At 39.9% G+C, this 64,412-nt stretch overlaps 3 protein-coding genes, 2 long non-coding RNA genes and 2 pseudogenes across 5 annotated transcripts; 5 read left to right on the plus strand and 2 right to left on the minus strand.

Moving 5' to 3' along the window:
* The first annotated feature begins 1,978 nt into the window (after positions 1-1,978).
* Positions 1,979-2,420, plus strand: LOC146657987 (uncharacterized). The gene is made up of 2 exons (XR_014914135.1): positions 1,979-2,170; positions 2,364-2,420. It is a non-coding gene; the product is annotated as an uncharacterized LOC146657987 (long non-coding RNA).
* A 19,841-nt stretch (positions 2,421-22,261) lies between these two features.
* LOC146657988 (natterin-3 pseudogene) lies at positions 22,262-24,561 on the plus strand (annotated as a pseudogene).
* A 3,211-nt stretch (positions 24,562-27,772) lies between these two features.
* Positions 27,773-29,594, minus strand: LOC146657989 (uncharacterized). The gene is made up of 3 exons (XR_014914219.1): positions 29,431-29,594; positions 28,164-28,258; positions 27,773-28,027 (listed from the first exon to the last, which is right to left on the minus strand). It is a non-coding gene; the product is annotated as an uncharacterized LOC146657989 (long non-coding RNA).
* Positions 29,595-35,670: 6,076 nt separating this feature from the next.
* LOC146657990 (natterin-3 pseudogene) lies at positions 35,671-39,683 on the minus strand (annotated as a pseudogene).
* Positions 39,684-43,986: 4,303 nt separating this feature from the next.
* Positions 43,987-45,616, plus strand: LOC146657991 (natterin-3-like). The gene is made up of 2 exons (XM_085427090.1): positions 43,987-44,080; positions 44,398-45,616. The coding sequence occupies exons 1-2, from the start codon at positions 43,987-43,989 to the stop codon at positions 45,483-45,485; spliced, it is 1,182 nt and encodes a 393-aa protein (XP_085283216.1). The 3' UTR covers positions 45,486-45,616.
* Positions 45,617-49,561: 3,945 nt separating this feature from the next.
* Positions 49,562-51,787, plus strand: LOC146657992 (natterin-3-like). Its single transcript, XM_085427114.1, has 2 exons — positions 49,562-49,676; positions 50,697-51,787. Exons 1-2 carry the CDS (start codon positions 49,562-49,564, stop codon positions 51,785-51,787), a joined length of 1,206 nt encoding a protein of 401 aa, XP_085283240.1.
* A 550-nt stretch (positions 51,788-52,337) lies between these two features.
* On the plus strand, positions 52,338-58,922 carry ptrh1 (peptidyl-tRNA hydrolase 1 homolog). The gene is made up of 5 exons (XM_085426385.1): positions 52,338-52,818; positions 53,778-53,997; positions 55,140-55,239; positions 56,760-56,805; positions 58,312-58,922. The coding sequence occupies exons 1-5, from the start codon at positions 52,624-52,626 to the stop codon at positions 58,588-58,590; spliced, it is 840 nt and encodes a 279-aa protein (XP_085282511.1). The 5' UTR covers positions 52,338-52,623; the 3' UTR covers positions 58,591-58,922.
* The last annotated feature ends 5,490 nt before the right edge of the window (positions 58,923-64,412 follow it).

A 64,412-nucleotide genomic window follows, 5' to 3' on the forward strand; every position in this document is an offset into this window, starting at 1 on the left:
GTCCCTGAGACGGTTTCTGACAGTTTGTGCAGAAATTGTTTGGTTGTGCAAACCAATTGTTCCAGCAGCTGTCTGGGTGGCTGGTCTCAGACGATCTTGGAGGTGAACCTGCTGGATGTGGAGGTCCTGGGCTGGTGTGGTTACACGAGGTCTGCGGTTGTGAGGCCGGTTGGATGTGCTGCCATATTCTCTGAAACGCCTGTGGAGACAGCTTATGGTTGAGAAATGAACATTCAATGCACGGGCGACAGATCTGGTTGACATTCCTGCTGTCAGCATGCCAATTGCACGCTCCCTCATTGCTTGTTGCATCTGTGGCATTTTGCTGTGAGACAAAACTGCACATTCCAGGGTGGCCTTTTGTTGTGGGCAGTCTGAGGTACACCTGTGCACTACTCATGATGTCAGATCAGCATCCTGATGTGGCACACCTGTGAGGTGGGATGGATTATCTCAATATAGCAGATGTGCCCACTACCACACATTTGGACTGATTTGTGACCACTGTTTGGGAGGGATGGTTATATTGTGTATCTGGAATGAATTTTAGGTCTCTACGTCCATCCCATGGGGAATGGGAGCAGTAACAAAGGTGTTGCGTTTATATTTTTGTTGAGTGTGTGTATATATATGTATGTATATATATATATATGTATATATGTATATATGTATATATATGTATATATGTATATATGTATATATATATATATATATATATATGTATATATGTATATATATATATATATATATGTATATATGTATATATATATATATATATATATGTATATATATATATATATATATATATATGGATATATATATGGATAATGGATAATCCGTATCCGCAACAAATTTTTGCTTTTCTCCTCAACAGAGAGCGTTCCCCGATTGAACAACAGCGCCATAAAATAAGAAGAATGGTGCCTAATACAGAGTTAATAATACAGACTTTATAATATGTCACGTGAAGATTCAGCAGCCAGATGAAGTGTTTACTGGCAATTGACAGTGATAGCGGACATTATCATCACTTTTCCAACAATCCTCTCCACACAGACAAGCATAAACACACTCGATTATCACTAAATCAAATTTAACACATGTTTGTAATGACGCTAATTCAGTTTACAATAGAGTTCATTCTCTAAGTCAGCAAGTGGCGGTATCCTCGTACACTGGGGAGTACACTGCCATTAAACGAACAGAAGAAGAAAACCCTTGCACATGTCCCTCCAAGAGCACTTTTTTTTTTTTTTAACTTTATTTAACAAACAATGAGTATACAACATACGAACAGATGAAGTATACAAAACAACAGAACATTAACACAAAAAGCCAAGGGTAAAAGAAAAAGGTAACAATTATAAGAATACACGCAAAAATTCACATACATATATTGTTTTGAGAGCCTTTGTGTTGGTGAAGTCTGATATTGATTGTATGTACATTTCCACATCCTTAAAATAATGACAGAAATATGGTGTTTTGTTAGTAAACTTACATTTATGGATAAAAAATTTAGCTAAAAGTATTAACAAATTTATCATAAAAAAACATTTCTCATACTTCTTGGGGAACTTAAAGAAACAGAATAAAACATTTTCCCATCGTAAAGAAAACTCCCTTAAAATATGGACAATAACAAACCTGCTAAATTCCTTCCAGAATCTCTGTGTAAAAGAACAGTACCAAAAAAGATGTGTCACAGTTTCTGGATGATCCCCACAGAAAGTACAATTAGTATTAATGTCCCTTTTAAATTTTACCATGTAGTGACTGGCTGGATAACATTTATGTAGAATTTTAAATGAGACTTCTTTCACCTTATTTACAATCAAATATTTATGGGGGACCATCCAGACTGTCTTCCACTTGATATCTGGAACATATCGGTTCCAATAAGATATTACATATGGGAGAGAGACTATATCTTCTTGGAATAAACTACGTATTCTCTTAGATTATTTGTTTATTTGATATTTTTCAAACAGTTAAATCCCTGAACGAATTATACCTTATAATATAGATTAGACTCTTATTTTGAAATTCGTAACGGGCAACTTCCGGGAAGGAAGATCGTACCGCAACTGCTTGCCGCAGAAAGGATTAAATGAGAAGGTTATCGTTTTCCATCCATCTTAAAATTAGCATCTAGCTGGAAGGCGAACAGGTATGTTTGTGTGTTGTACTTGTTGTTTACATTTCGGACAATTTGTAAATGTATTACTTGATTGTTAATAAGTTTATGAGCGATCTAGCAGGCTGATGCTAGCACCTCCTGTGCCTTTTCTGTGAATTGATTAGCATAACAGAAACGTGGTTATATCAAGTGAATGTTTATTTGTTTTATGTTATGATTACAGCTCTTACGATGTGTCTATGGCAATTTGTGAATAAATGGGTTGGAATACCCCACCATGGTCCATCCGTAATGATCATTGAGTGCATCGTCTGAATAAAGTCCGGCTGGAATGCTACAGTAAGAGCTGATCCCCCGCATCATCCTGCTGCCATCCTGCACCACGGAACCACGAGGACGAGTCACGGAGCTGTGTTGCTATTCGTCTGGGATTGACAAGACATTTCACGGAGCAACTCAGTGCCATTCTATGGGTCTTCTAGACAGAGACTTTATAATCATCATGCAGCTGGCTTAATGGTTTGATGTGACGGTCAGAAAAGGTATGGAACATTTCATTCTAATCGACAAGGAAAGGACATTCATTCTCATCAGTGGTGGTTAAAGGGAGAGAGAAGGTCGTCAACTACTGTGGACATCTGCTGCATTAAGACACGACGGACATGAAGTAATAACAAGTGAAGTAATTTTGTTTATTGGTATTTACCACCACTACTGTATATTTATCATTCTTTCTACTGACTCAAAAGGGGGTGAAAGAGGGGCATTTAGTTCAATTTGTAACTGTACAATAGTAATGGTGTATTGATCTGTGTTTAGCATAAGAGGTTTACTTTACCACATCAGTTTGCAACAGCTAGCAGGTTGCATTCATTATTTTATACATTTCTTCTCAATGTTGTGTTGGTTATCCGCTTCTATTTCAACTTGGTTTAAAGTGCAAAGATTCTCCTCCCTTCTGTTAATGCAGCCTGTAAGTTATAGTAACCACAAGCAGCTCATTAACTAAAGCCTGCAAATTAGATAAGTAAATAACATAAACACGAAGGAAATGGAGACTCCCTCCTCACAAACAGAACTAGAGCATCAGATAGTCGACCTGCAGAATAAAATCAAAGGGCTTAAAGCGTCTCTTGAAGACACATCAGAAACTACGGAAATAGAACTTTTGGAGAAGGAAATTCAACGCAGAGAAGAAACGTTGAACAACTTACAAGGTGAGCTTAAGGAAGGCCTCCGACGTTCCACTCGAACAAAATTCCCAACTCCAAAGGCGCTCGAAATGCAACAGGAGGAAGCAAGAAAAAGGGAAAGAAAGTTCATCTCAACGTACGAAAGATGGAAGATTCGAGCCCGAGAGTCAAGAGAGCAGCTCAAGTCAGACATTAGTAAAGGCGAGCTGGCATCTTTGATGGATTCTTTGGAGAAAGAGAAAGAAACTGTGTTAAACACTTACCTTGAAATACGAAGTCACATTACACCTTCTCCAGAATTAAGACGTCACGTTGACAGTTGTGAGGCAGTTACAGCCGAAATTATGAAAGTTACCTACGAGAGAATGTCAGATCTCGATGGTGATTATGATGCAGAACAAGTACATTGCCGTCTCAGGGAGCTGCTTAAGAACAGCTACGCACGCTCCATCTATGGATCCACTGCATCTAGAGTGACAAAGTCAATCCGTAGTCACAAAGGCACTACTCTAACACTCAAACAGGCGGATGCAGCAGCAGAGCTAGCTGCTAAGGAAGTCGAATTTGAAGGGTTGCTGGAAGAAGAGAGACAAATGGAGAAGATAGAGGAACAGCACAGAAAAATGGAAGTAGAAAAGCGCAGACTTGAACGCCTCCAAGCAGAAAAGAATTTGAGGGCCGCTCGGGCCAAACTGCAAGTCTACAGCCAGGTAGCCTCGCAGGAAGGCAGTCTCCATTCCTCTAATAGTTCAGTGGGAAACCATCATGTTCCCCCTGCTATCAACCCTCCAACTCCCACCGTCACAGCATCGCCACCCGACCTAAACGTGTCATCCCTTGCCCAAGCCCTACAAGACAGTATGGCTCTAAATAGACTTCCAGTTCCAGAGCCGTCTGTATTTAGTGGGGACCCCATTCAGTTCATCGAGTGGAAAACTTCATTCATGTCACTTATTGACAAAAAGGCCATCTCCCCAGCAGACAAACTTTATTACTTGAGGAAGTATGTAGGCGGCCCAGCTCGTAAAACATTAGAAGGAACTTTCTATAGGAATGACAGCGACGCTTATAAGGATGCGTGGAACAAACTGGATAACAGATATGGCCAAACCTTTATTATACAGAAAGCCTTCAGAGATAAGCTCACAGATTGGCCAAAGATCTAACCAAGAGATGCAGAAGGATTAAGAGACTTCTCAGATTTCTTAAACGCTTGCCAAGATGCAATGACACATGTGAAGAGCCTCGAAATACTGAACGACTGTGAAGAGAATAAGAAGCTAATCCTTAAACTACCAGAGTGGATAGCATCTCACTGGAACAGGAAGGTTACTGAAGCCTTAAAGGGCAATAAGGAATTCCCCAGTTTTAAGGACTTCGCCGCATTTATGGCGACAGAGGCAGAGATTGCTTGTAATCCAATCACCTCAGCTTATGCCCTCCGCAGCTCTGAGTCGAGCACTGCAAAACAAGGCAGCAGAGACCCTAAGAGGAACAAGGCAAGCGTTCTAAACACACAGACTGAGGCTGACACCGAGAGGCTCAAGCCAGTTAAAGGAAAGGAAAGGTCTCCTTGTGCCTTCTGTCAAAATAATCAACACAGACTACATGGATGTCCCAAGTTTATTGCTAAAACTCTGGAGGAGCGTCGAGATTTTGTCAGAGAACATAAGCTCTGCTATGGCTGCACCAAACCTGGACATAGTGCAAAAGACTGTCGACATCGACACTCATGCAACACGTGCAAGGGTAAACATCCCACTTGTTTACACGATGACAACTATTTAAAGAAGGAAAGAGTTCTGCCACAGGAAACCACTATCCTGAGCAATGCCGGCCAAACGGAGGCTGCTGCAACTTCAATGTCAGTGATTACCGGACAGCCAACTAACACATCAATGATTGTGCCTGTGTGGGTGTCAAAAAAGGATACAGGAACTGAGAAACTGGTTTACGCCTTGCTGGACACGCAAAGCGACACGACGTTTGTTGACCAGGAACTGAGTGATGTATTAAAGGCAGATTCCTGTCCAGTTAAGCTGAAGTTAACTACGATGATTGGACGCGACGTGATCGTAAAGAGCCAAAGAGTCTCAGGGCTTTGTGTTCGGGGTTATCGCTCTTCCCTCCTCATCGACCTTCCTCCTGCTTATACCAAGGATTGCATACCAGTAAACAGAGCCCATATCCCAACATGCGAGACAGCTAAAAGGTGGAATCATCTCTCCAAGGTCATAGAAGAGATTCCACCTCTACAGGACTGTGAGGTTGGTTTATTGATAGGCTATAACTGCGCACGAGCAATGGCACCAAGAGACGTCATAACGGGAGGAGACGATGAGCCTTATGCAATTCGTACCGACTTAGGATGGAGCATAGTTGGTGGTACGTTGACATGCCCCGACACCTCAAGTACGGCGGGACAGTGCTTCCGAGTTGCAGTCAGGGAGCTCCCACCAGTCACTCCGGCAGATGCCATTCGCATTCTAGAGTCTGACTTTAAGGATGCTAAGGAAGACGGCAAACCAGTGTCTCAGGAGGACATCCTGTTCCTGGACAAACTCAAGAACCACATCGAAAAGAACAGTCTAGGTCACTACGAGATGCCGTTGCCCTTTAAGGAGAGACCTACCTTACCTGACAACAAACAGCTTGCAGTCATACGTCTGAGCCATCTAAAGAGGAAGCTGTTAAAGGATGAAGGGTACAAAGAACAGTATATCAAGTTCATGGAGGAGGTCATAGAAAGGGGTGATGCAGAGGAAGTCCACGATGATGGGAAAGAGGGCGAAAAATGGTACATACCTCATCACGGTGTATTCCACGACAAGAAGCCAGGCAAACTGCGCGTGGTGTTCGACTGCTCTGCCAAGTACAAGGGAACCAGTTTGAATGATCATCTGCTCACTGGTCCTGACCTGATGAACAATCTCAACGGTGTACTTCTTCGCTTCCGGTTGCACTCCACTGCATTGATGTGCGACATAGAGAAAATGTTTCACCAATTTCATGTGAAGAAGTCAGACCAGGATTACCTGCGCTTCCTTTGGTGGAAGAAAGGAGATCTCGGTGCACAGCCCCAAGAATACCGTATGAGGGTGCATATCTTTGGCGCAGCCTCATCGCCTGGCTGTGCAAACTACGGATTGAAGCATTTGGCTACAGAAAATAAAGACCGGTACCCATTAGGCTCTCAGTTCATTCTGAGAAATTTCTATGTCGACGATGGAGTCACAAGTACAGACAGCTCAGAGAAGGCTATCAAGTTAGCAGAAGAAGCCAGAAAACTTTGTGCCCTGGGTGGTCTTAGGCTCCACAAGTTTGTGTCCAATGACAAAGCTGTCCTGGTAAGCATACCAGCAACTGAACGTGCATCAGACATTAAAGACCTCAACCTTGCCTTTGATAACTTACCTTCAGAGAGAGCGTTGGGTATCCAATGGCACGTCGAATCAGACTGCCTGAAGATCATCACCAACCTTAAGGAACAGCCTGCAACACGTCGAGGCATATTGTCCATTGTTGCATCCCTGTACGATCCCTTGGGTCTCATAGCCCCCTTTTTGCTCATTGGAAAGGAAGTGCTGCAGCAGATGTGCTGCCATGGAACAGGTTGGGACGACCCTCTAACCAACGAACTTCGTCCACGGTGGGAGAAATGGAAAAACGACCTCAACAACTTGGAGAGGATAAATATACCCCGAAGTTATGCCCCGGCAGATTTCGGAAGGGTTATTAAACGTGAGTTACATCACTTCTCCGACGCAAGCACTACTGGCTATGGACAGTGTTCATATCTGAGGCTTAGCAATGAAGAAGGAGACATCCACTGTGCTTTAGTCATGGCCAAATCTCGTGTCGCCCCAACAAAGGTCACCACGATCCCAAGATTAGAGTTGACGGCTGCAGTCATCTCTGTGAAAACCAGCAATGTTTTGAAGGAAGAACTTGGATATGCGGACATTGAAGAGCATTTTTGGACCGATTCCAAGGTTGTACTAGGGTACATCAATAATGAGGCTCGACGTTTTCATACATTCGTAGCCAACCGTATCCAGAAGATACATCTCTACACGAATCAAAGGCAATGGAGATACGTCCCTACTGACCAGAATCCTGCGGATCGTGCTTCTAGAGGTTGTTTTGTCCATGAGCTAATATCATCGGACTGGTTTACCGGCCCTGCATTTCTATGGGAAAAGGGAGTTGACCTCTCAGAAGAGGTGGCTCCGGAACTGTCAGTCGGAGATCCAGAAGTTAAGGAAACACGGACTCTAAACACGGAAACTGTAGAACAAGATTCTCTTACTTATCGGCTGGCAAAGTTCTCATCCTGGACTCGCGCCATCTGTGCAGTGGCTCGCATTCTTCGAAGGATCAACAAGGATAAGTCAATCGGCCTCTCTACAGTGCAGGAAAGAGAAGAAGCCGAGCGCCTCATCATCAAAGATCTGCAGAGACAAACATATTCGGAGGAAGTGCGGCTACTGAAGAAAGGTTGTCAGCTGCCACCTCATAACAAGCTACATCACCTCAACCCCTTCTTGGACAACAATGGTGTGATTAAGGTGGGAGGTCGACTCCGTGATTCAAACCTTCCTCTCTCAGTTAAACACCCTACCATCATTCCAAAGGAACATCATGTTACAAGGATGATCATAGCATACTGTCATGAAGAAGTCAAACATCAAGGCAAGGGAATGACTCTCAGTGCAATTAGGACAAGAGGTTACTGGATACCAGGAATTGGCAGGACGGTTGCATCCTATCTTCGCCGATGTGTAGTTTGTCGGAAGCTTCGGAGACGGACAGAAGAACAGAAAATGGCCGATCTCCCTCCAGAGCGAGTAAATCCATCTCCACCCTTTACCTACTGTGGAATGGATTGCTTTGGACCCTTCTATAGCAAGCAAGGACGTAGTGTGCGAAAACGATATGGTCTCCTTTTCACCTGCTTCTCCTCCAGAGCCATCCATATTGAAATGCTGGAGGATCTATCTACAGACTCATTCATAATTGGACTGCGCTGCTTCATTGCTATACGTGGAGCCGTACGCCAGATCAAATCTGACCAAGGCAGTAACTTCCTAGGAGCCAAGAATGAACTGCAGGAAGCCCTCACGGAATTAAATGGTGATAAACTGACGAACTTCCTTTCTAAGAAGCAGTGTGACTTCATCCTAAATGCTCCTGGATCAAGTCATGTTGGTGGAGTGTGGGAGCGTCAAATTAGAACAGTCAGGAGTGTTCTCAACGCGACCCTTGGACTCTCACCTGGAAACCTACCTGATGCTTCCCTCCGAGCATTCTTCTATGAAGCAATGACGATAGTTAATAGTCGTCCTCTCACTATTGAAAACCTACATGATCCCAACAGTCTTGAGCCACTGACACCAAACCACTTACTTACCCTGAAGTCTACCATGGCCCTTCCTCCCCCCGGCAAGTTCATAAGGGAAGATATGTATGCGAGAAAGAGATGGCGCCACGTACAATATTTGGCCGAGCAGTTCTGGAGCCGTTGGCAGAAAGAGTACTTAGCCAACATTGCCTTTAGACAACGCTGGCACACCCCAAAGAGAAACCTGCAGATCGGGGATATAGTCATAATGAAGGATGAAGACTTGCCCAGAAATGAATGGAGGTTGGGAAGAGTCGTAGAGACTACAATGGACAGAGATGGACTGGTTAGGAGAGTGAAGCTCTGTCTAGGTGACAGGAAACTTGGCAAAAATGGTGAACGTCTTACTAAGCGGTCAGTGCTCGAACGGCCAGTTCAAAAACTAGTCTTATTGTTGGAAGGTGACTAGTCCATTCCTTGCATACTATGCTTCTGTTGTTTGGTCATTATTTGTATTATGAAATCATTGTGTTCTTTCTTCCTATGTTTATGGAGTTATGTTTTTGAACACTAATGATTTGGTGGGAGTGTAAATGACCCAGATTATTTGTTTATTTGATATTTTTCAAACAGTTAAATCCCTGAACGAATTATACCTTATAATATAGATTAGACTCTTATTTTGAAATTCGTAACGGGCAACTTCCGGGAAGGAAGATCGTACCGCAACTGCTTGCCGCAGAAAGGATTAAATGAGAAGGTTATCGTTTTCCATCCATCTTAAAATTAGCATCTAGCTGGAAGGCGAACAGGTATGTTTGTGTGTTGTACTTGTTGTTTACATTTCGGACAATTTGTAAATGTATTACTTGATTGTTAATAAGTTTATGAGCGATCTAGCAGGCTGATGCTAGCACCTCCTGTGCCTTTTCTGTGAATTGATTAGCATAACAGAAACGTGGTTATATCAAGTGAATGTTTATTTGTTTTATGTTATGATTACAGCTCTTACGATGTGTCTATGGCAATTTGTGAATAAATGGGTTGGAATACCCCACCATGGTCCATCCGTAATGATCATTGAGTGCATCGTCTGAATAAAGTCCGGCTGGAATGCTACAGTTACCAAGTTCCTGTGAAAAGCAGATTTTTCCTATTGGTGACTCAGCTGGATCAGGGAGAGTGACTGAGGTAGATATTGAGCTGTCAGTGTTTTTATATAATATTAAAGTCCCTGAGGGTATGGCACCAAGCACCATTGAGAATTCCTGAACACTGATTGGAAAATTATATAGTGCAAAAAAGTCGTTGTAAGTAAGTAGTTGTCCCTCTTTATTAACCAGCTAAGCCACCAATAGGATCCCATTTTGGACCCAAGTTTCCAGGAAAAGTGATTTATTTTTATATAAAATATCTCTGTTGTTCCAGATAAGGTATTTGTGAGGTGAGAAGTTGTGTTTATAAATGAGGGTCCACGCTAAGAGGACCTGCTTATGGAAGGATGAAAGCTTTACAGGGAGTTTCTCAACATTGTAATTACAATTTAAAACAAAATTAAAGCCACCAAAACGAGAGAAAATATAATGTGGTATAAAGTTCCAGATAGAGGTAGGGTTTTTAAGAAAATGTTTGGCCCAATTAATTTTGAAAGTGTTATTTAAAGTAGAAAAGTCTAAAACGTTAAGCCCACCTGATTCGTACTTATTCATCACAACAGTTTTTCTGATATAATGCGTACGGTCTTTCCATATAAAATTAAAGAGCATACGGTCAATATCTTTACTAATTTTCTTATCCAGATGTAAGGAGAGAGCAGCATATGTTAATCGGGATATCCCTTCAGCTTTAGTAAGTAACACTCTACCTTTCAAAGACAAGTCCCTTTGCAGCCACTGGTTGAACCTTTTTAGGGTTTTCTGTATAATTGGAGTGAAGTTTGAAGAGCATCTTGATTTTTGGTCTTTGGATATTAACAGTCCCAAGTATGTGACTTCTTGTTTAACAGAGATATTACAGATAGTATTTGCAGGGCAGTCTTTAATTGCTAGTAACTCACACTTTTTTAGATTTAGGCATAAACCAGAGGCCTCAGAGAAATCACTAATCACAGTAAGAGCTGGAGGGATTTGGTTTGCATTCTTCAAGAAGAGTGTGGTGTCATCGGCTAACTGGCTGATGACGAGCTCCTTATCAGCTATGGTGATTCCTTGTACAACACTGTTTGAAATATTAGTTGCAAGAATTTGTGTACAAAGTAAAAATAAATATGGTGAAATAGGACATCCTTGGCGAATACCACGTTTCAGGTCAAATCTCGGGGTGGAGCCGTTAATCATTTTAATAGAACTATTGCCATTTGTGTATAAGGTTTTGACAGCTTTACAGAAAAACTTGCCAAAGCCAAATTTTTCCAAACAGTGGAAAATAAATTGATGTTCAATTGTATCAAAAGCCTTATAAAAATCCAGGAAGAGAATGAAGCTATTGTCAGATACCAAATCAGAGTAATCAAGTAAATCCAAAACCAGTCTAATGTTATTAGAAATGTGTCTGTTTCTCATAAAGCCTGATTGTGTCTCATCAATAATTGTTTCCAAGACCTCTTTAATTCTGTTAGCAAGTATTAAAGCCATAACCTTATAGTCATTATTGAGCAGGGAGATGGGTCTCCAATTATCAATAAAGAGTAAGTCTTTGTTTGGTTTTGGAATAAGTGTTATGAGACCTTGAGTAAGAGAAGGAGGGAGGATGTTATTCTCTATACTTTCTGTAAAAACCTGCAGTAAAAATGGAGCCAGGAGATTAGAAAATGATTTATAAAACTCTGCAGTCAAACCATCTGTGCCGGGAGATTTATTGGCCTTAAGTGCAGAAATGGAATTACAAACTTCCTCCACAGTCAGAGGGCTGTCACAATAACTTCTATCTTCCACAACAATAGATTTTAGGTTTTTAATATTATTGAAAAATCCTGTTGAGACAGCCTCATTATATTTTGAGTTGTATAGTTTAGTATAGAATTCGGCACAGAAATGTGAAATTTCTCTAGGATTGTCAGAGACAATGCCATTAATATTTAGTTGATGAATAGAGTTTGTTTTTGATCTGTATTTTTCAAGTCTGAAAAAGTAAGCAGAATTTTGTTCGCCCTCCTCCAGCCACCTCTTCCTGGATCTTATGAAAGCACCCTCAGCCTTGCGTCGATATAAACCGTCCAGTTTATTTTGAAGTTCTAGTAAAGTTAATTTATCTTCCTCTGAGATTTCTTCTGGGGACTTCTGGTAATAAGAGGCAATTCTGCTTATTACTTCTTGTTCTTCAGCTTTCCTTAATTTAGCAATTTGACTCCCATATCTTCTCAAGAATTTGCATGCTTCAAATTTAAAAAGTTCCCAATTGGTACAAAAGGACTTCTCTCTGTTAGCTTTGTTCCAATAATAAACAATTAATTTATTAATCTGCATGTTAACTATTTTATCTTTTAGTAAAGAATTATTTAACTTCCAATAAGAGAATTTATGAGGTATATTATCCAGTGTAAACATTCGGACGTTAATGTAAATTGCTCTATGATCAGTGAGGGGGGTGGCAAGTATATTAACGGTAATATTATCTTTATCAATACAGTCAGAAACAAGCCAAAAGTCAATACGTGATTGCCTGGATCCTGTCTTATTGCTCCAAGTAAAGAGTCTATCATCTGGAAATTTTTCTCTCCAAATATCCACAAGATTAAATTTTCCCATGAAATTTTTTAAGTTTGCACTGTATGAAGACTGCTGCCCTGGAGGCCACCTATCAACCGTATTGTCTAAAGCAATGTTAAAGTCTCCACCAATTAAGAGGACTGAATTTGGGTATTTGGAGAGCCAGAAATTAATTCTTTCTTCTAAGGAGTCAAGTAATTTATCATTTTCAGTTTTATTATTGTAACCATATATATTTACTGTAATGAAAGTACTGTTATTGTGTCTGATTAGTGAGCAGAGGTAGTGTCCTAAGGTGTCACAGTCAGAGTGTAACACATCTCCAGAAAAATAATTTTTAAGCGTGGCAACTCCAGCAGAACGCTCAGAGCCATGGGACAACCAGACTTCATTACCCCATTGTGATTTCCAAAAATTTGTATCAGCAGGTGTGGAATGACTCTCTTGGAAAAAGCAAAAATCTGTTTTAAATTGTTTGGCAAATAAAAACAAAGCTTTGCGTTTACATGTTTGTCTTAAACCCCTGGTATTAAGAGAAACAAATGAAAAAGACAAAGTTATTAGAAAAAAGAAAGAGAAAAAGTAAGTTCTAAACTTCTACAGCTAAGAATAGATCTATAGGATAAGGGGACCGGGTGCTGCACAATTTAGGTAGTAGAACAGTAAAAACCCTGAGTGACTAAGCTTATAAAAATACAGTATTTAACTATCTGCTATGGTTTAAATATAGCTTTTTATAGATAAACACACTCTTCAACACAAAATAAAACTTTAACCTGAGGGTGAAAATATCAAGTTCACCATGTAAACAAGCTTACAGAAATGTCATTTCGGAGACTGAATAAGCGTCTCTATGAAGGAGGGAAAACTTCTGATCCACTGATGAATCCTCGGCCTCCCACGAAATAAGCCGGCTTACCCTCCTTACGGGCTTTGTCTATCATCGGCCACAGTTTGTCACGACGTTCTCTGTCCTCCCTGGACAGATCTTCAGCGAACCTCAAATGATTGTCCTGAAGGTAGGAGGATGTTTTGGCTGCTTTCCATACAGCATCTCTGTAGATTCGGGAGGTGAACTGCACGATGATGCCTCTAGGTCTGGTGTTACCTTGTCGCTTGGCTCCGAGTCGGTGTACAGTGTCGATGACGTCAGGCAGCCTATGATTTTGTTCTGGCAGAACAGACTGGCATATCACAGTCACCTTTCCCCTTACGTCTTCTTTCTCAGCCTCCCTGACTCCATGTAGTCTGAGATTCCACCTCCTGGAATATCTTTCCAACTCAGAGATTCTCTGTTGGCAGTTGTCCACTCGACCTTCCTCTTTAGTTACTTTTTTTTCCAAGTCGCAAACTTTCCCCTTCATATCTTTCATTTCCGCGCACACAAAATCAATCGTCTTTTTGAGACCCTCAATCTGGAGCGTATTCTCTTTCACCATGTTCGAGTTCTCTCTCACCATGCTCTCAATGTTATCAGACCTGGTGTTTATTAGTGCCGACAGACGAGAAATTATCTCATTTACATCAACTGGGTCAGAGTTGCTGCGTTCGTACATCACCTTCTTCGGAGCTGGCGATTTGAGAGGTGTAACAGGGAGAGGTGGGAACTCATCCATTTCTTCTTCGGCTAACGTGAGTGCCACCGTAGTAGCTGCGTAGTTATGGAAGCTATCCATTAGCACGTTGCTGGGCGTAGCACTCTCCTCGTTAGCATTCTCAGGCGCTATCTTAGACTTGGAACTTTCCAGTCCCCTTTTCGCTCCTTTCTGATTCGGCATTCTGCTGCTTCTTGCCCTATGATTGCTGTATCTTCTCTTATTTAGTGAATTGTTAGTGTTAGCAGCATAAAGTTGAGGTTTTACCGTTGTTCACGAACTTTCTGTGCAGAACTCGGTAGAGAGCGTCTACTCACTCCGCCATCTTGGCACCCCCCCCTCGGCTGTCCCAATTCGAAGTGTACTTCAAATGCATACTCCAAATGCGCCGTCGATTTCCCCAAATATCAAGCGTGGTCCGGTGCACGCTTCGTGGTCCCATATATCCCACAATTCATAGCGCGGCGGTGGGTGTGGATAATTTTGCCGCAAAATACGGCAGAAGGGAGCGGCCGAAGAGGTTTTTTTTTTTTTCCAAACTTTATTGAACTTATAAAGCGAACAGTCAGTCATTCCAGTTCAGTTTGTACAGTAGACATACAAGGCAAATAACAGTAACAATATACAGTACAATGAAATAAGAAGGATAAATAAATAAAGGAGAAAAAAAGAAAAAAAGGGGGGGGATGTGACAGATGTTAGGTTTTGTATTGTTGATTGTCATTTATGCTTAGAAATATTTAACCATATATGCTTAGAGGTGTATAATCAATTGTGTAGTGATAGGATGTGTGATCTTTAGCAGGCTGCAAAGGCTTGGTGTGTATTCCACACTGGAATGCACACTTACATCCTGGGAGCATGGGAAGAGGTCGTACCTTGTTTTATTGTTTTATGGTAGGATAAACGTGGCTATATCTGTTTTAGGCTAAGTGCCTTTTGTTTAGATGAACTGCTAGACTTCCAGACCAGCAGGTTTAGGGAAGTCATTTATGGGGTCACACTCTGACCACACACACACACGGTACTCTTTGTTTGTATGTAGACGTCATATGTTAATGAGTCTATGCATATTCATGTAACCACAATAAAAAGAGTGCTATGGGGAACCTGGCTGAGAGTCTGACGGAGGTCAAGTGGTGGAACGACACTTGGCTCCAGGCAGGTCTCCCTCATGCATGAGTAACATGAAGAACTTTACCTACTTGGTGTTCAATGCTTTTGCTGTGTAGCAAGTTGTCCTTAACGTTCCAGCGAATAGGTTTATGCTACAAACCTATCAACAGACTTCATAACAACTTTGTACTTGAAAGTTGTGACAGCTCATTCCTTAAAAATTTCTGAATGAATTTCAATCAATGATAAACCTTTTTTATTGGAAGTTAATTTAAGAGAGTTTAAGTAATATTCAATTTTAATCAAAAACTAATTAAATGATGGGGTTGAGTTTTGACATTTACATTTATGTATATGGAATTTCCCTAATAAGATGGAGCGGCCGAAGAGTGAACTGTCAAAAGTACTGAATATGACGTCACTTATTTATGTGCGAATGTTTAATAATTAAAGTCAGTCATATATCCACAAACACAACAAGCTGAATGTCAGTGATATATGTATATGGGTGTATACATATATGTGTGTATATGTGTGTATTAGACTTGTAGTCAAGACCGCCTAATCCGAGACCAAGACAAGACCAAGACCAGAGGGTATCGAGACCAAGACAAGACCAAGACCAGAGGGTATCGAGACCAAGACAAGACCAAGACCAAGTTGAGACGAGACCGAGTCGAGACGAGACCAAGACCAAGACAAAAAAAGTCTTTAAACTGCAGCCAGATGCTATTCTATATACATATGCAGGACACCTTAAACTAGTTTTTTAATTAAGCAGCAAGGCAGAACAAAGTCGGGCCTGTATCAAGACACAGGGACTAAACCCCAATTCAACCAGACCCAGAACTGATCCGGAATTAAAACAGGACTACAACAGTAACCAAGACAGAACCAGAATCAGAACTAGATGATAGTAGCACTAAAAAAAATCATCATAGACCTGCACTACACTTATTTTTTAATTCTACCAAAGTACAATATTTAGATTGAGAAAAGTTTATATAATTATTTAGCCTTGTTGTGCAAACAAGCCTGCATAACTTAATAAATATAGAATTTGAAAAGTAACAAATGGTATCTAAAAAGAAACACTAGGTACTAGATACATGTTCTGATGAGTTTTGGTAAACAACCATTTGACTAACATGTGTGTCTCACCTGCTCTTGTTCCATCTCTGTTCTGTCGTCATCCTCTCTCTCCCTCTCTGTTCCTCTCTCTCCCTCTTTGTGCTGACAATCAAGCCAAACACCAACATCATCAAATATACAGTTGAAACCAGATATTTACAAACTCTTCAGATAAAAACACAAACACTTTTTAATTGTAACATCAAATCAGACTAAATGTTTATTTTTTTAGATTGATAAATATAAAAAACATATTTGTTAACTTTGAGAGTAAAGAGAGAAACTATCTGTATTTCTTAATTGCAAATGGCACCAAATTGTATTCAAAATTGAGCCACACTTATGGAGCTCCACAGTTCTTTTCCTGGTGTTTTGGTTGACATCTCTTGATTTTCCCATGTCAAAGAAACAGGCTCTGTGTTTTGCCTTATATGCATCCACAGCTGTGCCACCAATTTACTCACATGGACTCTACTAACCTATCAGAAGCTTCTTCAGCTCAGAATGGAATCGTCTGGAGTTTTCTTATTAATTAACAATAAACTTAGTGTATATGTACTCCTAAATTTGATGAAAGTGATTAAAATAGACAGCTCCCTCTTTTTATTCTGACATTTAACTAATTCAAAAGATATTTCAACATTTATCTAAAACAAAAGTTTACTCTAAATTGATGTTTAACAGTAAAAAAAAGTTTTTATGTTTTCTCCATAAAGTGTATGTAAATATCTGGTTTCAGCTGTGAATATACTGCTGTGTATTGAAATTCCTCTTGTTTTGCATAGATATACTAAACAACATCCAAAGCATAATATATAAAATAACATCTACCTGAGTTTTTTCTTTGAAAGAAGCTCCTTGTGTCCATTGTTGTGTACATCAGTACACAATTGAAACCGATTTAGAGAGTTTGTTTAGCCGTGGAGGGTAACAACTGAAAATATGAAATGTAAGCTAAGACTCTAAAAAAAATCAGCATTGCTGTTCGGCTTTTTATTTATCCATTTGTTGATTCACTCGAAGAGCAAGTAACGCAACCAAGTGATCAGTTTGATATCAATCTTTTGTGATACACCGTCATATTTACATTATTAGTTCAGTACGAATGATTTGCTTTAGTACCTGGTCAAACTTAAGCTCTCCTCTGTCTGCAGCAAACTCGCAGGCAGCAGCTTCTCCCCCCTCGCTCACATGGGTGCTGTGCTCAGTTGCCTAGTGCCTGAGCTCGGATCATACCAAAATTAGGGGGAATTTACGACGGTGCGCTCTGTGCTTCGTGTGTTGTTTTTGTTTTATACAGTTGTCAGTCAGGCATCTAACTAAAAAATTACACTCCAAAAGACCCCATGCTTCTGAAAAAATGACCCGGGCTTAAGCCCAGTAAGCCACCCCCCCGCTCCGCTGATGGTTGACTCCAAATCTCCCGAACACTATGTCGATTTGAGAACGCAAGACAGAAACAGCAAGACCAAGACGAGACCAAGACAAAAGTCCGTCGAGACCAAGACAAGACCAAGACAAATGTCCGTCGAGACCAAGACCGAGACCAAGACAAAAGTCCGTCGAGACCAAGACGAGACCAAGACCACGTAAAAGACCAAGACCGGTCTCGAGACATCCAACTCTAGTGTGTATACATATATGTGTGTATATATATATGTGTGTGTGTGTGTGTGTGTGTGTGTGTGTGTGTGTGTGTGTGTGTGTGTGTGTGTGTGTGTGTGAAATGAAGCCCAACAATCATGTTTTACAGTCCCGTGGTCTCAGCCTCAGATACTCAACTAATCAAAGTGATGTCATGACAAAAAAATGACCAACAAAACATTTTTCTCCTTCATTTCTGTCAAACAAAGCTGTATGTAACGTGTCTCGCGGTTAGTATCATGTTGCTAGGCAACCTGAACAGCGCGACGAAGCGTATACTGTCCCATTTCACAAGCCTCTTCCGTACTCTTCCGTACTTCTCGTACTTATAGTACGCACCGTACGTAGTACGCGTAGTGCGCGTATTTCAAGCGTGCAGACCCTGAATTGGGACTAAGCCCTTGTGACGTAGGTAGGTAGTGTCCTTATGAGCATCCTTCCCCTGAATTCGGACACAGCCACTCACTCACTCACCCCCTCCCTCCTGGCTCACAGCTTCTTCTTCTTCTTGGTTGGCAACCAATGTTAAGGCGCTTTACCGCCCCCTGCCTCACAGCTCAATGGACATTTAGATGAGAAAATATATATGTTTGACACATTTAAGGAAAATACCAATAAAATAAAATAAAAATAAATAAATGTTCCCTTTAGAATTTGTTTTGCTCTTTTTTGCTCTAAGAAAATATAGTTGTTTTCTTTTACAATAATTCATCTTAGCAGTAGGATTATATTAAAAGAGAAACAAGTTAAGTTTGAGTGAAAATATACATTTTTGCACTCTCTGGTCAACTGACTCAGTGACTCAAATGACTCAAGAAACCCGATTCACTTTGGTGAGTGACTCATTAAAACTCAATTCAGTAAAAAGAATCGAATTTACCATCACTACTGCACTGTTAGCGTTAGCTATGTTATATTTCTGCCTCTGTTCGGTGGTGTCGAGCAAAACGGACTTTAACGTTTGTTTGAACGAGTTGACGGTTCACTCGTTAAGCTGAAAGAAAGATGCTTTAATCACAGTAGTCACACATGTGTCCACTGTACTATCTGGGAACTCTTCTTGTTTAGCGCTCGTAATAACACAAACACTAAATCCTCCTTCTCTTGTGGTGTTTTGTAGCAGTGTATACACCTGAGACTGTCACCTGTCTGTCTGTCCTGCACTCTCTCTCCTTTTCTTTCTCTCTGATTGTGGAATAAAAGTATGAACATGTATTTATAAGTTACACTTGTGTTTGAATCCTGCAGCTCATCACACATTTAATTTCCATGTGTGACAACTGCAAGTGTCCAGAGTGAGGACAGACTGAGGGACCCACTGCTGCACATCATCTGTGAGGCTTTGCACCCCTGATGATCCACCAGGACAAACTCAGCTGTGTGTGAGGAAGAGGAGGAGGAAGAGCCAGCAGCAGCTGACAGATGGAGAGAATAGACAGACTGTTCCCTGTTTGTGAAGGACTGCTAGAAAAGTTTAAAATAAATGGTAAATGGCCTGCATTTGTATAGCGCTTTGGGGCGATCGTGGCTCAAGAGTTGGGAGTTCGCCTTGTAATCGGAAGGTTGCCGGTTCGAGCCCCGGCTCGGACAGTCTCGGTCGTTGTGTCCTTGGGCAAGACACTTCACCCGTTGCCTACTGGTGGTGGTCAGAGGGCCCGGTGGCGCCAGTGTCCGGCAGCCTCGCCTCTGTCAGTGTGCCCCAGGGTGGCTGTGGCTACAATGTAGCTTGCCATCTAGAGCAGGGCGATATGGCCAAAAATATTTATCACGATATATATTTGAAAATTTGCGATAACGATATAACTGACGATATAATTGATGCGAGACAAAATACAACTCCACAACATTACTAGCGCAAAAAGACAACCTTCCATTTATTTTCACTTAAACAAGAAGCTGGTTTTTATGTACATTAAAGCTTTATAAAAATGTAACAGTGCAAATGCAAATTCCTTGCTGAAAGTTTAACCAAAAGGCATTTCCAGTAGAAATGGGCTGACATATCCTGAGCATAACCATGTATAATATCTACTGAAGTTAAAAAGAGATGCTTTGCAACATTAAACTGCAGTGTGCAGTACGCATTTTTTGGACCATAAGGTGCACGGGATTATAAGGCACATTAAGCGAAACAAAGCAGTCAGATAAATCAAACTTTATTAAACTCATTCTTCTTGCTTCCTCCACTTCTGTACCATTGATTCATTAATGTTGAATTCTCTGGCAGCTGCTCTATTCCCGTGTTGTTGCAGTATATTAATGACTAACCTCGTATTGTGGATAGATTATCTCAGTTGTTCTCCTGACTGAAGTTTGGTCCGTTTACAGCATCCTGCCATGTGATTGCATTTGTCTCTAACCATGAGGAACCTTCACGTTAACTTTTATAAGTGGAAAAGTGTTAGTGTTCGTCCTCCAGCTTCACTGTTTATGTTATGCTAACATAGCTGTGTCGCTAGCGATCACGTAGCACATCATTATATACCAGCTAGCCCAACTTCAGTAACCCTACAAACGTCACTGCTGTTTAGTTTTCTGTCTTCATTTATGTTGGAAGTGATAGCAGAGCTGTACGTTTGAATTTTTCAGAAATCTCTCAGTCAGAACATGCTATATCATGCTTAGGTAACTAGCGAAACTAGCGAGCTAACTTCCGCTAGCTTCCTGCTAACTTCTAACTCCGTTAAATGTAATAACTTTTGTTTTCATGGATGCCTGGAAGTTAAACTTTATAGTTACACCTGGTAAAGCAGCAATGCTGATCGTTTTATTAAAGATGAAAGAATTTAGACAGTTTTTAACTCTCAGTGATGCTGCAGTGTTGTTTGACCTGAAGTATATGGAGTTTAGGACCCAGATTACTCCCAGATTTAAGAGCATCTTAGTCCAACAAATACGACAATAACGACGGCCGCTTTCATGTTCTGCAAAAAAATGTGCTTTGTTGTGTATCTGACGGACAAACACCAAACCAGTTCCACATCACGGAAGTTGCACCATTTTTACAAACCAATTCTGGTTCATCTGTTTCACTCAACAATCGGCCATGTGCATATGAAAACAAAGGCACTGCGCATGCGCGTTTTACTCACATTCTATCGCGATATTTCATTTTCCTATCGTTGCCTAACATTATACCGGTATAACCGTGAACAGTATAATATGGCCCAGCCCTATTGCCATCACCAGTGTGTGAATGTGTGTGTGAATGGGTGGATGACTGGATATGTAAAGCGCTTTGGGGTCCTTAGGGACTAGTAAAGCGCTATATAAATACAGGCCATACTCAGCCCCTAAGGACCCCAAAGCGCTTCACACTTCATTCACCCATTCACACACACACTGGCAATGGCAAGCTACATTATAGATATACATTATACATTACTTGGTCCTAAGTACGCCAAAGCGCTTTACACTATACACAATCATCCACCCATTCACACACTGGTGATAGCAAACTACATTGTAGCCACAGCCACCCTAGGGCGCACTGACAGAGGCGAGGCTGCCAGACACTGGCGCCACCGGGCCCTCTGACCACCACCAGTAGGCAAACATGGGGTTAGTATCTTGCCCAAGGATATTTGGCATGCAGCCAAGAGGCAGCCTGGGATCAAACCACCGACCTTCTGATTAGTGGCTGACCTGCTCTGCCACCTGAGCTACAGCCACCCCAAATAACTAATTGTCTGTTATTTGGGGTATTGTTAATGTTTTTTCACTACATCCACATTGTGACTGATGGTGATGTGATTGATGAAAGATGAGGACCCAAGTTAGTAAATGAAAGTCTGAAACTCATATCTTTGCTGCTTGGCAAATAGTCAACAAAAAGAGATCAAATGATGAAATCAAAGCAAACAAACAAAATAGCAAATGCCGGGAACAGAAGAGAGAGCGGGAAAAGGCTTACGCAATAGGTCAAGGATCAGGCACACACGCACACACACATTTAAATAAGCACGTGCAATGCAGTTTAAAAAATGTTATTAATGCCAACAAGCGGAAGTGAGGAGTGAAAGGTTTAATGTAAATCAGAAAAAATCAATAAAAGACAAAAGCTCAGTTAAATATTAAATTCAATTTTTATATTATTTAAAAATGTTATATTATACAAATGGCGTTAATGAGGAAGGATAGAAACAGTGTTGCACTGTCCTCCACTTTAAAAATGGAAATAGTTGGCATGTATGTCTAAAATGTGAACACTCATTGGGAAAGGTAATAAATGCAATGTGACGCAACCAGAAACAAATCAACTGTAACATGTGATTGATCTCTGCTTTCACCCACCTGTTTATTGGTCGGGGTACAAAATAAACATATTGGTCTGCAGTTTCAGATATATAAACCAGCCACACGTCAGACCTAGACAGACTTAGCAACTTAAACCTATGATGGTGAGTAACTTTTTACTTTACTCTAAATGTTGAAAAAGGTTTTGAAAATGTCATTAATCTAAATATAAAACTGCAAAACAAAGCAGACTGTTCACTTATTGCTGCAGATAATTTAATATTTGATTTCTAAGGAATTTTAGTTTTCAGATTTTACCATAAGTTTGAGTTTCATGTTTCTTGTGCAGCCTTTGTGTTTAATATGTAAACAGTGGTGGTCAGCTAGTTAATGACTGCAATATAAACTGGTTGTAATAAAACAGCATTTCTTTTTTATTAAAGCTGTCATTGCTGTTGTTGCTGGCTCTATCCTCAGCCAGCCCTCAGGACATCGTGAAGAAGCCCTCAGAGGACAGAAATGGTAAAATGTAACTGGCATTATGAATTTGCAAAAGTGTCCTCATGAGTCCTTTTGTGAAACAAACAAGAAAGTGAGATTTTGTGATACTAGCTCTAAAACTACTTGGAGATGAAATGCTCAGATAAACCCACTGTACACCATGTGCTCAGTAGCAATAAGCACTAATCAAACAGCTAAAGACCAGGAAATGTCAGTCTAAAGGCTGCAACACACCGAACACTACAAATTCATCCTTGGATCATCAGTTTACCTTGAGGCACTGGAATTGTTGATCTCCTGCTTAAATGGGAGTTAACTTATTTAAAAATTTCACCGAATAACCAGGAGTGAAATAATTCTTTAAATCTGTGGTCCAATTCATATTTAAAATTTTTCGGACCAAGATTTGGTTTAAACCTGCTTTTAAAAGGGTTTTAAAAAAAGGAAAAAATGGTTTTCAGGTTTTGGAAACAGGATTGGAAATATTATGTCAGGTAATGTCTGGCAGTCATGAGAAATTCGAGGACAAAATATCATAGTCAATTTAAAATTGTGTCGACTTTGTGAACATAAAAAAAGAGCAAAATCTGAAGTTTCATGTTTTCACACTTGCATTTGATGATTTTTTTGCAAAAGGTTTTTGTTTTCTTTCATACAGTGACCTCTCTGAACCCAGATCTGGAGGACAGAGCTCCTGAAATGACGGACATCTCAGTTAACACATCAGTATATCAACATCTTCTGTTTCCTGCCAAGATGAAAAAGAAAAGGCAGACGTATGATAATAAGGGCAACGTGAAATGGCAGACCTGGAATGGTACCGTCCCTGATGAAGCAGTGTCAATTTGGAACTCATATGACACACGTATGGACTATGTCTGCAAATATGGATGCCATGCTGGCGTCTACAACTGGCGTTTTGGAAATTTCTGCCACTATTCGTTAGACAAAAAAGAGTATCGTACAAACTCATTTGATATCCTTGTGAATGACAAATACTTTGAGATTCTGGAGTGGAAGGAAGGTTCCTATGGTTCAGTGCCCGCAAATGCAGTTAGAACATGTTCTAGTGATGAGGTTTATGTTGGAAAAAACAAGTATGGTCTAGGTAAAGTGCGTCCCAGTGACTGGGCATTTTATCTTCCTTGGGGAGGTGAAGAATATTGGTATTGGTACTATGAGGTGCTGACCATCAAAAGGGACATTAACCATGAATTAATCCATTTTGTCGAGTATAAAATTAATGATGCTAAAATGATCCGGAATCCTCCATCGACCTTGGCCGTCTATCCCATTTCTAACAATGGATGCAATCCAGTGACAAAGACAGTTACTCTTTCAAAGAGAGTTGTAGATGATAAATGGTGGGATCTTGGCTTTCTTCCCTTTTCTGATGCCCCTAAGACCTTACAGACAAAAATCCCTAACATGGTATCTGGAACAATTGTGCTTAGCAATATTACCACAATATTGAGCTTTTCAGAAGTGCCGACTGATACAAGAGAGTTCAGTCACTCTGCTAAAGTAAAAGTCTCCATCCCACCAAACAGCTACTGCACAGTCAAAATGCTGGCTTACAAGTACAATGTAAACATCCATTTTATTGGTTATGTTACACGATTCTACGAAAAGGGGTTTAAAAGTATGCCTAGCTCAGGGGCATTTAAGGGCATCCTGGTTGGAGAGGTCAGTGCTGTGGTAGAAAGCTGTGCTCACCTGAGTTCTGCACAGCCTTGCCCATAATAGACATAATAACACAGTTGTAACCAATTGTAAACAATTTTGTTGCTTAAATGTGCTATAGATAGAAAATCTATAGCACATGGTTTGTTACACGCGGGTGTGAAGGGCAAGCTTTACTTACACAGCCTCACACACACTAGATTTTTAAAGTTTTTGGGTACAGGGGTTTAGCCACAGATGCAACATCCACTTTTGATAAAGATCACTCCACCTGTTTATTTCTTAAGAAATTAAGCATCTTCATTAAGCTCTTATTTATAAATGTCTACACAATAATAGACACCGTGTGCTCTGTGACATTATAGTCTTCTACTTCTGCTTCCATCGGTTTGCATTTTAAACTCCCAGCCTTTCAGTTTGTTATGAACGACTTATATTTCTAACATTTTGTGATATAAAAGTGAACCATGTGACTTTTTTTATTTTCTGTTTGATGGAAGGACTTAAGACACGAGTTATTTAAACAATTATAAATGACAGTGTGATGGCCATAGTACTTTTTATGTGGGCCAAATGTGTTAAGGATAATGTTTATCAATGTAAAATTGCAAAGAATTTGTGGATAGAATATAACATTTTGTAAACAGTTACCTCAGAAGCTGTACTGGCAGTTCTATGTATGTAAGGTAAAACTATCCACAGTACTTCCACTCAAGTAACTAAACACATAAAGTCACCCTTACCAGTAATCCGCTGCTCCTTGAAAAAGTAGCACAAACAGACAACTGATTGAGCAATGATAAGTAGAGCTACCCGAGGCCGATACTCAAGCAGAAGAAAATTAAAAGTTGTTGTTTTTGTGGCTCGAAAAATTAAAGAAAGTATGTTTAATAATTCAACAAGACCCGCACCTTCAACACATGTACATTCAAATTCTGGAACAGGCTCAACATTGCTGCTGTTCAATAGTTTTTATCCGTTCGAAAAAGTCATTTTACGGCTTTAATGTTTCCAGCTGATAAGGAGAATGAGTGCATTTCAAATGAGCGTCCAAAGGCTTTAAACATCTGCTTTGTCTGTAACGACAGTATCAAACTACAGAGTATTGTTATTACTAAAATTCAACATTTTCAGATGAAAATTTGGCTGCTTTTTGTTTTTTTCACTGTAACACCCACCTCAACGCCGTTTTTAGGATATTCTTGGTGATCCCACCTTTTTCATATTTATGCTTTTGGCACTGAGGGTATCTAATACGCATGTTGTCACTGTGTTTTTGTACTACCAGCTGTGAGGGCTCTGCTTTTGCTTTGAGCAGTTTGTTTTTATTTTGTCTCGTGACTGTGTGTTTTTATTTCAAACGAGATCCTCCTCAGTTTGATTTTGTTACCACAAACTTTGTGTGAAGTTCACAACAGAGGTAAAGAGATTTAAACATCCCAGTTTAAGGAGGCAGGCAGGGGTTTAATGCAGGGGGGGGCAAAAAAAGTACAGGTATATTACTACTTTTAAGTACTGTATTAGTCATCATCCACAGCCCCGCCCCCAGCGTTTTGCCTGGACTTGTTGGCCATGAGACACAAGTCTCGTCAAGAGAAATTTAGCAAGAGTGGAAAGTTAAACGACAAGACAGATACAAACTTTATAAGATTTATTTATATATATATATATATCTTTTCCATATGGGCACTGTCTTATTGGTATATGTATGATTTCTATACATTTTACGTCAGATAAAAACTTTGGTTGTAAGATTTAGATAATTATTTAATAAAAGCTAGATATTTTAAATGAGAATAAGAAAGAAAAGTATTTCTTTGTGCCCCACCTTTCCTGTTAATGCCCTACCTGCCCCCCTGGCAAAACTTTCCTAGAGCCGCCCCTGCACAGTTACCAGCTGTCAGCTACGTAAAAAAAGGATCCTGGTGTTATTTGTCTCTCAGAAACAGTTCATAACTTCCCTTCAACTCATTCATGTCACCTAAAAGGTAAACCTGTTTCTCCATCACTGTTCAGCTCTGATGATTCAGTAAGGACATCTCCTGGTTTCATCTTCATGTTTCCCTCTCACCACATATCCAAACCGACATCATGACCAGCAGCTTTACAGCTGTGGCTCCAGCAAACATCAGCTGATACTAGAAATTAATATTAAATACATTCTAACAACAGCTGATCAAGCTTAAACGTGCTGCTGTTGTTTAGCGCGACATCCGCTGGTTTCCTCTTTCTAGCGCAAAGTGGGCGATAAACAAGAGAGAAAAGCCGATCAGCTGATCATTGATCAGTTTCATGATTGAAGTAGCAACAGGAGAGGCAGGGGGAGAGAATGAGAGAAGAGGCAGCTGTGCAGTGTAAAGACAGAATAAATCCAGCTTTGTGTCTTTTTCCATTCTAGCTAAAGTTCGGGACAAACTGTGTTCCTTCTCAGCTCAATGCGAAACGTGTAATATTTTCTCTGAATGAGGGACCATTCCATTTTTTTAAGGCGCCGTTGGCAACTCTACTGACTAAACGTATGAATAAAATAAAGTTCACTATCAGTAACATCATAGCACCACCCAGCTGTATAAAAACTCCGTCAAGCTGGCTAGAACGCAGTATGAGTTATTGCAACCGACAGTAAAAAGTCAGCACAGCGAAAATAAACTCCACCTAAACTTGGTTTATACCTGACCCAGATAGACTGCAGGTCATAACTTCTTACCTGAAGTTCAGTTCACCTGACACTCGGACTGGTGGCTGCCTCGGGGCTCTCCTCCTGCCTCCCCTTCCCTCAATAGTGTGTTATTTATCATAAAGTAATTCAGAGTCATTCATACCAGAGTAACCAGTGAGCACAACATATATTTAACTTTCTACAGGACTTAAAGCTATTACTATAGCTTATAGCTATTACTTAACTGCACTACTGTATAGTTCTGTGTAAATAATCAGAATCAGAATACTTTATTGATCCCTGGGGGAAATTATTTTTTGTTACAGTGCTCCATTTTAAACCAACATTAAGACAAGACAGACAATACGCTAACTAAGAATAGTACAATATATACATATATATACATACATACATAAGTCACTTATAAATAAATATTTGGAAAAGAAACATGTGTAGTTGTAGCAGCAAACAGTGTGTAATCATTCTGTACATATGATTTTTAATCCTACAACTGTTTATAATTTGCATAGTTCACATTTCTGTATAACTGTATATCTCAGATTTCTGTAGTTTTTCATATTTATATCCTGTACATAGTTTGTACTCACTACAGCCTGTACATACTTATAGTTATAGAATATTCACAACATACTTCATACCGTGTACATTGTAACATACCATAATAGACCCATTTCTGTAATATACTTACATATCTATACTATTGCTAATATATATTGTAATATATCTATATCATGGCTAAAGCACTTCTGGATGGATGCAAACTGCATTTCGTTGCCCTGTACCTGTGCATGTGCATGTGCAATGACAACAAAGTTGAATTCTATTCTATTATATTATGTAAAAGTCCAGACCCTCTGAGGATTATCTGAGTACTTCTAACATTACACAAAGCAAAGGTCTCCATCAGTGTTCATGAAATGCTGGGTTTATCCTTCTTGTGAGGGAGCTGCTGGTGAAGATCACGAGCCCTGCTTGATCCTGGCGACGAGTTTCAATCTTCCTGGTGTTTCTGAAATGATGCCTCTCACTGTGGGTCAACAGAACTTCTGGCACAGGACAGCTGTAATGAAAGAAATTGAAGTTTTGGAAAAAAAAAAATCTTGGAAATGCCCTAAATGTGAGAAGCAGATTTTGTATTTACTTTTCTTTTGCCAATCAAGATAACAAAGTATAATTTTCACCATACAATTACTAACCTTGTCATCTCCTGCACTGTCTGTTTTGGGCTCTGGGCTTGTCCTTCCCAGCGCTCATGAGACTGCTTTGCTGCACTGTGGTATGAGGTGCTAACCTGTTGACAGTGTTGGGAAGGTTAATTTTGAAATGTATTTCACCAAAGATTATAGAAGTAATGTATTCTGAATACTTTACAACTACATGAATGTGCTATTGCTGTGTGATTTATTACTATTACTGAAGGCTACTCGCCATACCAATACCAACTAGATGTTAAAATCTTAATATAAATGAGTAACAGTAGGTGGACATTAGGTAAGGCTGCAGCGATCTCGTGTAGAAAACTATTCAGCGCGTATATAAAACAGGTCAGCGGCTCCGAACCGTAGTAAAGGGACCTCTGGCTAATACGTCCGGTTCGTGTCAGGCTCGTAGCTGAAAACTAGCTTTACTTTGTTGTCTGGGTCAAGTTTGCTAGCGAGAGACAGAGAGAGGCGTTGAAAGGCTGCTTATTGTTTCGGAGGAAAACATGAACACGGTGTACAGTCGAGTCTTAACAGCTTACTTACAGCTGGGCTCGTCAGGCACTCTTTTTGGCTTTAGTGGTTATTATTATATTTACATGCTTCCAGCTCCCGTTTCTGCTCCGTGACAGCTGTACTTTTCCTTTCTCTCCCTCCCTCGCTCACAGACACATAACGGGTATGGCAGTCCATTCTCCCTGCAGCACGAACTACACTGCCCATGAGGCTACATTGTTTAGGGCGATGCCTGTAACACTCTGCTATTGCCTTCATATTAAATCATTTTTGTATAATAATTTTTAGAGGCTCTTATTGCGTGTTTTGTTTGGGTTTCCACCGGCGTGGAATTACCAAAAATAGAGAGACCATAGCCTAACATATGAAACAGGTAAATACCGCCATGTAATCCATTTATTTCAACAAACTAACTGTATTCTCAATATCACCTATTGAACAGTAATTGTAACGGATACATTTACTCATATTTTGTATTTTAAATACGTAACGCCGGTGCATGTATTATGTTACTGCCCAACACTGCCTGTTGAGATCCTGAGATCCGCTCCTAGAACACCGGCCTCCAACTCCTGAAGAGACACGGGTGTCCCTAAATTTAGCAAATATTAGCTTCAGGCTAGCTTGCTACGACGAATAGGCTAATACCAGCATTTTACCACAACTTCACCAGATGTAGCTAAAAAAACTAAACTAATGTCCAGCCCAGTGGGACAGCAAGAAAAGATGACAAAAAATGATTACTTACTTGCGGTTTGGAGGTTCAAGCTGAAATTGAAGCAGCCATTGAAAGACGGGAAGAGAGAAAGATGGCAGCTTGGTCAGCACTAGTGGCCTCTATAATGTATGCAAATACATGCGGGCCGGAAACCCCCCCGCGCGCCCCCGGACGCCAAAACAGTGCCAGCAGATTGAAACTGAAAAATGGATTGAAACCGAAAAAAAATGGATTGAAACCGAAAAATAGATTGAAACCGAAAAAAAAAAAAATTGTAAGCGAAAACAAAAAAATTACAGTTTCAATTAATTGTTTTTCACTATCAATTTTTTTTTCGGTTTCAATACAAGATTTTTCAGTACATTTATTTCAGTTACAATATTTTTTTTCGGTTTCAATCCATTTTTCGGTTTCGTTTCAAGGTGGCATCGTTCTGATTCCATAGGTTGGCATGTAAAAGGGCATTTATTCCCTTCAAAGACCTGCAGTTCAAAAAAAGCGCCCCTCGACAGCCAAACCCATCTGTTCTCTGATTGGATTGTTACATTTGTGATTGACATGACATTGACCAATCAGATGAAAGGAAGAAAACTAGGGTCAAAATTCGTACTTGTAACTTGCAGGGGTTTTTTTTCTAAGTCCACACACAAATCTTTTTTACGCACACAAAAATCTTTTTTACACATATAAATCTTTTTTACGCACAAACAAATCTTTTTTACACATACAAATCTTTTTTACGCACACACAAATCTTTTTTACACATACAAATCTTTTTTACGCACACACAAATTCTTTTTACACATACAAATCTTTTTTACACATACAAATCTTTTTTACAAGTACAAAATATTTATGACCACATTTTGAGCCCATACTCCTACCTTTGCTAACGTGATGCGCATAGCGCAGAAGCCGATGCTGCATTCACTTACACTCGGATATCTGAGCTTCACCGTGAAAACATAATCGGACATTTGATATTTGATTGAATTTTATTGTTTTGCCTTTGGGGTGGCACCTGGGGTGGCCAGTCTGGTTGGGGGGGGTGGCCTGTGCCCCCCCAGGCCACCCCGCTGGACACGCCACTGCTAAAGCTGGCATCATGGATGTTGCTGTGAATGCTGGAAAGCGCAGCAGAACAAACCCAGATGGAGCTTCACCAAGGGCCAATATTAAAAGACCTAGGAGAGGTGAGGTCAACTTCCTTCCTTCTTATCCTTCTGGAGAAACAAGGGAGTCTCTGGAAACCAGAAGACTTGAGATGGTAGAGGAGTTCAAGAAGACCTCAGCAGAAAGAGACATCCCTCTCATTCATCAGCATATGATGCGCACTTTTGCCCTCCGGCGTGAAGAGATTGTCACAACTTCTCCTCCTGTATCAGAGCTCAAGGACAGATGGCCAGCACTCTTTCATGAGACACAGGTAAGTACAACTACGTATATAACATTTACTGCTCATATAGTACAGGGAGTGCAGAATTATTAGGCAAATGAGTATTTTGTCCACATCATCCTCTTCATGCATGTTGTCTTACTCCAAGCTGTATAGGCTCGAAAGCCTACTACCAATTAAGCATATTAGGTGATGTGCATCTCTGTAATCAGAAGGGGTGTGGTCTAATGACATCAACACCCTATATCAGGTGTGCATAATTATTAGGCAACTTCCTTTCCTTTGGCAAAATGGGTCAAAAGAAGGACTTGACAGGCTCAGAAAAGTCAAAAATAGTGAGATATCTTGCAGAGGGATGCAGCAGTCTCAAAATTGCAAAGCTTCTGAAGCGTGATCATCGAACAATCAAGCGTTTCATTCAAAATAGTCAACAGGGTCACAAGAAGCGTGTGGAAAAACCAAGGTGCAAAATAACTGCCCATGAACTGAGAAAAGTCAAGCGTGCAGCTGCCAAGATGCCACTTGCCACCAGTTTGGCCATATTTCAGAGCTGCAACATCACTGGAGTGCCCAAAAGCACAAGGTGTGCAATACTCAGAGACAGGGCCAAGGTAAGAAAGGCTGAAAGACGACCACCACTGAACAAGACACACAAGCTGAAACGTCAAGACTGGGCCAAGAAATATCTCAAGACTGGTTTTTCTAAGGTTTTATGGACTGATGAAATGAGAGTGAGTCTTGATGGGCCAGATGGATGGGCCCATGGCTGGATTGGTAAAGGGCAGAGAGCTCCAGTCCGACTCAGACGCCAGCAAGGTGGAGGTGGAGTACTGGTTTGGGCTGGTATCATCAAAGATGAGCTTGTGGGGCCTTTTCGGGTTGAGGATGGAGTCAAGCTCAACTCCCAGTCCTACTGCCAGTTTCTGGAAGACACCTTCTTCAAGCAGTGGTACAGGAAGAAGTCTGCATCCTTCAAGAAAACATGATTTTAATGCAGGACAATGCTCCATCACACGCGTCCAAGTACTCCACAGCGTGGCTGGCAAGAAAGGGTATAAAAGAAGAAAAACTAATGACATGGCCACCTTGTTCACCTGATCTGAACCCCATTGAGAACCTGTGGTCCATCATCAAATGTGAGATTTACAAGGAGGGAAAACAGTACACCTCTCTGAACAGTGTCTGGGAGGCTGTGGTTGCTGCTGCACGCAATGTTGATGGTGAACAGATCAAAACACTGACAGAATCCATGGATGGCAGGCTTTTGAGTGTCCTTGCAAAGAAAGGTGGCTATATTGGTCGCTGATTTGTTTTTGTTTTGTTTTTGAATGTCAGAAATGTATATTTGTGAATGTGGAGATGTTATATTGGTGTCACTGGTAAAAATAAATAATTGAAATGGGTATATATTTGTTTTTTGTTAAGTTGCCTAATAATTATGCACAGTAATAGTCACCTGCACACACAGATAACCCCCTAAAATAGCTAAAACTAAAAACTACTTCCAAAAACATTCAGCTTTGATATTAATGAGTTTTTTGGGTTCATTGAGAACATGGTTGTTGTTCAATAATAAAATTATTCCTCAGAAATACAACTTGCCTAATAATTCTGCACTCTCTGTATTGTCCTCACCACAAGTGGCAAATAGAAAAATGCAGACATGTCCTGTACCCATTAAAGGATCTCAGCTTTCTGAGGTAGAGGAAGAGAATAAGTATTTCTAAATCACCACAAAACCCAAACGTAATTTAAAACAGTGATCAAATATTAAAATTAAAGGGCAGATTACTGTCTATCAGGTAGATATATTGTATTATGGAGGGTTTGTCACGGCGGGGAACGCCAGCGTTTTATGAAACGGACCCTAAACGCAGACACGGGAGAAATGAACAGGTGTTTAAACAAAAAGCGAGCCTTTATGCGGCTGATACAAAACAAAAACAGAAAAACAAGGCGAGGTGAAACTAAACTGAAAACCTGAACTGGGGAAAATTCTGACTAACCATGAAAACAATGACTATGGACAAGAAAATGAAACTGAACCAGAACATGCGACAACATAACTATGAAATAAACCAAACACGTGAACACACACAGACAACCCTACAAAGAACACAAGGAGACAGATGACTTAAATACGCAAGAGGTTAATAAAGGAAGTGGAAACACCTGGGGAGACACAGCTGACACAAATGAACATGACGCCACAGGGGGAAGTAAAACAAAACACAAAGAACATGGAAATATGAGACTCTAAAATAAAACCGGAAATATGGAGAGACATAGACATGACACACAAGCTTGACAACATGGACACAACACAGACATGAAACATGATAGATAACTAAGGAGACCTAGATGTCACGGACCGGCTCTGGGGACTCGGGGTCCGTGGGCAATGGGGACTATGACTGTTGTTATTATTATTATTATTATTATTATTATTATTATCATTTGGTGTGTCGTCCGCACTGCCTCTTATCTCTGTCCGCATCCGTATGTAGGCAGGTATGTGTGTGTGTGTTGCTGTTTTCTGTGGCCAAGTTACAGGCATCTTCAGGCCTGAGGGGCGTGGCCTGGCTTGAGGACTGGCCACACCTGAAGTCCTTGCCACACACCTGCTCCTCATCTGGGCTCATCGGGGGAGCTATTTAGAAGAGCGATGGAGCTTCCACCGACGCTGGATTATTGCGTTTGACTTTACGAGGAATGTGGAACGAGAGAGAGCATTGAGCACGGGGAGTGCAGAGACACTGGAGCAGAGAGCACTACACTGGGACTTTTTGGGAAGAAGACACGACACGGGAGTCTGGGATACTAGGGGATTTATTGTTGCTTACTTCACCACCTTGTAAATAAACACTGTTTGCACTGAAGAGTCCGGCGTTTGGGTCCTGTTTCCCCACCTCCCCATGGTCTGCCGACACAGACCGTGACACTAGATGAAACAAAAACTAGAATAAAACTCAACACAAAATACAGCTTTTCTGATTAGTTTATCCAGTCAGTTAATATCAGCAGCTCTGATGATGCTCTCCCAACAGATCACAGCAAATTGACCTGCACAAAAAAATTCAAGGAACACTTTTTAAACAGAGTACATCATCAAGTCTGATCTAGTCAGTGAAGTAGCAGAGGGGGTTGTTAATCAGTTTCAGTCGCTTTGATGTTAATGAAATCAACAGCAGGTGCACTCGAGTAGCAACAGCGAGAAGACCCGCAAAACAGGAATGGTTTTAGTGGTGGAGATTTCTGACATTTTCACTCTTCATCTTTTCTTACTTACAGTGTTACTGCTGTTAGCATGAGGTAATACTTGGACCCTACAGATCTTGTACAGATAATCCATCTCTTCCAGGATTGCAAATGTATATGTATCATCGCCAGAATCTGTCTCCCAGGGCAAGAAGATGAAAGAGATTCCAGGAGACAGAAAGCTACTCTAAGAGAGCTGGACAGGGATGTAGAAGGCCCTCAACCCATCGCAGGACTGGTATCTGCTCCATTGTGCAGGGACAGGATGAGCACTGTCAGAGTCCTGTTTCTAGGAGGTTACTGATGTGAATGTCTCTGACCAAACAATCAGAAACAGACTTCATGATGGTGGCTTGAGGTCCTGATGTCCTCCTGTGGGCCCAATACTCTCTGATTGGCACTGTGGACCCTGATTTGCATTTAATTAAGCTATCTGGCAATTAGACACTAATGATAGCACAACATAATCCCAGTGGTAATAGAAGTTAGGACATGACAGCCCTGGAGTTTAGACACTGATGCTGGTGAAGATGATGATGGAAGCTTGAATGTAGCTTCTAGCGTCATGTAGACCAGAGTGAGACAGATCTGGACCCATCTGGACACTTCACAATATTAAAAACTATATCTCCTCATCTGCAGGGTTCCTTGGGGTTTCACATACCAGAGCTTTATTGTGCATTTCACTGGAGAGACTGCCTGGCATAAGATTAGTGGTGGGTTTTACAAATACTAGATATGAAAAAATAAAGCTGCGTGGGGAGCTTTATACAGTTGGTCACATCATAAATAATAATATAGCCGGGATTAAGCACTAAAAATATAGAAACAAATTAAATAAAGCAGCAGATATGATCACCTTCATTTAAAAATCCAGTGTAAGTATGTACAGTAGAAACCCCTGAAAGGCCTAAACTTGAATATTTGATAAATCCAGCAGATGGCGCTAAAAGACCACTTTGCTTATCACACACTGTGGCCCAGTAATCCCCAGCTAATGATAGAGAGTCACAATATACAACCCGTATTACTTTGGCTGTTCTTCATGGACAAGAAAGCTGCAGCATTCTCATACATTCCTTTCAGGACCTCCAGAGCTGTGGGTTTGAAACTAAAACATTTGTGGTTGAGTGACCCATTCAGTTTGGATCAATAAGTGTATGTGTGATAAAAATTGACTTGCATGCTCCTATTTAACATATACTTTATTTATCCCCGTAGGGATTTCCTCTCTGCATTTAACCCATTCACTCAGAAAAGCAGTGAATGGGTTTGTTTTTACTATGTCTGTTTCTCATTGCTTGCAAGCATGTGATACACTGAAAGTTACTGATCAACAGTAAAAGTTTCTTTTCTTTTTTTTAACCAATATTGCATTTCACTCGTTGTATTATTATTACTCTTTTTGGATTTTAGTGGCAGTAAAATATTTTTCTATAAATCTTAGGTACACAGCACCATGATCCACCTTATGGTTTCTGTCATTTTGATTTCAGGCTTCAAGTCAGCAGCACCAGAGAATTTCTAGTAGCAGCTTCTATACTAACCTTTAACCACAATCAGCTACTTCTTGTACACACTCGTATGTCAACTACATTGCTAGCATCTGCTATGGTTTGTAAAACAGGTAATATCAAGAGTGTGTTTCCTGTCATAAACATACAATAAATGGTAAAACAATATCGTCATTTCCAGGTCTAAAAAGTGAAGCTAACATGAAGGAATGATATAGCTCATAGGTGTTTACAGTCATTAGAAAGGTTTGCATAAAAGTTGGTAAACAAAAACTAATCTAATAATTTGCTGTTTCAGTCTAATTCAATGCCAATGGACAACAGCAAAGGTCACCGCATACTGATTCAAATCCTGTATGAACAGGAAAATGATGTAAAGAGAAGAAAAACAAGGTGTACATTATCAGACATCACACTGGATTTGCATTGGACTGGACAAGGCTTGAATTTTACTAGAAGTTCACATCGATCGACCACAGCCTGGATTTTTCCAACCTGAATGCTGTCATATGTCCCAATGATTGAAGTTGTGTGGATCTTTCCATCACCATAAGTACGCCTGAGGAGTGCTGTGAATGACATCTCAACTTTTTCTTTGTGCCGAACAGTGGAAAATTTACAGGAGTGGTTTGGTGGCACGGTAAGCACCACAGAGGCAGTGTCAGTCATACTCTCTGTCACAGTGGCTCCCTTTGTAAACTGAAACTGCACCTCTGTGCTGACTTCAACAGTTCCTCTCACAGTGAATGGAATGCCAGCCTTAATGGTTGTTTTAGTCCCGAACTTGATAGAAAAGGTGAAGTCCCACCTCTGCTGCACCTCATATGTCTTTGAGAGTGTCTCTGTTTTCACTACTGGGTGACATTCATAGTTGCTCATGGTTGCTTCATGCATGACCTCAGGAGGAAATTTGAAGATTTCAGAATGATCCTTGTTGTATCTGACATTGTAAATCGTCTGGCTGATTACATTTTCACTGATGGTCAGGACCTCATAGTTGTTGTACCAATGTTCTCTTTTGTTAAAAGGCAAGTAGAAAGCCTTATCTTGAGTGGACACCTTCCCCAGTCCATAATGGTTCTTGCCCACATATATTTGCTTCCCTGGGCAGGTCCAGACTGAATTCTTCGGTACTGAACCATACGAACCAGCCTTCCACTCCAGGATCTCAAAGTTGTCTTTGTTAACCAATATTTCAAATGGAAAACCTCTCTTTTCTATTGCACTAGGATAGTAGCAATATCGACCCTTTCCGGGCGTATAAAAGCCAGCGTCACACTTGTACTTACAAATATAATCAACTCGATTAGTATAGCCATTGTAAAGTGAGACGGTATGATTAGGAAGAGAGTTGTTCCAGGTCACCCACATCAGGTTAGTGCCATTCATAGGGACAACGGAGGAAGACTGAACTTGCCTCTTCTGTCTGAAGTTATGAACACTTAGAAGTGGCAGATTTGTTAGCATCAGTCTGTTCACTGCAGTTGGAGGGATGCCACTGGAATCTGTTCATGTGGATAAAAGTGGATAATAAAAAAAGGAAAAGGACAAGCATGAAATTTTAAAATGCAAGCACACAAAAAGTAAAATGATGAAAAAATCATTAACCACCAGAGTAAAAGTAGCAGTATAAAGATTTTTGAGATTTTTATTAATTGCTTTCATTTGCATCATTTTGCTTGATGACCAGGTGCTATCAAAATACAACATATAAGAGCATCATTATACAGCATCAATAGGAAAAAAAATACATAATCATGATATATTATCATTTTACTTCTGTGTATTTCCTTATTATACTATTAAGGAAATATTATAATATTTCCTTAATATTTTACTTCTACTTTTTTCCTAAAATGTGATTGTGACAACATGTGTTGGTAACCTAACTCAATATAAGAGGGAAGGGAGGGAGGGGTTGTTTTTCTGCTCTTTTCTTGGAACGGAATTTCCTTTCCAGATGTTATCCAAGAGCTGGGCCCAACTCCAAATAAATATTTATATTCTGCTTCTGTGTTTTATAATACAAGTATATACTGCTTGGGCGTTGTGCTCTATGTCTGTTTGGCACACTATACCTATTACTTTTAAACCTGTTTGAAACAGTATGAAATTAAGTTATTAACCTTTGCTGTCAGACATTTGATTATAAGCATATAATTTACCAAATTTCTGCTGACAGTTTGTGCTTACCGTCTTTCTGCTGTGTAGTGTTCTCAATGTCATGAGAACTGGCTGAAGACAGAATTAGCAGGATCAGCAGCAACAACACTGGGAAATTTATGTGGGATATGAAAACAGGGGGGAAAATCATGTAATCAGGAGTGTATAAAATCAATAAAAGCTCTGAACCGCAAAACTATGAAGACACTGAGTCAAGAGTGTGAACTGTCTCAAGATGGGGAATTCCCTTTGAAAGAGGAGCTAAAAATATGTTTAACAAAAATCTTTACGTTTACAACCTGTTTTAAAAATGTGTAGCTTTTGTTAAAATTGGCAAACAAGCAGTGCTCACCTTGCATCTTCGGTCTGCTTTCGCTTGCTTCAACTGCCCTGTGACTTCCTTGTGATTAAGTATGTGTGCTTACTTTTCCTTTCCACTCCCTTGTAAGGAGGCCAGTGGGATAAAAATAGGATGTGAGGGAGTTCCCTGAAAATATTTTGCTGTTATATTTCTGTGATGGAACACATATTTTGGTTTACTGCTTGATATCAATACTTCACCTTTGGTGTGATTTGTGAAAATGCTGAGGGAATAGTGCCAACTCTCTGCCTTTACAGATTTTTCTTTCCTGCAGCACTGTTGGAATAAAATATACTTATACTTATAAAATATACACTGTGTTCTGTTAATCTTATGCGCTGCACAATAATGTTTAATATTTAGTATTTACTGTCATATTCCCATATATCATTGTGATGTTGTTTATTCTATTACTCTTGTTCTCTTCTGCTTGTTTTCTTTTTTCTTTCTCAACAGGTGATCCAGGTGATTGATATACACTCATAAAAATTAGTCATTGGATGAACTCAATTTGATTGATGGCAGGTTTTCCACGTAATACATTTATTTTGGTTCAACCAAATCTACATACATCATGACAATTTAATTAAATTGAGTCAGTAGAACACAATTTCTTAAACACATTTAAAAGGAAAAAAATTACATTAATAAGATGTGAAAGGTTTTGGTTGGTTCAACTCAATACAATGTCATTCATTTGAGCTAGATTTTCTTTCGAATTGAAATGATTATTTCAAGTCCAACTAAATCATAATTTTAATTACCAGAAAACTAATTTAATTATTAAAATAATGACAAAATAAATTTGTTTTTTCAACTCAGTTTTATTCACTTGAATTAAAAGCAGAAACAGAATATTTTGTGAATAAACATACATTTCACATGGTCAAATTAACCTTAACAAAATCAAAGTGCTCACAAAAAAGTGCCTTACATTTGAAATGAATATCAAATCTGAAAATCACACACCTTTGTATTACTAGGCAAGACTGAAAACAAACTGGAATTTGTAAAATCCAATTTCACGTAAGAATCATTGTATATATATTTATAGTGACACTTGCAGGTAGGTTTTCAGCAAATTCACAATGATAACCTACTAAACATTGCAATTCAAGTTACAACCATTAAACTTTTTTTGAGCTAAATTCCCACAGTCCTTTTATCCATCTATAGTAGTATAGATTAAAGGTTACATCACTCACAACAGAACAGCAGACAAAAATAGACAACTTCTATTTTTCAAAAAAAAAGGAAAAAAAAAGGTCACAGTTTGAACAAAAGAGATAAAAAGGCCAAAATCAAATTTTGTGCTGGGGTCTTGTTTGCCTAAGCAAACATCTTCAATTTCATTTGTTGCATTTGTACTGAGCCTTTGTCCATCCAGATTCATTAAAATCTTCTGACAAAACTCGAAAGTGTACTTGAGGTCATTTGGATAGCTCAGATCAAGTGCATAAATCAGTCCAAAGAGAACGATGAATGCCATGATGACACTACCGAGGTTGTTCATAACTGTAGTACCTTCAATGACAACTGCAACATCCTCTGGCTCCTGAACGCCTTCTCTTCTGATGGTGTAAATACCCATGACAGTTGCTGCAGTGGATCTCAACCATTCATCCTCAGTGGAGGTCTGAAAAACAGGATGTTTCAGGTTTAAGGGCTCTGTCACTTGGAAGGGGAAATATTATGCAAAACTCAGCTTTGTATCCTTTTGTGCTGAAACATGGGTCTCTACTGCCTCTATAAACACTCCAAACATGAATAAAACCCGTCAATCTGTTTCCTATCAATATTTTGGGTTTAGGTATTATGTACCTCCCTTTGGGAGGGGCTTGAAATAGAGGAGCAGCTCCTCAAGTGTCTATAGGTGTAGGTGTGTGTGTGTGTGTGGGCTGGGTCACTTTCCCTTATTTCATGACAATTGGGGACCTTTTGAAACAGCTTGTTTTAGGCACATTATTCCGGAAACCAGAAGATCGCTGTAACGCCAGTGACACTAGTCAGTGTCTCGATGCAGTCTGCTGGGTTCCTTATATAGAAGACTTTTTACTAATTGACATAATTAACTGAACTTCATTGGAGTGTTTACTTTATGAAGTGCCTTGAGATGACTGTTGTTGTGATATACCGCTATATAAATAAACTGAATTTAAACACTGACAGAAAGTGGATGAATGTTTTCTTCACATTTACCATGTTTATAGAGGCAGTTGATACTTTCATGGCAGCCCCAAAAAAATGAACAATTGAATTTTTACTGAATCTGTCCCCTTAAAAGGTGCTCTCCAGTACAAGTTTCAACAATGACTATTAAGAATAATACATATTTCACAATTATATTGTCTTATTTGAATATATGAGCATTTTGTGTGCGATGAACCTAACTCAAATTGAAGCTAGAAAATAAAGTGTGATAAGCGTACCAGATACTCCTTGAACAGTAGGTCTGGATCTTCATTAAAGTAGATCACCAGGCTTTTAAGAGTATGCTCCCTCTTTATGTCGATGTCATCACACTAATGCAAGGGTGGGGAAAAAAAGGGTGAAAAAAATGTAATTGATTGATTGCATTTAATTGATGGGTTTATCATTAGTACTGACCAAACTACTGATCGCCATGATATCCTTGATCTTTTGGCCCTTTGCTCCCCTCAAAAATTTGCATCAGCTTGTCTGTTAAATTGTCCAGCTGAGCCAAGAACTTCGCCTGCAGGGGTTTTGTAGTGATCTGCAGGAACTCTGCATTCACCTGGAAATAAAACATACACAAATATAATAAACTAGAAGTTTAAATACAGACTGCTGAATCAACACACTGAAAGTTGCTAAACATTTGAACCATCAGTGAAGTTTGTCAAGACCTAAACTGTTTGTAGCTGAGTTTAGGAATATAGCGCCACCTGTTGCTTTGGCATGTTCCTAGCAGCGTTTTCCTTCATTTTTGCGTTTACCTGTGGACGGGATTATTTTTTAAAACGATAACGGAAAATCTCCGTTTTCAAAAATACCTGTGTAAGTGTGGACGTAGCCGAAATCTTTTATAATAATAAATAGGTTTGAACGTGCGCATTGTGCTGCCTGCAGTTACTCTTCCGGCCACATGGTTCGCTTTTGGTAGCACCCTCAGTAAACTATGTAGTGCTTTTAAAGACACCTCAAAATGATACTTTCTACTAGAAAATGGCATTATATAATAATAAACACAGAATACCACATTATTAGATTATAAAAAAGAAAACAGTAAGAAAGAAGTTAGCTATAGGACATCATCTTTCATTGAGCACAATGGCTAGCTGCTAATAAGCTAGCACACGCTCCAAGTACTTAAAAGTTGGCAGCTACACAATTTCTCCTCTAAAACAAGGCACTTTTGAAAAGACCTGGCTATATTGTCAAAAAAAATAGTATTCAAGCAGAGAAGAGAATGGTAGCACCACCAAAAGTTCAAAAAACAACTGTTACAAGCTTCTATGATAAATAGCATTGCCATAGATTTAGCTGATAAAGAAATACACAATTGGATATATGAAAAAATAATATGTTACCTTACCTGAAGGTGTAGTTTTATCCAAAAAGTACAGAGAGGCGAAGAGCAGCTGCATTCATTTAGGTGATCCTGAAAGAGCGCAAAATTTTCAAAGAAGGCGGACCGTTGTGTAACTCAATAACTTTGTGTTCTTGTAACAAAGACTGCTTTGAGAGAAAATAATTTAGGTTCACCACACGAATAATAATTGCAGTAACGCTGGAGTGCTACATTTGCGTTGAGTGAGATTAAAAAAAATGTTTAAGCTTAAAGCCGGGCTTGAATTTATTTCTTTGAGTTTACAAATACTTAAGTGCAAAAATGTACTCCTCCTACCCCCAGTACCCCAACAAACTCATTCATTTTGTGTTCAGAATCAGCCTCTGCTGGTTTAGAATAATTTTAGGTTTATACAAAGAAAATCAAATTAATTTGGTAGTTTTTAATTACATTTATGAACAACTAACAAAATTTGTATGTGTTCTTTGAAAGAAGGACCTGAATCTGTTTTTTGAGTGTATGCTTTTTTTCTTTCCTGCCCGTTCTGTTGGTTTTTGTTTTTTGCCCTTCTCCCCCGTCCCTCTTCTCAGCTGTTTCTCTTTCCCTCTTTCTTTCTCCCCTTCTTTCCTCCAGTCAAGTCTGTCCCGTATTCAGCAAGTGAAAATAAAATAAACAATAAAAGGTGAATCAAATGGACCATTATGGCAAGGCTGGGATGGTCCATTTGGTAAAGTAAATCCGTTGGGCATCTTTCTTTGCCTTTAGACAATAATTCTGATGGCAAAAGAGCCAAACGGGACAGGCAAAAAAAAAAAAAGGAATAAAATATACAGAAATAAAGTAGTAGGAAGTCGAAGTCGAAGACAAATTCCTAAATAATTGTTTTAACAGTTTGTTTAATGCTTGGCCATTAAGCACTCTTGATGTTAAATAAATGAGGTGTAAACCAGCTGTTAGACCCTATGCTGGTGCAGCAGGTCTCAGGTTCCTCCTGGTGCACGTCAATGCAAATGTGGCAAGGATGCAGGCAGTTCCTGAAGGATCAAGGTGCTAAAACAATTGACTGGCTCCCACGCTCACCTGACATATGTTTACTAAGGTTTAAGTAATTTAGGAATGGTGATGCTATTTCCTGGAGAAATATCTGGTGAATTGATTGGACAGGTGGCAGAGAAGAGGCACAAAGAAGTCTAATAAGGAAAAATCCTCACGCTTTTGTTTCATTTGAATCATTTATGGTGACTTAAATGCAAAAGAACACCTCTACGACATTGTCGACTATGAAAACACATCTTATGTGTTATGTATATTAATGTGTAAATTAATAATTATGTTCTCTTTTTGTCCTGGTTACTTGGATGAAGAAGTCACACATTCGTGAAAAGGAAGTTTATCTTAATCTGACAACAATCCCCACAAAACCAGTAGTATCCAGACACAGTGAAAGTGCACAGTCTGCTTTATGATTCAGCCATAAAGCAGCTATATAAACCTGGAGGTGTCCCGAGGTGGACTCACCGGAGAGCGACAGTAAGGGTGAGTGCTGATCAGTACATTCATGCTCAAATTTCAAATGACAATAATCTGACATATTCAGATGTTAATTTCCTTATGAAGTGGGATATTTCTTTTTATTTTATAAATGTGTTTAAAATAAAAACCTAATCAGATGTGGCAAGAGGAACTCTACTATTTTAATATATAGTGTGGTTTTAAGAAATGCTTTAATATTACCATTTTAAGGCAATAAGTCATCAAATGTAAAGTTATTTTATACGCTATATGTGTGTTTATAACTTCCACCTGACCTATAATGGAAATAATAACATGATTGTTTTTAAAAACTATTAAAAATATACATCAAATATAGATTTATAATGCTTTAAATTTGTATTTGTTTTGTTTCACTGATGCATACTACTGTCATAAATACTGTCTCTTTTGGGTCGGTGGGATGGGGGGAAATGTAGAATAAATAGACCCAATACACCCAAAAATGTAACATAGAAGATAAACTACATATAAAGCGTTATTGTGGTGGCACAGATGTTTATTTCTTCTATATTTTGGGGGTTTTCAGTGAAAATGGAGTTCACTATGTTGGATTCTAACCTTTCAGAGTAAAGTCAAAAATAAACTGCTGTAAATTTAGTTCTTTGTCATTTAAGGTGTTTGACACTGGTGAAGATAAACATTGTAATAACTGAAACCAGCTGAAAGAAAGAAATAATATTTGAAACTGTAAAATATTATACTAATTTGTCATTTGGATAGCTGGATTGGTGGAATAATATATTCTGATGTTAAAGATTTAGTTTGTAAAAAGATCTCATAACTTAGAGGTTTTGTGTTTCACCTTCAGATGAAGCTGTCTGTGTTGTTGCTGTCGGCCCTGCTGGCTCTGTCCTCAGCCAGTCTGCAGGACATTGTGAAGAAGAGCATACAACTCAGAAAAGGTAAGCATATCATGCGTTTTATGACATATTGTATAGAGATATGGATAACAGCTTTGTAGTAGCACTTAAACCGAAGTAAACCTGAAGTGTGTTGCGTTCAACATCCAAAGATCCCCCACAAAAATGTAGTTTCTGAATATTTTGCATATTTTGTAGCTAGAATAAAAGAAAGGAAAAACAACCTTAATTCAGGATCATTCAAGTGTTAAGAGGTTAAAAAGAGATTAAAGCTTGTTGCCTGAATTGAGGTTGATGTGTTTGACACTTATCTCTTCTGTTTTATGGCATTTTTTCTTTTCTTTGTCTCTCTTATATAGTGTCCTTATTGAAACCAGAGGTGGAGGGCCGGGTCCCTGAACCAACTGGTAACACAAAGGTGTTGGGTCCTCTAAATCCTGCTGATCTGGAGCAGCAACAGGATCTGCCTTCCTCCTTCCTCTTTGGCGATAATGTCAACCTGCAGTGGCTGACCTGGGATGGATCTCTGCCCAATGGAGCCGTTTCCATCTACAACGGCTATACCGAGCGTATTGACTATGTCTGCAAGTACAAGTGTGAGGCTGGCTTTTATAACCCTAACCTGGGTCCTTACTGCCGCTACCCCTATGGTGACCGTGAGTATTACGCCCCTGAGTTTGAGATCCTGGCTAACAAGGACAACTTTGAATTCCTGGAATGGAAGGAAGGCTCCTACGGTTCACTGCCACAACATTCAGTGAGGACGTGTGCAGGAGTTGACATCTACGTTGGGAAGAACAAGTACGGTCTCGGGAAGGTTGTTCCTCAGTTTGAAGCCTTCTTCCTGCCCTGGGAAGGTGATGAGTACTGGTATAAGAACTACCAGGTCCTAGCCATCAACAGGGACGCCTACACCCAGCACATCTCTGATGTTAAGTATGGCATTGATGAGGTCACCATCTTCCAGTATCCTCCTGAGACCATGCGTATCTCTGGTATCACCAACAATGAGTGCCAGACAGTGGTGAAGACAGTCACCATCACAAAGACCTCAGAGGTGGAGACTACCTGGAACATCGGACGAGCCACGATGCTTGGTGTCACGGGCAGCATCACAGCCGAAATCCCCTTCATCGGCTCCGGGGGCATTGAGCTTGGTGCCGAGAAGACGCTGCAGTTCTCCAGGGGAACCACCGTAATCGAGACGCTCAGCCACTCCGTGTCTGTGGAGCTCACAGTCCCACCAAACCACACCTGCAAAGTCCGCATGGAGGGTCGCAAGATGAAAGCCGATATCCCCTACACGGCTCGCCTCAGCCGAACCTACCGCAACGGAGAAACCCAGTGGACCACCATCACCGGGACATACGACGGAGTCCAGATCGGAGAAGTCCGGGCAGTGGTGGACCGCTGTGAACCTGTCATAGATGCCAAGCCTTGCCCCTAAAACCTGGGAGAAGACACACTAAATCATATTTTTCTGATCTTATCTGGTGATTGTGATAATGGAAGCAAATGATATGTCACAATAAAAAATACCACTCATGCCTTTGTTGGTAAATTTATAATATCTTTCATGTGCGCAAGTGTATGAGTTTATTCAAAAATAAAGCAATTTGGCACGTTTCTCCTGTTTTCTGCATTTTGTTAAATTAGCTCATTAAAATCAATCACCAGAATGTGCCAAAAAAAGGGTATCTGGGCAAATGAGGCCAGATATGTACTCAAGCACGGTTTTCTATTTCTGCTATATCGTTTGTAAATTGGCACAATAATTGATCTACTTTCAATAAAGACATATCCCTCTATTAACCCACAGCATAGCAAACAGTACTATTTCAGATTCATTAGAAGGCATAAATAATAATTTGACTTCTGACACACAGTTCTGATGTCATGCTTCTCATTATTACAAAGCTGTAATTCTAACAGGTGAACCAAGACTACAGGTTGAGTTACACAATTGAAAAGTTTATCTTTATTTTCACTGTCAGAACTTGTGTTTTTAAAATGTTTCCTAAATTCTAAAACATTCAAATTTCTCTTTTTGGAAGAAAATATTTACCCACAGCTTTCATCTGGTCTCACTGTAGCAACCCAAGGCAGCATCAGCATGGGTTCATAGGCATAATAACTCTGTGATAGGCCCTGGGGTATATATATTTTTTTCCCTTTATATTATTCAGTTCTTGGTTAAACTTTTACTCACAATTCACATTAGTATCATAGATATTAATGTGTTTTGGTAGAAGACTGAATAAGCGGAAAAGAGACATTAATTCAGTCATTTTTTCAAGACAGCGACGCAAACTGATTTCAAACATGGGTAAGAAAATAATTTGTTGGTGTTGGACAACTACAGAAAAACTTTCTGGAAATGATGTGCTAACACATAGTAGAGTTTTTAAAAAGCGCTTTTAATTTGTTTTGTAGCACAATTCATTATCCAGTTTTGACAATGAATAAAATAATCATTTAATTTGAAACTGTAAATCACACTGAGAACATTTAGCCTCTATTGTGTGAAAATAAAATGGTGAGACAGAAAAACATCATCAGCTGTCTGACTGAATAACTGCTTGGCACGCTCACTGATATAGGCTGAATCTGAATAGCATAATATAAATGTTCTTTACAGACAGAGACTGGATGCTGAAGCAGCTGAAACTGGTGACTGTGCAGTTTAATCAGTGCAAATGACCTTTGCACAGCCTTGTTTGATACACAGTCCTCATTCAGCCCTAAATAAATAAATTGATAATAACTTTCTGTCTGAAGGACGCACAGAGATGGCCCTGACATCAGCGATTTTCAATGATAGCACTGTGTGTGGAGAACAATGTCCGTGCTGAGCGGCTTCTTCTCCAGCTGAATCTTGGCAGCCAGCGACATTATGCAACAAGGCCCGTCTTAATCACTGACCCGCTATTACAGGAGATCTAATCAACTTGTTCTCTGTCCGAGCTTATCTGAACGTACAGGATCTTTTCATCAGCGGCGAGAGAGAGGCCACAGCACTTTGGACATCATGTGATCGAGTAGATACGGCACACTAAATCCAAGCAAATTTATTTATGAGGCACTTTTAACGATCTTATTAAATAAGAGCAAGGATCAATAAGGAGTCCTGTTATCATCAGGAGCATGAGGACTTTTGTTTCCAACACTCGTGAGCTGCAGGCTTTCAGGTCAAGGTCAACCGCAGCCATCCATTCATGAGTCTTTAAGCTGACCTAAATTCTTTGCAAATTTAAGGAAAACCCTTAAATCTTGACTTCCACAGTGAAGGGAAACTGTGGCTGGCATGTTTTGGGTTCTCACGGTGACTAAAAACCAGTACAACAGATGAAAGTGCTCCTCATCTATAGGCCAAGAGGGGTTTGATGAGGAAGACAATGCTGTAAGCTAGGCTCCTCATACATCTGTTGCAGTTTTGTACACTGATAAAAAGCTTTCATCAAACACCAAATGATGGAATATCTCAGTGTCTTGATGTTATTCTAAAAAAATAATCAGTCCACAAACCCCCTCAGGAGCAGCTCTTTTTTTTGCACAGTACATTGAAAAGTTTCGCCACATACTATTAAACTGTTCCACATTATCTAAGTACCTGACCTGTCCCTATGTACACACATAGGTACGAGTGAGTTCACACAATTTTTCCAGCATTTCATCACTTCATAGAAGATATTCACAATTCATTTTGAGGGCTGAAAAAATGTAAGTTGTTAAAACAGTGCAACCAAATTAGTTTTCTCCTTGGGTATCACAATGGAAAAACAAATTCTTTCTTACTTCTTTCAAAATTATTTTACTTATAACCAATTTTCAATTCAAGTTTCAATAGCAAAACTGCACCAATTCATCATCTGCATTGTAAAGTAACAGAAACAAGCATTCGTACCCTGGATGTTTGACCTATTTTAGTTTTTCAAATCCTCTGAGCAGGCAGAAGACTTCATGACACTCACAGCCTCTGTAAGACTGTGTCCTTGAACAAGACATTAAAGCTGCCAATTGGCTGTAACTGTCAGTATGATTACACACCATATGAGTGTAACGGTATGTTGCAGAAGCTCAAACAAACTCAGTTAGTTTTCCTCCCTCCATAGAAGTTTGATTTGAAGTTTCACGTGCAGTTTTTTTCTCTTCAAATCCTTCGATAAAAACATTTTGATTCAAAGTGAGCTGCAGGACAGCAAACTGTGAACCAGACAGACGAGAAGCTTTATCTCTCCTGTTTATTGAGGGCAATAAGTCTGAAGGGAGGTTTTAAAGCTTCGCACTTACTGCAGGTAAGAGTCACTGCAGAAGGAACCTGTCAAGGTAAAAAAAAAAAACAACAAAAAAACCCAACTTCTCTATATCTGAATGAACGGCTGCTGTGGGCTTGAATTTAAGCTTGAATTTTGTTTTTTTTTATCTCTGTCTTATCTGTCATGTGAAATCAATAAACAGATCAACAAATTTCAGGTCAAAATCTTTCTTACTTTTTGGTTTTATACTCGGTATCCAGGCATGATTTCTTAAGTCTGATCTTCATTTAGTAATCTTATAAACATACAGTAATGGGACACTCAGTTTATAATTTACCGCCTTAATTACTAATTTATGTGATGCTAATCCTGCTGTGATATCCTGCAGATGTGACTTTCTTTTATTTCATTCACTTACCTAAAGTAATTTCTATACATTGTATGTAAGGGCATGTGATACTGGTACTATTTAGATTCAGAGCTGGTTCTTTTTTCATTCATTTGGTTTCATTTTTAGAGAAAGATTACTGTAATTGGGGATTTAGTTTTGATGAATTGTAGCAACCTAGCTGTGTATATATGTCCAGTCATTTATAAACACCAGTGATCTTTACATAAACAACAAAATAACAGTCTTTTCTAACAATACACTATTTAAATATATATATTTTAAAGTACACAAGCTAAGTCAGCTGTGTGTGTCAAAGGCTCATCACACACAGGCAGAATAATCAGTGTTGCATATATTATGCATACAAATGTAAAAGTTTATAAATGCATCTTATTGTATAAAGTTCTCACGTCTGTTTTCTGACTAAATATTTATATCAATAAACTAAGTCAAGTAATATAATTTTGATTGCCTCGGACATGAATAATAATTCTTTCAATGTATTCTGACTTGTCCAAAGCAGATTACTGGTAAGTATTCGTCTATATCTGTTTAATTAAAAATAAGGAAAAAAATTAATTGGATTAAAATTGACTCCTATTTTTAATAGTTTTCCATTTTTTTTCCATTGATTTAAAACTGTGTTGACCACATGAGTTTTTTAATGGTTGTTTATTTTTAGCTTTTAGAAGTGTACATTTCCATGTTGCGGCGTTCGGGCACAGTGACAATGGTCGGGCATTGTACAGCTACAAGCATTTCACCCCCATGTCATACTGTGTATGGTTGTGTGTGTGTGACAAATAAAATTTGAATTTGAATTTGATTGCCAACTGATGATGACATACTACTGCCGGTGTTTCTTTGTGTGTCCAGATGAGGTGGTGTGTTGCTGTTCTCCTGGCAGTGCTGCAGCTGTGCAGCCCGGCGCTACAGTCTGACCCGCTGCTCTACGTTTTCCAGCAGCAGGATGGGGAAGAAAAACCCAGCAGTCAGTCACATTATAATCCTACAGTTTATCACAGCACATTACTTTAATGACTACATGACTCCTCCCACTAGAAAAATAAGAACCATATCTGAGCTCCAGTTCTAATCACTTGCACCTGTGATTTCAACACTCGAACTTGCACACAGCTGAATCATCTACTTCTGTGTCAGACTGATAAAACCTGTATGTCAAGGATCATCAGTGTTCGTGAGAGCAAAGTCTGCAGTTTGAAGACTTCTAACTTTTAAAAAATGCATTGCTTAAAAATGTGTTTTAAAATTTATTTAGGTTTTTCAGGGGAGAAAAATTACACTGATAATTTAAAGTCTTAAAACTTAAATAAACTCATGTATCAAATATGACACACTGGGCATTAAGGGGGGTTAAAGCACTGAAAAGGGAGATTTTTCTGGCCACACCAACCCTACTCAGCCTTCTTGGCATATTTGGCTTTCTTTATTTTAGTTTTTTCTCATTTTGTTTCCCCCAAAATATATTCAAATGACGCATTGGTCTTTTGGCTCTGTAGAACATGTCCAACTTGCATCCGAGATGTGTAAGTCCAGTTATTCAGGCTGGGACTAAAAATAAGAGGAATGTTGGAAAAGGTTCAGAGGAAATAGCAACCAGGTTTAATCTAAGGGATTGCTTTGTAACACTTTTTCCCATCACCTCATGTATGGTGTTATGGTGCGCTCATGTAAGGTTGTGTTAAGTTTGTGAAGGTGCTGAATTTATATTAAGACCCTAACCCAATAACTGTCACTAGTGGATACACTTTCCTCCTCACGGTGCTTAAAAAACTAGGTATGAAACTACCTGATGTCAACAATGTTTCTTTCTGCTTAACACTTTGGTTGAAAGCAAGTGTCAGTCTTTCATTCAAACTCGATTCTGCTTTTTTTTTATTTTTTAAGAACATGTCTTAACAGTTTTGGTAGTAAATGTTTCAAATGAGTTGAAACTTTTGTTTGTCTAGAATAAATCCTACAGCCACTATCTTTCTATCTTGTCTTACAGAGCCATGGCTTAACCCCACCTTGGGAAATGTTGTTCCTTCCCGGGGAGCTCTCAGCCCTCCTAAAGTTGCAGAAACCTCAGAAACTGAGACGACTTCACACTCAAGCCCCATGTTTGGTGAACATGTCAACCTTAGGTGGGTCACATGGAGCGGTTCCCTCCCAAATGGCGCTGTTGCCATCTTCAACGGCTACACCGAACGTACCGACTATGTGTGCAAAGTCAACTGTGAGGCTGGTTTCTACACTCCCAGCAAAGGGAACTTCTGCCAGTACCCCTACGCTGACAAAGAATATGCATCCTCCAAGTTCGAAGTCCTGGTTAACGTGGACCACTTTGAGTTCCTGCAGTGGGTTGAAGATTCATATGGCTCTGTTCCTGAGTATGCCATCAAAACCTGTCCCAACTCAGACATATATGTGGGTAAGAATAAGTATGGTCTTGGTAAAGTGGTGACCAAACATGAAGCCTTCTTCCTCCCCTGGGAGGGGGATGAGTACTGGTACAAAAACTACCAGGTGCTTGCTATCAACAGAGACAGCTACAGCCAGCACATCTCTCATGTGGAGTATGCCATTGACCAGATGGAGCTGTTCCACCATCCTCCAGAAGCCCTGAAGCTCACTAAGGTCACCAACCTGGAGTGCAGAAATGTGGAGAAGACAGTCACACTGGAGAAGACCAGCACAGTGGAGAAGAAATGGGACATCGGCAGGGAGACCCGCAATGGCTCTGTGTCCACCATGACAGCCAAAGTTCCTATCTTTGGTCCGGGTAATGTGGAGTTGTCCAAGGAGCAGACGGTGACCTTCTCAAAGGGGACCACCATTGTGGAGTCAATCAGTCACGCTGTCTCTGTGGAGCTGCTGGTCCCACCCAATCACTCCTGCACCGTGAGGATGGATGGCAGAAAGATGAAGGCTGACATCCCTTTCACCGGCCGGCTGAGCAGGACCAACCACAACGGAGACACCCACTGGACCTACATCACTGGCACCTATGACGGCGTGAGTGTTGGCGAAATCAATGCTGTGGTGGAACGGTGTCAGCCAGTGCCTGATGCTGTCCCCTGCTCCCCAGATCAAAACTGATGATGAGTCTGCTGATGCTTTGTTTTTCAAATAAAGCGCAATCAAAATTCAAGGTGAATCGTTGTTTTGCATTCTTTAATTTTTGGAGGATTTAAAAGAATTTTGACTCATCGAGCTCCAAAGCCCTACTGCTTATTTTGATATCTACACACTAATTTTAAACATGTAGCATGCATTACATTTTGCTGTTCATCCGTTGATGAAAAGTTTCCAAAAGTTCAAGTGAAAGGGAAATTGCCAGAAATTGGGAAACTACTGTGTTCCACCACAGCCACAGCCATTAAACACAACAACAAAAAGTAGTTCTAAATAGAGAAGATGAAGTAAAATAAAGTAAAATAAAATTCAGTTTGTACATAAAAACACATTTCGATAAATGTAATCAAAACTCGTTTAAATTAAATATTTATTGAAATGTAAATAGTGTTAAAAGGTTCATTGTTTGCTATTTTCAGTCAATAGACTTCCAAATTTGTGTTTGCTGTAATAATCAAGTCGCCGAGCTAGATGGCGCTGTGTCCCCACAGAGGAGAAAAAGTCTGTCCGCCATGTTTTCTTGCTAGCGCTCGTTGAGCGGTTGGTAGCATGACAGGAGGGCAGGAAAAGGTTACTTCACATTTTAAAGACTGGTAATAATTACGGAAATTCTTATGATTAATTACAAACAGATAATAAATATCTGACAAAGTTACAGTTCATATAGTGAACCCCAGACGAAATCGATGAATTGACAGAATCGACATGAATGCCCGAACAGGTACTGTTGCTTCATGACTGTAAATACATGTGGAAACGCCTGATTTCTTATTAACTGTCAAGAGAAGACAATCGGTTCTATGAGCCGAATGAAAAAGGGCTCAGTTTTAAGTAAGTTTTGCCAGTATTTGTTAAACTTTTTCAAGAAGTTGATTAACTTTCTAATGATGCGACGACTTTTGACGAGAGTCATAAACAGAGTTCTGCTGAGCGATCCGTTTTCACCTGCGATGATAATCGAAGCGGAAATACACAATCAAGGCCGCCGAAAGATGGTAAGTGTTAAACCTCGTAATCAGCTACATACTGTCTACTACACTCCAAGTTCTCGGGCAGCTGTATGTGTTTACTGCTATAGGTTTTGTAAGCCCCTAAAACCAGTCGTCAGATCTCGCCAAACTCCATTGAAAGATCTGAGAACTTAAAATTTTTGTAGGGTTTGTCATATTGTTCATCAACTTACTACATTTTCAAAACACTTACTGAGTTACTCAAACCCCCCTTTGTAATTTGGCGTAATTGTCCTTAAAGTAATTACTGGTTAATGTGGGGATAATTTTAGAAGGAAAATGCTTTCTGAGCCAGCTTGGGTCTTTCCTTATTGTTGTATTTTTTTCTATTTTATTTTAATCAGCATATCTAACAGTTTTATTTTAAAATGATCTAAGCTGTCCTCCCCTGTGTTAACTTGTCTTTGCCTTCATAGGCTTTTGTTAAAAATGAATGAAACCTCAATAAAGACCCTACAGTGTTTGCAGTTTGTAACATTACAATGTTGTCTATAGTTGTTTTTCCTGTTAACAGAGCTGTTACTGCTGCCAGTGTATCAGTACCATCAATACAAGGCAATGGCTGTATATTCTACGTGTCCAAAACACAAAATATCTCGTGTTTCTGTTGTTGTTGTTTTTTCCCCAATTAAAAACATGATCACTGCTCAGATGAAGCGAATACCAAATGAACGAAATTTACACTCAAGTTCAGTTATATCGCTGAAGTTTGTGTTAATGAGTTTTTGGTCATTTTTAAGTCTAAATCTAGAATCTCTCTGTGTTTGCATCTAGCTCCAGTTTAAAAAAGCTTATTTACTCAGTTGCTTTTACTTTGTCTGAATATATGTGTAAATATGTATAAAAATGTAACAGTCTGCTTCCTTTGACTCAGACAGTCTTCTGTTCCTGTAGCTTCACTGCAGAGGTGTATGCCTTTAACTGTGTGTCTGCGTTTGCTTCAGGTGGTGGGGCTGGGTAATCCGGGGATGGAGGGTACCAGACACAGCGTTGGTATGACAGTACTTGGTGCTCTCGCTGCCCGGCTCGGTGTGGCAGACCGCTGGCGTGGCGACAAGTACGTGTCCGGTGAGGTCATTTTGTCAGAAGTCCAGCAAACGAATGTGGTGCTGCTTCGTCCCCGGCTGCTGATGAATGTCAATGGAGTATCAGTGGCCAAAGCAGGTGAGGTCATTTCTGTCTTTGTAAGTGATTTTCATTAAATAAATTAGGCTTTTTTTCTTTCTTATCATCAGCTGTGAAATGTGGCATGTCTCTGCACAAGCATACTGAGGTTGTTCAACCTCCGTCATCTGTCACTCAGGCAGCCAGAAACAATTCAAGCTGGAAATTTAACTCCATTGAGGTTCAACCTGTGTTATTCAGCCCTGTCACTATATCAGACTTCTGTCTATGTGATTGAAAACAATCAGTGAATTATATTATTGAATGTAAAGAAAATTTAGTCCATGAATTGGAGACTTGTACAATATTTTATGTAGAGAAGCAGCTGCTCAGTACATGCCTTGGATGGATTCTGAGAGTTCTGTCTACTCATTCCTGCTTTTATAATATCATAATTGTAGGAGCCATTTTTGTGTTGTTACCTTATGTGTAACATTTTTGTGTTTTCACAGGATGTTGTGTTTATGGGACTGTATAGACGTGTAATTAGCATCAGGTGTTGTTGGTCAGAAGAAGTGAACAGTTTGTGACCGCTGCGCTGTTGTGAGTTATGTTAAATGACGTTGGATACTAAGAGAACTGTTGAACAACAAATACAACCGATGGAATGCAATAAAGATGTTAAACAGACAAGATAAGTACGGCTCGAGTTATTGGACTAAGTCAAGTTTCATTCCTAACAGTGGCACCGCATGACCCCCACCATCGAACACCTCAGTGGCTTCAGGCGTAGGCTTAGCCTCTACAACAATAATAAAAATGTTCAATCTCACAGAAAACCAAAAAGACTCGACCACTTCACGCGGCCTTCATTGGACATCGCTTCTGCTGAGAGGAGTCTTGTGTTGATCTTCTGATTGTGTGCTCAGTTTGCTTTAGGCTGAATAAAGACTTTGACACATCTTCTTTATTTTACATGTGAGAACTTTGATTTTTATTATTCTTATTTCAGACTTTTTGACACTTTACAGGTGTACGTGATGTCTGTGTGTTTATTTTACTTGCACATTTATATGAACAGAAGGAAGCTCAGGTTCAAAGTGTTTAAGGGTTCTGTACTAGTAAAGTTTTGTTATCCTGCTATATTATTAGAAGCAACCAAACTAAGAAACTTTTTTTTTTGTATGTTTTGATTTGTTTAGCTGCCAAATATGGTGTCAAGGCTGAAGATATCCTGCTGGTCCACGATGAACTGGACAAACCTCTGGGGAAAATCGCCATCAAACATGGAGGAAGCGCCAGGTGGGTCATCCTCTATCATAGTGTTGGGTCTTGGATTGCTTCGGACTCGCCGCGATCTGTTTACATCACCAACAGTATTCATTATCTTAAGCGATGTATTGACAGTGGTGAGGGAAAGCAGTCACTAAAGTATCGTCAAGGTACATTTAACATTAACTTTAAGGCCAATAAGAACAAATATACTTCTGCGTGGAAGTGCAAGTGCGGCTTTTAAACTGCATTTGCACTCATTCGTCCAAACTTTCAGACTGGAAAGTTTCTGTCTTCATGGGGAAAAAACAACAGCAACAAGGCTCCACTATATTTTAAAGACCTGACAGTGTCTTGTCCCAGTAGAGCACTTCTCTCTCACACTGCAGGTTTACTTTAGAGCTTCCAAAAGTAGAATAGGAGGCAAAGCCTTCAGCTTTCAGGCTCTTCTTCTGTGTAATCAGCTCCAGTTCGGGTTCAGGAGACAGACAGCCTCGCTACTTTTGAAACTAGGCTGAAAACTTCACTTGAAACTTATTTTTTAATCAAACCTGGATCAGATGGAGGGATCAGGTGACCTCAAAGCATCCATTAGTGATGCTGCTATAGTCTCAGGTTGTTCAGGGACTTCCCATGATGTGCTCAGCACTTCTCTCCACCCCCTTTATTCACTCCCTGTGTGTTTATGCGTCACCACTGCAAGTCATTAACTCGAGTCTTCTTTCCTATGCAATTTGTGTTTGTCCTTATTCTCTCTATACTCTCCTTTTTTTTCCACTTCTCTTTTATCTGTTCTCTCTAATATTTTAGGGTCTTTACCTTTCACTATTAAGCAATTTGAAGCAACTGCTGTTGGGAATTGTCTTTGTGCACATAAGATTGAATTCTCAACACCTCAGTGTTCAAACTTGGAGCATGTGTGAGCTGCCTGAGCTCTGCCTGCTGTAAACCTTGGTGTCTTCCCGATGTCGAGACGAGAAGACAGAAGCAGCACAACCAGAAATAACAGCGAAGTGAGGCCTGTATTTTAAAACCAACAAACTTCTAATCAGCACACACAGCTTCTCTCTTGGGCCTTAGTCATTCTGGTTCGTCTCTTGTCTCTTTTCTTCCTCCTGCTACTATTTTTGCTCTTGATTGCGCTGTTGTGATGAAGCCTCCCCGAGCTCTTCAGACTCTTATGCCTGACTCTCATAATGTTGCAAATGGTCTGTTTTTATTAATTTTATGCCATGACGCTTGTTGTATCTCATTAACTGTTTTGTCATTTTACTTACTAACAATAAGAATGGTGTTCAGTTAACAGGCGTCCCCTCTCAGTACGTTTCTCACTGCTACTCAGAACAAGCTGGATAAAGCAGTTTAATCCTGCTTGAAAAGCTACGTTAGGCATTCCAGCCGTGTATAACCAGATGGTGATTTATGAAAATTTAATGTAATGCAAGAAACTGCAACTGGTGCATCTGGTATCCTGAAGATGGACAACAAAACCAAAGAAGAAAAGAGGTTGTCAGATTGATAAAATAAATGTCGCTTCTCCTTCCCCACAGAGGTCATAATGGAGTCCGCTCCTGTGTGGACTGTCTTCAGACTGATGTAAGTCACTGCTCTCTCTGTGTGTGTGTGTGTGTGTGTGTGTGTGTGTGTGTGTGTGTGTGTGTGTGTGTGTGTGTGTGTGTGTGTGTGTGTGTGTGTGTGTGTGTGTGTGTGTGTGTGTGTACTATCACACTGAATTCTGCTCTTTTTTTTTATTTTAATGTCAGATTTATACTGAGAAACGTTTCGTCACTCATCCAAGTGGCTTCTTCAGTCTCAGCTGACTGCAGGTTTCCCCAAACGTATAAACAGTATATTTGCATAATGACTGAAACCAGTCCACTGAGGGAACAATGGGCTGGGAGGTCAGTTAGCTGAGACTGAAGAAGTCACTTGGATGAGTGACGAAACGTTTCTCCCACTACGCTACGTCCAGATGAACAGAATCAACTTTTGGAGATTTACTTTCCTGGATGATTGAGCATGCATCAAGACGAAACTGTTAACATAGTTTGCCGGTCACTTAATATCCATATGCAAAAGTCCTGAGCCGCCCCTCATTTGTTTATACTTTGCTAGGAAAATGGGAAATAGATGTAACGATTTATTGAAACATGCAAACATACATGGAAGTGCAGTTTTTAGTTCTAGCAGGCTGGTATGACCACCATCATTCTTATTCAACACATTCTGAACTCTGTGAGCAGCTTTCTTGTAATTTACTTAAATAGTCTTCAGGAATAGTTCTCCAGGCTCTTTGGATGTTTCTGCATTTTGTTACAATCTCTGTTAAGATGATCCCACACTGCTTCAATAATGTTGAGGTCCAGGCTCTGATGAAGCCAATCCATGACTGGTAGTGCTCCACTGTGTTTTTCTATCCATGTATGCTTTTACTACACTGGCAGTGTGTTTGGGATAAGTGCATCAAGGGACAGGTGCATGCATCAAGATGTGTTTGGGATCATTTAATGCTTAAATATGAAGCCATTGCCAATCAGATGCTTTCCAGATGGTATTGCATTGTAACATTTTGCACTTCATTATGTTTATGACTTATTCCGTTTTGACATGATCCCTAACAGCACTCGCTGCTGTACCTCTTTCTCGACCTCCTCTGTACATATTGATGACAGTTTGAATCATGACGCTTCCTCAAACAGTAGATGGATCAGCTGCAGGTCTTTTCTGGATTTTTTCCCCACAGTTTCTTAGGAACCTGACTTTCAGATATCTAGAGCAGATCATCTGCTGTAGATATTATTTAGGCATGCTACTCAGCAAAAGAAAAGATATTGGTCAGGTAAAAGGACTGGACTGAAAAAGTAAAAAAAATAGGCCGTGTCCTAAGAAAAAGTTTGAAAACCCTTCTGAAAGGTGGAGAACTATTTCTCAAGCTTTAAAAATTGAGGTGTAGAGACTTTAGTATTTTACTGTAGTCAAATGCACATAGACATATACTCAACCAAATCTAAAATAGTAGCAAATAACAATTAGATGAAGATATGTGTTTACAGCTTAAAAACATGTACATTGTTTAACACCAGGATCTTTTGTCTCCTGCAGGTGATGCCTAGACTTCGGATCGGGATTGGCCGGCCGACAGGGAAAACGTCTGTGGACCGTCATGTTCTGGGCAGATTCACCACAGAGGAACAGAAACTCCTGGATTCTGTTTTGGTCCAGAGTGTGGACCTCCTCCTTTCCCAGCTTTCCCAGCAGGACTCACAACAGGACTCCCCGCTCCCCTCCTCACCAGCAGGGGGCAGACAAGCTGCACAGAAGAGAAACGAGAGGGCCCGCTCAGGCTCACCAGCTGAGGACTCTGCAGCAGCTCAGAGCTGAAGCTGAAACCTGAACTCTGTTATCACACATAGAACTGCCTCAAAGAGAAAACATGAACCACTTTATCTGTATTTATTCACTTAAAGGTGATGTTGTTACATGAAAAGTCTCAGAGAACAAGAGGAGAACCGAGAAATCTTGTTGTCTTCAGGTTTGTTCCCTACACGATGAACCAGTTTTTTTTATTCACTTCGCTGGAAAGCTGGCAGTGAAGCCAGAAGCTTGGCTCAGTCTGTGGCAGAGGACAGTCTGTCTGTGAGATATGAAAATAAATCGTTATTAAACTAAATAAATTTGATTATCTGATTTTCATGCACATTAAGAGCAGTTGAGCATTTATTTACATTAAAAACATTTAAAATCTGCAAACTATAGACTCTCTGACACCAGTACTACTATACTAATACTAATAATACCTGCCCTGACCGACTAATTCTAATAAACTCACTGACCACTTCATGAGCTTCACCGTGCTCATACAGGTCTGGACTCCCTTTTGCCTTCAGAGCTGCCTTAATTCTACCTGGCACAGATTTAACAAGCTGCTGGAAACAGTCCTCAGAGATTTTGGTCCATGTTGACACGATAGCATCACACAGATGCTGCAGATTTGTTGACTGCACATCCATGATGTGCATCTCAAAGGTGCTCTATTGGATTGAGATCTGAGATCTGTTGAAGCTGTTAAAGTACAGTAAAGCCATGATATGTTCAAGAAGTTTGAGACGATTTGAGCTTCATGGTGTGTTTTCCTGCTGGAAGAGGCCCCTCTGATCATAAAGTGATGGACGTGGTCAACAACAATAGGTGGGCTGTGGCTTTAAAGTAATCCTCAGCTGGTAATAAGGGGCCCAAAGCGTGCCAAAAAATATTTATAATATGAATATGTCCTCACAAAGATAGCCAAACTAACATGCATGTATCTGTGTGAGAGTCCTACACACAGAGTGGAGCAGGCGGTCACTATGCTGGTAATAGAAAACAATTTTGAGCCAAACCACCACCCTAATCCTACCGCACTCACTCTGATTCACAGCAGTTCACTCATAGTTGCAGACACACTGACATATCTAAAAATATTCAATTTACCTCCCACAAGTGACGCATACAATATATGAAATACTCTTCTTAATATGTGATGGGATGCTAACAACAGTTTATTATACTTTGCACTCTGCATTTGCACTTTCTTCTTGCAGTCGGTCAAAGGTCAAAGTCTCTGAGCCTTCAGTCGTGTGTTATTGATTTTTTTGTTCTTTATTTGATGATCATGTTCTTTAAGTTAGAGGCTTCCTGGGTGTTTTTTATTCATGAGCAATGTCAGTAGAAGGAGCTGAACCGCTCTAAAACAAAGACTTGTTGAAGCTCATCTTCTCTTTTTTTGTATCTGAGAGTCCACATGTGACTCTGCCCCCGACATACGGTTCTCCTCTCCAGCTCGTCCTCCCTGTTGTGGCTCTTTTGGCCAAAAACATATTGATTTCCTCTTCCGATTGTCCCACTAATTGCGCCTCTTCATCAATTATGTGTCTTTAATGAGTTGCATCCCGTCAAGAGGTGCGCTGCATTCTCACACTGCTGAGAATGCCAGAGGAAGGTTAGCGGAGGAATGGAGGGTTCGGCGGGGGAGGTGGCGTACAAAAAAAGGGCAGAAAACAGCGGAAAGAGGCTGACGAGCCGCTGAATGAGGGAAATCAATACAAAGGAGGCCAGTAGATTGCGATGGAGGGCAGAAGAAGAAAGGCAGGCGAGAAACAAAAGGGGGCAAACATTGTTTAGACCCAGATTTTTGAGGCCTTCTGTCCTGCTGTAGCTCAGAGGTACAATAGCTGTAGGGACACACTTGTGGACATGAGGGAGAAAAAGGGGGGAGCTCAAAGGAAACTTCTATGACACCCCCCAGCACACACACACACGAACACCCTTCGCCCTCCTAAACCCCCCATCTTTCTCTGCTGTGACCCCGTTGAGCCACCTTTTGCTTCCATCAGGCCACTTTCCCAGCCCTTCCTCTCTGGTCAGCTTTATGAGGCCTTACCAGCAGCTTCAGTAACTTTTCTTCTGTGTGGGTCAAAGGTCAAAAGCAGGCTGAACACCCAACCTTTAGAGAAAAAAAATAAATTTATTCAAGAACAGCCCTCAAACCCTCCCCCTGCGCTCTATTCCCTGGAATAGCAGCCCAGTGGGGGGTCTTCCCTCTAACTCTGAAGTAGCACAAAACGAGCCCTCGGACTCCGCTGGCAGTGGGAATTTAGATAATTTAGCTTATTAAGCAGAGCTATGTTAATGGTATGTATATGTTTAATCAATGATACTTTATATTTGGCCCTTTAGAACATCATTTTCCACACTTGAATAAAAGTTGGTCCTCACTTGGTGAACCCTACTCCCGACTTTTCCCAAAGCTTGACCAAAGACTTATATTTCTGAGTGAAATGTCTCAACTTTAATGGATTATTTCGCACATTTCTAGCTCCATGTTTTTATACTTTGACTCTACCAGGGCAGCTCAGGGCAATTCAGAGTTCAAAATAATCCTTATTCATCTTACATTGGGAAGTGCTGCAGCCCCTCAGTTTATCCCTAATGTGAAATAAGCTGTTGGGGGTCCTCTTTCTTTAAGGTGATCCTGCCTTTAAACTAGCTTCCTTCTGATTGGTTTCAGGAGGTTTGAAACGCAGGTAGGTGGGGCTTCCTGTCTTTATGACAGCATACTGATCCAAATGTAGGAAAAAACTCCTTGAAACTAAGTGTCTGAAGCCTGAACTTTTGGGATAACAGGGATTGTCTTTACATGCAGTGACCTCATAATATGATTATCTGAACCTTTAGGAATGTTAAAGGATAAGGCCTGAACCTCCATTTTAGCAGAGTAGACTTCCCTGGAAAAGCACAACAAGTCTTTGATGAGTTTTGATTAGGCAGAAGTGTGGGGACAGCAGCTTATTGAACTTGAGGATGTTTTTTCAGTGGGATAAACAAAATCAAGAACTATCCTCAGAGTATTCTTGGGTTTTTCAAGTTAAATCTAAAACCACTAAACTAATGTCTTAGCTCTGACTCAGCTTAGAGGTTCATAACGTACATACAGTGTCAATGATCACGTACTTCCATACTTTGAATATGTACTTTGACTCTGTAAATGTTGTCATGCTATAAAAACAAAGCTACAATAACTATTATCAGAGAGAGAGAGAGAGAGATGCCTCTTTAATGACGCAAGTTTGAATTTATTTTGGATTTTCTCTAATACACACAAGGTCAAAAGTATACATAAAGGCTCAAATACATACACTCACTTAAATCTTTTAATAAGTGGGGCTAAAGCTTCTTCTAAGTTGACAAGGCCTAACCTAACTTCTCTTTAGTAATCATGATTGACTATAGCTGGTAGTTTTTCTTTCTGAACTCATCGGATTGATCATTGTTCAAAGCAGTGGGAAAGTCCAAGAATAGTAGAGTTGCACAATTTTACCTAAGTACAAGTTATTCTAATATGTCGCCCCTTTGCCAGCGTCTGGAACAACACCCAAAATGTCACCAGTGCAGTCCAGAAGATAATTGATTAGGATGTTCAAGAACAAACCCAGAAGCCACCAAGACTCAAGCCTGCCATGAATTGAAAGTGCTGGAACACCAGGTTGCTGGCAGAGAAAGAAGCTTCTGCTCAATGACTGACATGTTCAAGCTTGACTGAAATTTTCTGCAAGCCAAATGCCTTCTGGAGAAAAAGGTTTTATGGTGAAACGAGACAAAGCTGTCCGATAACTTCATGAGTCTTTGGACAGCCTATAATGTAAACTACATAAGTGGCCAACATCATTGTTGGAATTTATGCTGTGGTGGTACAATATGTGCAGTTGTGGCAAACGCGCTCCTGTGAAGTCCTCCAAAATCCTAATTGTGCATCTTTGGAAGATAAATCCTGTTCCATAAATGCAATTACATCAAGTCAGTGCAGTCCACAATACTGTGACTGGTCTGATTGTTCCTGTGAACTTTTTCTGTGCTACTTTTTGGCGGCAGTATTGTGTACAAAATATGTACAAATATATTTGCCCCCCCTCATCTACATCCTAACTTACAACGTAACCAGAAACCCCTCTTAACCGTACACAACATTTTACGCCATTCATGTTGTAATGGGCTGGGTGGACCCAACATGTAGTTAAATTTCTCGGGAGGTGCACGTCAAGTTACATTGAAGGTTAAGGTAGGGTTTAGAGCTGTTTCCGGTTACGTCATAAGTTACAACGTAGATCTCCCAAAGCATAATTAAGCCGTTACTCCTTAAGTTGCGATGTAGGGTTTCAGAGGAGTTTGCACCTATGTAGCTACGGCACAGATTTCCCGCTGCAGTAACAGTAAAGGTGAGGCTTGTAAACCTAAGAATTCTATTTTTGTTGTTGTTTTTCTGACTGGTGCCAATATTTTTTTTTTTACAGCTGAAATTTTGTTAACCTATTTAAAATTATATTCTTACAATGCTGTACTGAGTTATGATGATAGTATGGCTGAGAATACCTTCATGATTTCCTAAATATATCCTTTATATATCCTAAGGGACTCACTGTGGTGCTAAATAGTAAGCTAACAGCGACCTTAGTGTGTTTTATCTCTTCATTTATTACTGTAATGTTACAGCAGGGACATGTGCTGCATCTGAGGTCCTTCAGTATCACTACAGTTTCTTTTTTTTTTCTTCCATCATCACAGAATAGACTGAAGCCATCCTGGTTTCCCATGGCAGTTCAGCGTGTTACAGTGAATCCAGGCCCATTGGGGACCCCTTTCTCATTCGCCTCTTTCCGATGAGCAAGCATTAATAACGCGTCCTTTTCTCCTTTCATAGCCATAATCTCCAGTGATCTCAGGCCTCCCGCACTAAATTATTCTTACAGGCCCATGAAAAGGCAGCAGCGGGGCCCTTTAAGAGGCAAATGAGCATCCAACGTGCAAAGATGTTCCCAGCAACGGAAATGTTAACTCACCGTATAGAGCAGAGCAGGGCAGAGGGAAACCACTGGCATGTCTGATGAGAAGGGATGGAAACATTTGCCATCGCCCTGAAGGCAAAGCCTGCTGGGTAATTTATCCTTTAACCCCTTGTCTAACTGTTTACATTTGGCTTTAAGCTGATGGGTTTATTTAGAGCAGTGCTCAAGGAGTGCAACCGTAGAATAAAAAGAATGTTGACTCCACAATGTAGGATTTATTTCAAGCTTTCAGACCACCATGAAAAACCAAATGTCAACCATGACCGATGCCAATATTTAGATATACTTTGGATTTCACACACAGCCGTACATTTCTAAGCATTTCTCTCATTTTGTATAATTCTGCACCAAGTGATTTTTGTTTGTAGTGCAGTAGGTAGTAACACTTTCAAAGTAAAATACAATTTATAATCATATTGTTTCCAAAATCCTTAACATACTGTAGTTGCCACATTCAGATATTTTAGAACTATAGAAATATTTTGGTAAATGTGTAAAATACACAGCTTTGCACATAATTTTTGCCAGAATATCTTTCTTTTTCTTTAAAAGACATCATTTCATAACAGAGACAGCTGAAACAAGTATTTACACTGTCATTTTTCAAATAAAATAACACATATGCTATATTATTACTGTTAAACCAGATATAAGAGGTTTCTCTTAGATGGCCCTCAAGGTTTCAGTATAGGAAAGGGCGCCTCTTCTGCTAATTTCCAGCTTCGATATATTTAATCTTGCATTATACAAAAGTGCTTGAGTGATCCAGACCTCTATCTATGTTCGGTTGGGCACTGGAGCAGCCCCTCAGTTAATAGTCTGTCT

The sequence above is a fragment of the Rhamphochromis longiceps genome, linkage group LG12 (assembly GCF_057381845.1).
Source record: "Rhamphochromis longiceps isolate RC_006_pf linkage group LG12, R_longiceps_female_GT1.1, whole genome shotgun sequence".
Taxonomy (NCBI): domain Eukaryota; kingdom Metazoa; phylum Chordata; class Actinopteri; order Cichliformes; family Cichlidae; genus Rhamphochromis; species Rhamphochromis longiceps.

Excerpts from the sequence above, each read along its gene's own strand:
- LOC146657991 (XM_085427090.1), top strand. The coding sequence starts at position 43,987 with ATGAAGCTGTCTGTGTTGTTGCTGTCGGCCCTGCTGGCTCTGTCCTCA. Across the intron at positions 44,081-44,397 it reads GAGCATACAACTCAGAAAAG|TGTCCTTATTGAAACCAGAG; the intron begins GTAAGCATATCA and ends TCTCTTATATAG.
- LOC146657992 (XM_085427114.1), top strand. The coding sequence starts at position 49,562 with ATGAGGTGGTGTGTTGCTGTTCTCCTGGCAGTGCTGCAGCTGTGCAGC. Across the intron at positions 49,677-50,696 it reads TGGGGAAGAAAAACCCAGCA|AGCCATGGCTTAACCCCACC; the intron begins GTCAGTCACATT and ends CTTGTCTTACAG.
- ptrh1 (XM_085426385.1), top strand. The coding sequence starts at position 52,624 with ATGAGCCGAATGAAAAAGGGCTCAGTTTTAAGTAAGTTTTGCCAGTAT. Across the intron at positions 52,819-53,777 it reads ATCAAGGCCGCCGAAAGATG|GTGGTGGGGCTGGGTAATCC; the intron begins GTAAGTGTTAAA and ends CGTTTGCTTCAG. Across the intron at positions 55,240-56,759 it reads AAACATGGAGGAAGCGCCAG|AGGTCATAATGGAGTCCGCT; the intron begins GTGGGTCATCCT and ends CCTTCCCCACAG.